The sequence below is a fragment of the Prunus avium genome, chromosome 2 (genome assembly GCF_965620075.1).
Source record: "Prunus avium chromosome 2, drPruAviu1.hap1.1, whole genome shotgun sequence".
NCBI lineage: Eukaryota > Viridiplantae > Streptophyta > Magnoliopsida > Rosales > Rosaceae > Prunus > Prunus avium.
In genome coordinates this window covers 7,621,686-7,692,797 of record NC_142285.1, presented here as the reverse complement: position 1 = coordinate 7,692,797, position 71,112 = coordinate 7,621,686, and the positions used below count along the sequence as shown (strand labels likewise).

At 38.2% G+C, this 71,112-nt stretch overlaps 5 protein-coding genes and 1 long non-coding RNA gene across 6 annotated transcripts; 5 read left to right on the top strand and 1 right to left on the bottom strand.

Annotated features, from left to right (window-relative positions):
- Nucleotides 1-3,491: 3,491 nt before the first annotated feature.
- LOC110746928 (alpha-humulene 10-hydroxylase-like) lies at nt 3,492-12,523 on the bottom strand. The gene is made up of 7 exons (XM_088248945.1): nt 12,132-12,523; nt 11,528-11,727; nt 9,508-10,155; nt 8,360-8,510; nt 6,178-6,354; nt 5,526-5,695; nt 3,492-4,084 (listed from the first exon to the last, which is right to left on the bottom strand). The coding sequence occupies exons 1-7, from the start codon at nt 12,400-12,402 to the stop codon at nt 3,983-3,985; spliced, it is 1,719 nt and encodes a 572-aa protein (XP_088105071.1). The 5' UTR covers nt 12,403-12,523; the 3' UTR covers nt 3,492-3,982.
- Nucleotides 12,524-21,688: 9,165 nt separating this feature from the next.
- Nucleotides 21,689-22,534, top strand: LOC148296386 (uncharacterized). The gene is made up of 2 exons (XM_088247884.1): nt 21,689-22,022; nt 22,106-22,534. The coding sequence occupies exons 1-2, from the start codon at nt 21,768-21,770 to the stop codon at nt 22,532-22,534; spliced, it is 684 nt and encodes a 227-aa protein (XP_088104010.1). The 5' UTR covers nt 21,689-21,767.
- Nucleotides 22,535-28,782: 6,248 nt separating this feature from the next.
- LOC148296385 (uncharacterized) lies at nt 28,783-30,290 on the top strand. The gene is made up of 4 exons (XM_088248508.1): nt 28,783-29,145; nt 29,288-29,454; nt 29,600-29,606; nt 29,712-30,290. The coding sequence occupies exons 1-4, from the start codon at nt 28,783-28,785 to the stop codon at nt 30,288-30,290; spliced, it is 1,116 nt and encodes a 371-aa protein (XP_088104634.1).
- A 5,483-nt stretch (nt 30,291-35,773) lies between these two features.
- CLPP3 (CLP protease proteolytic subunit 3) lies at nt 35,774-42,681 on the top strand. The gene is made up of 5 exons (XM_021968252.2): nt 35,774-36,224; nt 36,512-36,626; nt 39,592-39,767; nt 41,998-42,093; nt 42,183-42,681. The coding sequence occupies exons 1-5, from the start codon at nt 35,910-35,912 to the stop codon at nt 42,474-42,476; spliced, it is 996 nt and encodes a 331-aa protein (XP_021823944.2). The 5' UTR covers nt 35,774-35,909; the 3' UTR covers nt 42,477-42,681.
- A 1,132-nt stretch (nt 42,682-43,813) lies between these two features.
- LOC148296384 (uncharacterized) lies at nt 43,814-45,367 on the top strand. The gene is made up of 3 exons (XR_015834144.1): nt 43,814-44,401; nt 44,743-44,801; nt 45,252-45,367. It is a non-coding gene; the product is annotated as an uncharacterized LOC148296384 (long non-coding RNA).
- Nucleotides 45,368-52,592: 7,225 nt separating this feature from the next.
- Nucleotides 52,593-58,211, top strand: MAP65-5 (microtubule-associated protein 65-5). The gene is made up of 10 exons (XM_021968250.2): nt 52,593-53,015; nt 53,117-53,566; nt 53,687-53,902; nt 54,537-54,692; nt 54,814-54,973; nt 55,092-55,243; nt 55,593-55,680; nt 57,236-57,309; nt 57,414-57,488; nt 57,817-58,211. The coding sequence occupies exons 1-10, from the start codon at nt 52,947-52,949 to the stop codon at nt 58,072-58,074; spliced, it is 1,698 nt and encodes a 565-aa protein (XP_021823942.2). The 5' UTR covers nt 52,593-52,946; the 3' UTR covers nt 58,075-58,211.
- The last annotated feature ends 12,901 nt before the right edge of the window (nt 58,212-71,112 follow it).

Here is a 71,112-nt window from a genome sequence, read left to right as displayed (position 1 = left end):
TTTCGGTGGGATTTACACAGGTAAGTTAAGCAATGGGGTTCATGAGGGGAGTTTAGGAAGAAAAATGGAGTTTAGTGAGTAATTTTAAATTTTAGTAAAATTTAGTGTGGTGTAAAGAGAATGTGGGGTGCAAAGAGAAAATTTTGGGGTGCCAATAAAATCACCCTTTTTATTTTTATGGACTTTAGCAAAAGTGATCAAGTAGGTTGGTCACTGTGGTAATAGAGTGATCGAGTAGGTAGGTCATTGTGGTAATGGACTTTATAATGCCACGTGTCTTGATACCTGGCAAGTGCCACGTGGTATTCCAATACCTGATCGGTGCATAATTACATATCATTTTGTACCCTTCTAGTTTTTGATTTCGTTATGTTTTTTAGTTCAACTTGTGCTTTTAATCTCTTTTGTGTTTGTTTCAATGTATTAAGCTTTGGGGCTCATTTAATGCATTTTGGAGTCAAGTTAGCTCAAAACTGTGTCTGCATATCAGTCAACTTCACGGATTGGACTGTACGTGCTCAGATAGAACCAGATAATGAGCCATATCTAATTGGAATGTGGAAGTCTAGTTTCTCCAGCATTTTACAGTTCATGATTCCGAGTGTTCTAGAGGAAGTTATGCAAGTGCTGGCAGCTTAAGGTCAAATTTGGCAGCATCTGTGTTACTGAGACAAAAATGACATTTGAAGGCCTTTCCGATTTTTCCTTGAGCTGGGCTGCATATGGTTGGAAAGATAAGACAAACAGCTTCAAGATCCATATTTTTCCAGATTTTTCAGAATGGAGGAACAAGCCCAAAATGAGCCCACAAGAAGACTGCAATGCATTGTCATGCATGACATATGAATGAGCTAATTATTTTTGGTGGGGAAGTTAGGTAAAGTTGGTGAATTGAGAGTTGTAAGTTAGGTAAAGTTGGTGAAGTGAGTGTTGTAGGTAGAATCAATACTCAATTCAGATTTTTACTTCCCTTCGGCCTATAAATAGTGAGGTTCCCCAAGTCTTCAAACACACCCCAGGGAGGGAGCTCTCAAACACCTCTCTAGAGCTCCTCTCCCTTCTTCTCTTCTCCAAAGTTCTCAAACACCTTTCTTCTCTCCTCAAATTCTCCATGTTCTCAAACACCTCTCTCTTATCTTCTTCAAATTCTCTAAAGTTCTCAAACACCTCTCCATTCCCTTCATCAAATTCTCTAAAATTCTCAAACACTTTTCCCCTCTCTTTCTCAAATTCTCTAAGTTTTTCTTTAATGTTCTCAATTGTTGTACAAAACCCTTTTGCTTCTTAGTTGTAATTTATTTTTCATTTTAATGTAAATTCTTTTCTTAAGTTTTCAAGTTTGATTAGTTTCCAAGTTTCAATTACAGATTCTTGTTCTTATTCATTATGCTTATAAGTTAATATGTTTGTTTGAATGATTGATCACCATTAAAACTTGTATGTTAGCTATCTTGGTTTGAATTAAGAGTAGACACCATGCTTTAATTCGAATTGAACTATGAATAAGAAGAGTATGTATGGACATTCGACAACAGGGATTATATACATGCTTGGTTATTTAAAACATTTTTCTATGCTTAATGGATTCCTAATGCTTAATTTTAGATTAGACAACAGATGATCAAATTAGGGAATTAGGAATACAAGGTTAGGACCAGACACCATGGCTTAATCATACTTTAGCTAGAATCAATCCGTGAATCTAAATTGAACTTGGTAACTAATTTGCTTGAGTTAGTTTTTTTTCTTTCTTTCTTTCTTATTTTCTATACTTTTCTTTCTTGTTTTCTATTTTGTGTCGGGAAATTGAATTGGACCATTCAATCACCAATCCTTGTGGAATCAACCTCGCACTTACATATGCTAAACTACCAACGGTTCATGCATTTGCGAGTATCACAAGTTGAAGATGCAGCTGAATCCATTTTGGTGCAGCTGAATCGATGCAATAGTGCCACTGTATAATTTCTAGGGATGGGCATATAGACCGAAGAATAGGATAACCGAACCAAATCGGACTGAGAAAGATTGAAAAAAAAAATGATGTTGATCAAAAAGTCAAACCCAGTACAAAAAACAAAACCGGACTGATGGTGTCTAGTTCCAATTCTGGTTCTCCACCTCTAAAAACCAGACTGAATTGAACCGGTTTGTTTTTATGTTTATATTTTCTAGATCTTAGGAGGCGATGCACAAGAAACAATTCAGCTAATGTTACTTTCCAAGGAGATTACATGGTTGTTTGAGTTTGGTTTCAGTCTTCAGGTATGTTTTTTATCTGTCCATGGTAATATAAAACAAGAAAACAATTTTCTGTTCACTTAGGCCCCGTTTGGTTCATAGGAAAGGAGACTTGGAGATGGGAAATCAATTGATTTCCCATGTTTGGTAAGTCCAGGCATGGGAAAATCGTTCCCTGGCCCATGGGAAAATAGGGGGAAAAGTGAAGCCATCCTTCCAACTTGAGTTTTGTTTCCCCTCCTCATGGGAAAGTTTGGGAAAATGAGCCAATATTAAATAAATATTTTTCATGACTATTTTGTCCCCATTAACAGTTTAGAATTACAATATATCATTAAACGGATTCTTTTTTTATTTGATTTAATATGGGTATAATTGAAAATTTATACAAACTTTGTTTTCCATTCCTACTCAAAACAAACATGGAAAAGGAAATAAAATGATATATCCCGGTTACTTTCCCAGCATTACCAAACGGTGGAAGGAATCTTCCATTTCCCATCTCTTGGGAAATGATTTCCCCTCAAACTTGTTCCTTGAACCAAACAAGGCCTTAAGGTTTTGTTTGAATGAATGCGATCCAATTAGAGCAAAGCTTGGTAAACCTTGTGACACGAGATTAGCTGCTCAAATTTTTGGCAACTTGATAATGGATGACATAATGGAGCTATAATTTTAAACGTTGTTGTAATTTATTTTGCTTTTTATGTATTTGTTTTGTTAAAAGTTTCAGTATTTGGTTCATTTTCAGTATTAGAATCATTTGTGAACTGTATTCAATATCAAAATTGGGACAATTGTGATGTAAGTCCAACAGTTTAAAAATTCATGTTGTTCTGAAGCTTAAAAACCCCAAAAACTTAAATGGGCTCTACAGCAGGCCCACACCGTGGAGAACCATGACCCGAACCGAACTGTAACCAACCTAGTTTGGTTCAATTCTGATATCAGTTTTGTATGAAAATCAGACTAGATCGAACCAAATTAACAGTACCAGTTTCAGTTTGAATTTAAAACCGAGCCGAATTGGACCGTGCCCACCCCTAATAATTTCTCTAGTACGTTAATCTCCCATATCTGCTCCCCTCCATGGAGATCATTCATAGAATTGAGCTGAAAAATGCTAGAACATTGTAATTGTAACGGAAAAATAACCCACCTGTGAACAATCACCACAAGCAAGCTGGCTAAACTCTACCTGAAACTCATCGTTTCACTCAATTTTAACCAAATCTCAAAACAACCCAGAGTACCATAAACAACCAGTGGAAGGTAATTTTTTATTTATTACATAACTTCTATTAACAATGCACCCTACAAATATAAAATACATATGGGGTGCATCACTCTAAGCTAATTAAGATTACAAGATGAACTTCCTTTTGGGAGAGGAAAAATAAAAGATGAAGTTGCAAATTCTAGATGGGGAAAACCACAAGGCTCCGCTTCAACAATAGCCCCAGAGTGCTTCAAAAACTATCTTATGCCTGTCATGGCTATAAAACCAGCACCTAGGCTTAAAAACAGAGGAAAAAAACATGAGCCGTAAAACTCACTCGTGTAACATCCTCTGCTATTACTCTAATAGATAATCAACAGAAAAAATATTCCCTCGTCAAACCCGAGTTGGGGAAAAAGATGACTGGAGATGTCTTCCTGTAAGTGATCATGGGATGCAAAAACATATGACAGTAAAACAAAACATCGCATCCACATGAGACTTTTCTGCTTCCACATTCTTTCAGCTGTTCCTTTTTACAAAAACCATCTGTGAACTAGAAAGATGCTCAAACACACAGTTGTTCGGTTTTGGGTTATCCTCAGCTGCTCCCTGGAGCTTTATCTGCAATATAGTAACATTTAAACATTAGACTTGCAAGATATGTAAATATATATATACCGTTTCTTGGTCAATGAAATACACATCTGAGGACAAACAAATAAATAATGGCAAGAAATAAGTAACTGAACTTCAAAAGTTTTTGTTTTTAAGTTTCATAAGTTAACATCACAATTCCTTCTCTTGTTGGATAAATTTTTGTTTCATATCCACTTTAAGCATGCAGGAGCTTCTTGTTTTCAATTTAACCAAAGCCAACATGTAGTTAAGCAATTAGTTAATTCGTAGGGCGGCACAAATCCATCACGTGGTGTGCCTCCCAGATAGAAAATCCAGTTAGTTGGGTCAGTTGGTACCAAATTGTAATACAGGAGGGCTTACTAATGTTGTCAAAAACAAGACTTAAAAGTAATAGTGCAGCACTTTCAATGAAATCATAAAATGGAGTATGATTCACAACCTAACAAACAAGAAGAAATTAATTTCTGCAGAAACCCACTAACAAATGATCTGACAATTTGTAATGAATCAATTTAATACGAACATTCCTCAGCAAGGATTCACAGATTACAAAATCCCTCCCTCCCAGATATGAGCACGTTGGTCCCATCCAAAAATACACTGGAACTTATGCCAATGTTTAACATTAATGGCAAGTATCTGGGTCCACAGTCCACTAAAATCAAAATTTCCACTAAATTCAAGCCCTTAGATCGGCGGGTTTACCCTTTCTCTCCTAGGGTATAGATTGATCACAACGGTAGGATTGTATTTGCATTTAGTGGGAGTAGATGAAACTCATGCATACTTTTATTTAATCAATTGTTTTCTATTTAAACCAATTCAATGGGAAATTCTTAGGCGCAAGATAGGATTTTATCATTCAGGATGAGTACAGTACGTGTTGTTGACAGATACTGGTACTCCTTAATTATCTAGTAGTACTCAATGAAATTCAACTGTATTATATCTTTCTTTCTTTTTTTTTTTGGTTTATAAAAATGTAGCAATGATTAATAAAGATATAAGGATCCCTGAACTCAGATCTGTATTAGGCCTCACTCAATGGAGAGGAAAAATGCAAAGCCAACAACCTCAAGAACTCAGCTTTGGGATTAAGTGAAGATAGAGATTCTGTATTTTCAGATATTACACTGCCCTATGCATAGTGCAGATTTCCATAAAATAAATTATCATTGGACGTTGTGTATTCAAAATCAGTGCAAAGACACAGGAATTTAATATAACCAAATCTAAGCTCATCATGCCAAAGTTAACATTGAAAGTAGAAGTTTATGTTTCATAAAAAGTTTCAAAAACAATGATTGTTTACGATGAAAGTTAAAGAGAAAGACGGAGACAGAAAGCCAGAGAGATTTCAAACAATGTAATCGTGTAGCCAAGAAAAGAAAACAAAAACAAAAAAACTAAGTAGCACACAAACCTCATAGTGTTCAAGCAATGATGCGAATAATGTAGCCACTCCATTGAGTACAAATTTCTCGCCAATACAAGCACGTGAGCCATAGCCAAAGGGAAGAAAGGCCGTATTTGCATTTGGATCATTCAAACTGAAGGAGCTCTGTCCAGGATTCACAATGTTTTCAGCAGCCCCTGAGAACCGTTGTAAACCAAACTTTGTTACAGACGGAGCATGTGAACCTTGATGGTGTGATGCTATCTTAAACTAATTTCCTTCCAGGGTTATTAACTTACTATACAAATTCGAACTCCCTATCATGCATTTTGGACAGGGAAGTGTCAATTTAAAACCAAGTGAGAACTAAACTCAAATGGAAAAACCAGCTTCTTTACAAGAATATTTAGCAAACATTTTATTATTCTCTTACAAAATGTACATCCTGTGCAATTCCAGATGGCATAAGGGATTGGAAATGGCATTTGATACAATGCACTAAAAGTCGTATACTACTGCAGGATTTGCAAAGAAATGGAAAAAGGCACAGTGATTACCAACAGTTTATGATTAGTTAATACTGCTATAACTGCACTGCACATTTTCAGAGAAAATGCACTATAGGGAACTTGAAAACTATATAAACAAAGTTGAAATTGGAAACAGGTAGGAATTAAACCTGAAACTGATTTAGTGAGCATAATATCAGATCCCTTTCCAGGCTTGGATAAAAAGCGATATGGATTAAATTCATTAGCATCACTTCCCCAACTGCAATCATGCATCTGTACCAGCTGTATAGGCACAACCAGTCCTGCTCCAGCTGGTATGGTTACGCCACTTTTAAGATTCAAGTCTTCAAAGGGAAAGGAAGAAAAAATAATTAATGCCAAGTCAAGTATTAAATAAATGACAACCATTATAGAACAGGTGGAATTAAATAAGCAACACCATTCAATTTAGCATCACAATTAGGTAAGCTGGAGCTGAAGATCAGAAAATCTAAAGGAGCAGTCAGCTGAACAGCATTCACAAGATGCTATCATATCCACAAGTCTAACTATCTTGAGAACCTTAATTTCAACCAATCTGATTGATAAACCCAAATCAGTTTATCTCCCCCACCCAAACAACAAAAAACAAAAACAAAAACTCTAAGTGCAGTTTAGAAAAGGTTGACAAAATAAATGCATCTTCAACCAATGGTTCATCAAATGTATTTTTTCTTCCTTGAAAATACCCTGTTGTCAGTGCAACACTTTTATATTAGATATTGTGTAACATAAAAGTCGCCCAACATCTACTCACAGCATCATATTTTGACATAAACCTTAGAAATCTCTTATCATCTTTCATTTTGTTTTGCCTGATATCAAAAGTGCACCATATTTCATATTCCCAGACAAGTAAAAACACCAAAACTCTAAGACCTGGTTATAGATAGCTCCAACCACCTCAGAGTAGTCACTTCAATATCCTAAAAGCTCTTACTTATAACCTCTGTTGTTAAATTTGAAAATCAATCCATACAAAAAGTAGAAATTCCCCGGTGCAATTGTACATATGCATGTCATGGCTTATAAATGTTGCAACCACATGAATCAATCTATTTCATATGATAAAGCATCTATTTACTTATCACAACTTTCAGATGTATACTTCTTGAACTCAAATTTCAACTTATTTTTATAGGGTTTTACTACTTTTTGGAAAAATTGATACTAATAAAGAAAGACATCAGTACGTGTAAAACCACCATCATCAAGATTTCCTACATGAACTGTACAAAATACAACTACTAAACCTCCAAAACTAAAATAGCTTATATTTAGCTGAGTCCCACCCCTCCACTCATCCTTTCTTTCTTTTCCAAGAGTACACCCATATTTATGACTTTACTTCTGACAAATCCTGACATTTGGACCTTCATGCTTCTGCGTTCTATATTATATATATCACATGCTTTTCTGATGCAGGAGTATCTAATGCCTTCCAGGTCTAAGTGGGCCCGCTACCCAAATAGGCTAGGGTTCTAATTACTTTAAATTATTAGTTATTTTGATATTATAGTTTTCCTATTCCAATTAGGATTTGGTTTAATTTCCCTTGTTATGTTAGGGTTTGATGGCTATGTAAGCCTCATTAAGAGTTGTAATAAGGGCCTTTTATAAACTTTATTAAGAAATTACAGAATATAGTGTTTATCTTGGGTCTCTGTCATACAACCCTATTATCATCGTTCCAACTTTTATTCTATTGCTTTATCCCTCTATTCTCTGTGTTGTTGATCGCATGGATTCCATTTTTACCGTGGTTTGGCACAGTTTGCTGGACGGCAGCTTATTTCTACTGCCCTGCATCATTTTCATTAGCTTCACCCTCAAAGTTCCTTGTATGAATTCTTTCTTTCTGAACTATTTGAAAATACATTTCAACCTCGTGTCCGTACTAGTATTTGAACCTCATGATGAACAGATTTGAGAAGATGAGTTCATTGCCTCAATTAACAGCCGAGTTTGGTTATTTGAACACAGGTTAGTTGTTGAATGATATTAATTAGAAAACCTAAAGTTGTTCTGAAAATGTCTTCATATGGATCTGTCTTCCTGGTTTTGGTTTTCCTGGGTCATTAATTCTTGTTATTGAACAGTTATTCGACTTCATGTTTTATTTTATCAGAAAAGGGTTTGAATTTCATCCCGTAAATTAATCTCAAGGCTCTAGATCTGAACATATTTGGATTTTTTGGCATCACAGAGAAACTGCCATTAGACCCCCTTACACAAAACACTAAAACACAGAGGTAGAGAGACTGATATTTTCATACAGAAATTTAAGAACAAAATGGTGACAAGTGTTACCGTGTTTGAGAGAACATCTCTGTAGCAAAGATCCAGCTGACACAAGACGAGCAGATTCGTAAACAGTTGCCAATAATAAGAGCATCTTATCAACATTCAGTTGGTCTTTGTTAATTGAACCATTTCGTGCCATGGTTACCTCTGAGTAGATCTTTAGATACATACAAAAGAAAAGATTTAGGATTATAACAGCTTAATGTAGAAAGATATAATCATCAATTTTATAACAAGCAACCAAAAGCAGCAGTATTAGACTCAATCAGGTTACTGCAAATCCATATCCCTTTTAATTGAAACACTGATTAAAAATATATTTAGAAACTCATACACAAATATGGGAACAAAAAACATTTTGTCAAAGAAACAAGAAAAGACATTTATAAACGTGATGTCGCATGGGTGATCAGAACCTTACATGATATAGGTTAGTATTGTTGGATAGGGTTAAGTCAAAGAAAGCAATTTGTTCCCAGTTCTACAACCCGATTACTATATAACTTTGATAGTGGGCCCAGTGCACCCATATATTAGACTCAGTTTGGATAAGCCAGTCACTTAACCTAATGATAGCCATATAAATTTTCAAAATGCTAGTCTATGTATCTTCCTAATTTTCATTTCCACTAGGATAACAGTGTTTCTTTGTATAGTTGCTCAAACTAATACTGCATCAGGGAAAAATATATAGGTTAAGAAGGTTATGGTATGCAATAACACATGAAACAAAGCTATTTCCTATATGAAATAATTATAATAATAATTAATTATCATTACTAGTAGTCAAATTTATATCATTATTTATCATTATTATTACTATTAATATTATTATTATCACTTTTTTCATTATTTTTCATTTGAAAAAGCAACGTCCCTAATAGGGCAAACGGAGGGTTTCTTCAAACAAGGAGCTGGGTGTTTCCTGTAATTTCTTTTGGGGAAGTGGGAGTTCAAAAAGGAGAAAGAAAAATAATAAAAACAAAGATGTTAAGCAAAATGTGTGAAAAAAAAGTACACAAAGACATGCCTTGTTTACACTCAACTAGATCAAATGTCAGCTTTCAGATAATAAATTTCAAGAAGAAACATTAAACATTAGAAAGGACTGGAGAGAAATAGAGAGGGAGAAAGAAGACAAGGGCGCCAGCTACCTTATCCTGTATCTGTGGATGCATACCAAGGCTCGCCAAAATATTATTAATCAAACGAGCTGTGGTAAGGCATCCATGGAACATAATCCTCATAAGATTCCCGCATGGTTCCTCTTCCGTTGCATTAAGATGGCCATTAAGCTCCTGAAAGAATAAGGCATCTACTATCACAACTTCAGAGCAAGATGGTCCATCAGATGCAATCTCCTTTCCCAAAATTTCTGTTTCACCATGGAGATTATGAGCCATATGACCAAATAGCATGTAGTTCTTTTTGCACTGTCGAATAATATCTTGCGTTAAGCATTTCAACTTTGTGCATAGAGACTGGTACTTCCAAAATCCACGCTTCCAAAACGGCGTAACATTATAAGAACTCCAGAGACAAGCATCTTTAGCAATCATCATAAAGAGCTCCTCATATACAGTTGCCTTGGACCAAGCCAAAAATTCATCTCCAAAGAGCGTGGCTCCTAACATGGTAAAAGCCATATGTTGAGAAACCATTTTACTGTCAGCGCTGCCTTTAGCCATAAAATTCTGTATCCTCTGCAAGATACAGTCCACAGCTTTTGTACAAACCACATTTTCTCTCTCAGGAAACTTTCCAGTTAATTCTGTGAATAATGCTTCCCTTCCCTTTTGCATCTGCGAATGAGAAATACCCTTTAGGGAAAGACTATGAATGCTACCAGATGAACTTGAGAACAATTACACAAGACTCAGATCCATCATCATATGATAAAACAAATAAATGATGCACTAAATTACGTTTGGGAGATGACAGACTTTTACTTTGATACAAACAGGTTGAAGATATTATCAGTTAGTGACAATGTGACATGGGGCTTACCACCATAGCTCCAGCCTTACTCAAATTTCAAGTCCAATCCTTCATAACTTTTTTTCTAAAGGACTTCGATAAGTATTATATTGGCAGCTATCTAACTAAAACTTCCTCATTCCAGAGCATTACAAAAGTTATTTCGCAACTTTATTCTATTTTCTCATTGTTAATAGATGACAGAAGAAAATTTGTTTTCAATCAAGGTATATGTACTCTAGAAATTAGGCTTATTTTATCTTTCTATTCATTGTAATTAGAATTTACGAATTTAGTTATCATTTGTTTTTATTATTAGAACATACGAATTAATTATTGCTTCTTCTTTTTTCAGGTAGTTAGTTATTTTGGAATTACTTATGTACAAAGCCTTTTTTTAATAAGGCTGCAGAGTTTTGCCAATTTATTGCACTAGTTTTCTAGTTATTCCCGTTCTACTGCCTATGTCTTCTTTCCCTCCCCTTCCTTCTACTTCCTCTCTCTGTGTTCAATACACTTGTTACTCCTGTTTGCCCAATCAACTGAATCAACTCATTCCTTTCATTAAACAGTCTTGTGTTTGTTGGACATGATGACATTACTATGAACTGTCAGTGCTGGGTGGTGACCACAAAGGTGATTGATTATATATGTTAGATATATAGACCAACTGATGTTTGGGACCAAATGGCGAAGAACTCTTTCGCCATTGCAACATGGTAGTAACATATTAAATTTAAAAGCCTTTTAAGTATGTAAGATAAAGAGAACTAATATTCTGTCTTGGGATACAGATTATCATTAAGGAGAACCAGCAGTCAGACCAACAAATCAATGTTTCAGTTAGATCAACAAATTCAGTTTACTGATTTCTTTCTTTTCCTTCCCTTTTCCCTTTGCAATTTTTTCAAGGAAGACCAGCCGATAAGCTGATGATAAGGAAGGTTTTTAAGTTTACTGCCTTCAGACAGTCCCTATTGTTCTCGAATCTTGATGCTACATTTAACATTCTGATTGATAGCGCCTACGTAGAGAAACAGAAACACAAGCACCTTCTTTATTTTTCATTACTTTTTTTTTCTTTTTCCAATCTCAATGCAGACACAAAATATTGGTATAACACAGTAATTTTCTAAACATTACAAGTACACAAGTATAAGAAGCAGTAAAAGAGGGGCAATAAAACAGAGCTCATACCTTCTCAAAAGGGGAAGCAAAGAGACTTGACCTTCCAAAGGGCAAATGGAAAGCCCTCCCAGTCAAAGGCAATTTATCAGCAGCCTTTAGTAGCATCTCTTTGATGAGAGTTGGATCCTTTATTGACACTAAAAGCTTTGTAGGACCCAACCACAACTTGACAACAGGCCCATATTTCTTGTGCAAATCCGACAACACTTCTGATCAATGCCAAAAGAAAAGAGAAATGGCTTAGATTGTTCTCACCCTATCCATAACACAAATTGACAATTAACCAAAACCAAAAATTAATTTTCTACTCCTCAACTTCTTCAATTTTTTTGGGAATTCATAAACCTAACAAAACCAATCAAATTTGAAGTCACATATATTCCAGGTGTTTACTTCAATTTGAAATTTTGATGAAAACCCAGATTCTGAAACCCCAAGAACAGGGGCAAGAAGCCAAAGTTTCACTTTCATTCATGATTCATACGCCAGCAACAAAACGCAAAAGTTGAAGTGAACCCAACAGAGCTAAGTACTTTAGTCAACTACAAAAACCCAAAAAACAAAAATAAAACCCGAAACAGAAAAGGCATCAGAGAGTGAAAACTGCACGGACCAGTAAAATTTTCGCGGGAAATGAGCTTGCAGTGGCCGTAGAAAGAGGGACATGGAGGCCCAGGAATTGACCTGGCCTTGGCCCATAAGCAGAGCAGCTTAACAACCCTGCTGAGCAGGAAAGCGGTGACCGCGATGAGGGAAAACCAAAGGAAAGCATTGAATTCTCTGTTGGCCAAGTCCCTGAGAAGAACTCGATTGCAAGCTTCGGATCTTGAGTGAGAGAGAATCGCTAAGAGCGCGTCTGATCCACATGAGGAAGAAAGTGCCATTTTTTCATATCAGAAATCAGAAGAAACTCGACTCAATCAACAAAGATTGTGTAATGGATGGGCACTAGAAAATCAGGAAAGTGACAGATAAATGAATACAGAGACTTGCAAGTTGCAATTGCAATTAATTAATTCAGAAGTTGGACTTTTTTGTGTCAATATGTCTGACTTTTCGCTTGTGTGTCCGTTTCTCTTTGTTGATTGGAAATGAGAATGGTCCAGCATGTGACACGTTTCGGTTCTTGTAGCTTCTTTTTTTTTTTTTTTTTTGTCATCATCTTCTTTCTTGTTTTTTCCTTTGTTGCCACGTTTGGTTTTTCTACCATCTGATTGTATGCAATTCAAAATTTTAGGTTGTGTTTGGACAAGGCACTTTGAAGTGGAAGGGAGTTCAAAGTGATGGGATTTTGAAATGAAGAGACTTCAAAGTGATGTGGTTTTGAAATGAAAGGAGCCCAAGTGACGGGATTATTAAAGTTACTCATTTGGCTAATTATTGCGTTACTGAGATTTGATTGGTAATTTCTTAAAGGCTTAATTATTGTAGTGCCCCGAAATTATAGTTAAATATTATTTTACTTTTTAAAAGTTTAAGTGACCAAAAGTGCCCCTCTAATCAAAGTTTGGTAATTTACTTTGCCCTCAATTGTTAACTATGCTAAAAATTATGTTAAAAATTATGATATAGCATGAATGGGATCCACTCTTTTGCTGAAATATATGCCACATAAGTGCCATATTTTTTATAAAAAAAATTAACAAATAGTAAAAAATATTTGTAAATAAATATTTTTTTTTTCACATTTCTCTTTCACCCTCTTTCTCTCTCTACTTGACCCTCCCTACCCAAAGAGCCACCCAACCACCCACAACACACACCCACTCTCTACCCACAAACCCACACAAAGGGGAAAAATATTCCCAGAACCCACACAAACAGACAAATATTCTTCTGAGATGGAGATTAGGCTTGTGGGTAAGTGGAAAATCCATCTCTTAGAAGCCAACCCTTTGCCTCCATATTCACTTCCTCCCAGAGACCCAAGTGGGAACTTCAAATTCTCCAACTTTAATGCTTGCTCTTGCAAAAACCCTAGATGGGTCTTTGCGATTTTCAGAAAAGGAAATCATAGATTGTTTATGCAAATTTCTCACGGGAGAATATTCCATCATCAAATTCGAATCCAAGCTCGCACAAAAAATATCGTCAATCAACATCAAATCATGCATCAATTCACACCATCCCCATATCCCAATTTATATCACAAATAAACACACACACACACATATAGATACATTCCAAAATTCCGAAAGCAATGCACATTTAAAACAATTGTCCAATCACTATCATAACTCAAAAATCGACCTCAACCACGAATTTAAATTCAAAACCTTAGTTCCCGGAAACTTAACGTGTGTACACAACTTTAGAAAAGTCCTAAGGCCATTCTAGTATTTTTCCCAAAGGACGAGACGATCTCCAAAAGACAGGTGCCCAATAGATTGGTCAAACTTCCTCTTTTTGGTTGGTCAACGGGACCCGCGGGGCCCACGACCTCTGATTTTCGATCCGAGGGTTCTATAGGTCCAACAACGTCTACTAACCAAGTCCCAAGGGTTTAGTCTCGATCGAGCAGTTGGATCGCTCTCGATCGCACGATCGGACAGTAGCTGGTTTACCTAACCCCAAATTCATAGACTCGGAGTATCCGGGACTCCGATTCTTGATCCACAAGTTTCCACACGATTTTAGAGATACAAGGAACAACATATCAAACCCAGATATCGTCGTCAGAAATTTGCTGCCGAACGCATAGAGAAAGTCGCGCAGAGAGAGAGAGAGAGAGAGAGAGAGATAGGGTAACTGGTCTGTTTTAAAAATCCAACATTGAAAAATTTGCGGTTGTGCCACTGCACTCCCGTTGTCCACAACTTCTTCGTTAAAACTCTGATTTGAGCCCACTACGCGTCTACAAACTCGTGAGAGCGAGCTCTACGCAATAGTGCCACTCATTTCCACAAAATCCTTTGGGATCAACAAGTAACTAAAGTGACCCTACCCTAAGGGGCAAAATTTGTAAATTCACCATTAAATAAATTGATTGCAATTATTAAATTGGGTCAAGATGTTACACTGTGTGCTTTAAATTATGTGTGCTGGTGCTTGGGTACTTTAACTGTGCTTTTATTGTAGGTCTAAATTTTGGGAATGTCCATTTTTCAGAGGAAACTCTACCAAAATTTCGGTAGAAGTCTTGACCCTTTCATCCTATTAGTGTCGGAAGGGAAAGAGGATTTGACATAAATTCCAAGGGGAATTCAGGTCGGGTCTTGACAACTTGGTATCAGAGCATTATGTTCATTTTCCTTCGGACCAAACGCTTTTGTGCATTCAAGGAATTGATGATTTCCTGTTTTCTTCTTAATAGATCATGCCTTCTAGGTATGGGATATCGAGGACCCGCCCTTAGGAGGGTGGTGAACCACATCCACCATTGCCTTCACCTCATCCAAAGGGTGTGGGTGAGGTTGATCCCAACCTACAGCAAGTGCTGGATTAGTTCACCCGTACTGTGGCGATTGTTCTACAAGGGAGACACCGTAATGAAACTCTGGATATCAAGAAAGCCAAGGAATTGGGAGCTCGTGATTTCCAAGGTAGCGCCGATCCAGTAGAAGATGATAGCTGGCTCACTGATCTAGTAAGAGTTTTTGAAGTTATGAGGTGTCCAATGGAAAACCCTGTTCATTTGGCTACTTTTCTCTTGAAGGGGAATGCTTATTATTGGTGGGAATTAGTTCGGAAGGGGGGGGGGGGGGGTATACGGATCCTAGTTCTATCACTTGGGCAGATTTTCAGAACATGTTTTATGAACGGTTTCGTCCTCGCTCCTACCGTGATGCCAAGTGAGCCGAGTTCTTAAGATTGAGACAGGGGACTATGTTGGTATTGGAGTATGAACACAAGTTTAATCAATTGTCCAGATTTTGTCCAGAGATTGTTCCTAATGAAGAAGAGAAGTGTAAGAGGTTTAAAGAAGGTTTGTGGGCTGAGATCCAAATGGTGATAACTGCAAATACCTATCATTCCTTGAGAATGATGGCTCAAGCTACTAATCGTGTGTCACGGACACTTAGAGCACTTGGGAAGGCGAGACTTCCCCAGGATATTACTAGCTTTGGTGGACCAAGTCAGGGCCCATCAAAGAAAGGGGGTCCAATTCCAGTTCTTTTGGAGGTGGTTGGTCAAGGGGAGCGGATCAGGATCTGGAAGTGGAAGATCCGGACCCATACCAGCCTGGAGTCAGAATGTGGGTTAATCAACAATGGCTAGTACAGTTAGAGACTTTTCACAGAGAAATGCACCCCAAGATGTGTAGACTGGAGGGACGAGTTAGGAAACTGGCTTAAGTTGTTACTTTTGTGGAGAAGTTAGGCATTTTAAGCGGGAATGTCCTCATCGTTGTCTTAAGAGGCCAGCAGAGCAGGGATCTTGTGCCTAACAGGGGTAGGAAAGTGGTGGTCAAAGTAAGGAACAGAAAGGTGCTCAACTTCAGCTACAAGGTATTCTTCTAGCAGCTGAGTTCAGTCTACCTTTAGGGGTAGGGGTGTAGGCGCCAGAAAGGTCAAACAAGGCGTCCGGTGACTTAGGCTCTGTGTTTTCCATGACCTAGTAGGAGGCACATGCCACACCTAATGTTATGATTGGTATGTTACCTGTTTTTGGATACCTTGCACGTGTTTTAATTGATCCCACGGCGACACACTCGTTTATTGCAAATAGTTTTGTTCCTTATGCAAGTGTCAGACCCACACCAATCTGCGGGGAATTTAGCATTGCTTTACCTACTAGGGATGTCCTTCTAGCTAATAGAGTGTTTAGAGGTAGCTATGTTCAAGTAGGTGATGCGATGTTGGAAGCTGATTTGATTCCTTTGGAGATTGTTGATCTTGACATCATTTTCGGTATAGATTGGTTGGAAAACATCATGCTTCTATTGATTGCTTCTGGAAGGAGGTTATACTTCGAAGCTCGGGGCAACCAGAAGTAACTTTCTGTGGAGAGCGTAAAGTTCTCTCATCTTGTCTGATTTCAGCCTTAACAGCTAAATGATTACTCAAGAAAGGATGTGCAGGATATCTTGCCCATGTAATTGATACTCGAGACATTACCATGAATTTGAAGGATATTCCGGTTCTACAGGAGTTTCAGGATGTATTTCCTGATGATCTTCCTAGATTACCTCCTCACAAGGAGATCGAGTTCATTATTGAACTTCTTCCTAGCATTAATCCTATCTTTCAAGCTCCTTGTAGAATGGCACCAGCTAAGTTGAAGGAGTTGAAAACTTAATTGCAGGAATTGGTGGATCATGGGTTTATTCTGTTAGAAATGTGTCATAAGAGCTAATACATTTGATGTAATCTCCTTAGAATACATTTCGTATATGATAAATAAAGTGCAATCTTATTTTGTTATCTTTTATATCGTGTAAAGAAACAAATGTCCAGGATTTACTAAATAAGAGATAAAGTAATCTAAAGAAGTTTAGATTCGGGAGACCTTTAATCTCTAACAGTAGTATCCCAAAATGTTCCTAATCATAGGGTTATCAAATGGGCATTGATAAACCGTAAAGATTGGCACATATTATGTATGCTCAATAATGAGGATGGTTGGTCTCAAACCATTTGTGTAGTTGACACTAATACAAGTATGTGGGTGCTCATTAGTGAATGAGTACACTGAACGCGATCAACTGTAGTTCTCGTATGGAGTATTTATCTATATGTCAAATGAGAACTCATAGTTGCAATAATGCAAATTAGTCCTTAGACCTGAGGCATCATGGTTGTCTTGTGATGCATTATTGATCTTTGATAGCTCGCAAAGGCAAGTCGTAAAAGATTTTCCTTATGTTTTATTGGGATCCCTTAATTCATCATGAAAGCATGTGAATGCACAATAAAGGAATCTCTACCTTTGATAAGAAAAGGAGAATGTTTCAAGATATGATTCAGTGAATCTTCGGTCGAAGTACTTGAATATGTTTTAGAAAGTGGTTTTTAATTATGTTCTATTGAATCACATGAGGTTAATCATATTAGGGGTTTAACGTTATCAATCCGTACCCTAACAATATGATTGGAAATATTGTATAAGAGAAGGACCGTATTGCATTGCAATTCCAACTTAATAGGTTCTTCATCTATTCTAATTAGCTTGGGTAGCCATGATATATTGCTAGATGTCACTCTTGACTTGTGGAAGTCCTAGGATTGATTGTGATCGATCCAAATAAAGGAAGAATTAAAAAGGGGTTTTAATTCCAGTTGGTTAGAAAGAGTTCTAATGTTGTCCCACTGTCTTGCTAAATTAGAACCTAATGTATCGCACACCTTAAATGGTTAACTTTGAGTAATACAAATGAGAATGAGGAAATCAATTTGATTGATTTGATATGGATGATTTACTACGTGTAAAAATGTATTTGATCCTCGGTAATAGTTAATGAGAAGCCCAAATGGTTGGGTATCAAGCCCAAGGACTTAAGACACCTAAATATTATGGTTTAAGTGTCATAAGGCCCAAGTTTGGAAGCCCAATGGGGTTTGGCCGAAAATGCTTAAGTAAATGCGTATGGAAATTGTTTCAAGTAGTTGATTGACACACAAACACAATCCAACATCAACCAAATAGGTTTGGTAGATCAAAGAGAGAAAAAGGATAGTTTTCAAGAGTGAAACACTTTCATCTTTCAAAGGGGTTTAGATTGAAACCAATCTTGAGAATCTTGCACTAGCATCCTTGTATTCTCAAGATACTTCTTTTCATCTCAAGGTTCCATTGGTGTGGAGACTTAGAGGCCATATCCTTTTGTGGCTCACAAGGAGGAGAAAGATCAAAGAGGAGATCAACAAAGGGAAATCATCAAGAGAAGACCAAAACACAACTTGGTTCATATTATAGCTTCAAGGGTAATGAGAACTTATCCCTTTCTCTTGTACTTTCACTTTATGAAATCATATCAATGTTCATGGCTTAAGATACTTGAAAGAAGTTTTGTTTTGAATTTAAACAACCACCATATTCTTCCGCTGCGATTAATTTGATTAATTGTATGTTTAATATTCAAATGAACTTCTTAAAAATGTTTTAAAACCAACATATTCGACCCAGTGTTTCACCTTGGGGTGCACTGGTGTTCTTTGTGAAAAAAAAAAAAAAAAAGAATGTGTTGGCGCTCAAAACTGAATAGATGGAGATGAGTGCAACTTACAATCGAGATGGACGATCTAGGAGATCGATTGAGTGATAAATGGAGATTCTTCCTGTCTTCAGATGCTGATCCTGAATAAAAGATAAGCGAAGCTCGTGAGGTCTATGGAACCGGTGTGGAACCAGCCTAAGACCCTCCGATGCTCAAGTAAGATTGTTTTTAAGAGCTCTTGCTGTTGACCATATAGAAGTATAAAAGTCAAGCTGAAAAGTCTTACCCCTGTATTGTAGTGGAGGGGCCTATTTATAGAGGGCATTTAGTATGCTCTTAGTACTCATTTCCGATGTGGGACTCGTGGGAGGGCCCTATGAGGTTGACACGAGTATTTAGATATTTCTGGCGGGTGCTTCGAGGCTGATTCTGTAGAATCGGTATGGGATACCGGTTGTAGGCTGTGTTGGGCCTGTACCGGCTGTTCGTGGCTTTGAGGCAATGCCATCGGTGGCCGATGCCGATTGTCCGAGGCCTTGGGTACTTGGGCGAGTTTATGAGATGCACGTGTCGTTGTACGAGTGGAGGGTCAGATATGGTACAAACAGTAGTCCCCCAAGTTGCCGATTGAGAAGCTTCTCGGTTGGGGACTTGAATGTGTATTCGGCGTTCTGACCCGGACACAATGGTCCCATAGTTGCCGATGGTGGTATGTAGTCCCCCAAGTGCCCAAGGGAGTGAGCTTGGAGAAGAGACGGCATGATGTGCCGATTGTTGCAAGAGGTGAGTGAAAACGCATGAATATGCGACTGCCGTTCGGTACGAGAGGTGAGTGAAAACTCAACGATGTACGCCGGCCGTTCGGCACGAGAGGTGAGTGAAAACTCAACGATTTTCGCCGGCCGTTCGGCACGAGAGGTGAGTGAAAACTCAACGATGTGCGCCTGCCGTTCGGTACGAGAGGTGAGCGAAAACTTAACGATGTACGCCTGCCGTTCGGTACGAGAGGTGAGTGAAAACTCAACGATGTACGCCGGCCGTTCGGCACGAGAGGTGAGTGAAAACTCAACGATTTTCGCCGGCCGTTCGGCACGAGAGGTGAGTGAAAACTCAACGATGTACGCCTGCCGTTCGGTACGAGAGGTGAGTGAAAACTCAACGATGTACGCCGGCCGTTCGCTAGTGGAGTTGTGCTCGAAGGTGGCTAGATCCGCCACGTTCGGGAAGTTGAAGCGTCTCTGAGGATTGGAAGCGTTGCAACTGACGTTTGGTCTCCCCCATGCATGCGTGACACGTGGCGGCATGGCTTGTGAAGAGCCGCGGCGTTTCGTATCCCGATGCGTCGCTTCGCGTCCCGATGCTAAATCGGCTCTATAAATGTGAGGGGGGGACGAGAGGACAAATACTTGGAATTTTTGAGAGCGAAGAGAGCTTGTGAGAGGCGATTTCCGGCAATCGTGCGAAGGCTGAGCAGGCGATTTCCGGTGAGTGTGAACAAGGCGGAGGCGATTTCCGGCGAACTTGAACCACCGTGCAAACAAGGTATGTTGCCGTGTTTTGGCATTTGTATGAATCAAAGTGTTGAATTCGTTGATTTTTTGTTTGAACAAAGTATGAACAAGCATGAACAAGTATGAACAAGCATGAACATGAGTGTGTAAGGGTAGAACAAGATTTTGATTTTAGCATAGCACTTAGTTTCCCTTCGTTTGTGTTTGTAGATGTCAGATACCGAATCCGAGGGTAGGCGTAGTCCGAGGGCTTATGAGGACGAATCGTCCTCGGGGAGTTCGTCCGAGGGGAGTGAGAGTGCCGATTCTGGGAGCTCTTCAAGCTGTGAAATAGTAGAGAGGGCGAGAGTGCGTGCCGAGGCTGGGGGCACTTCGACGAGAGTGCCTGAAGATGGGGAGCCTTCGACTTCGGGTCGGGAGGCCGATGGAGGTGGCGTGTCCGTTGCCGTTCCAGGGGAAGGGGTATTGAGGGTTGTCAGGGGGAGGCAACGGATTCCGATGGCGAAGCCCACGGAACCGTTGTTTGGAGTAGATGATTTAGAGCCGAACACGCTGACCGAGGCTGAATTGGCGAAGATTCGGGCGGAGTTCAATATTCCGGAATCGGTAGGGATGCGGATCCCGGGGCCCTTAGAGTCGCTCAGTGATAATGACAAGGGCGTGGTCTTCTTCACTGATGTCTTCAAGCATGGGCTTCGGCTGCCGTTGAAACATTCGGTGCAGAAGATATTGGCTGCGATCGGATATGCACAAGGGCAGTATAATCCAAACTTTTGGATTACGTTGCTTGGGACGATCGCAGCGTTCAGCTTGGCTGGCGAGGGGGAGCCGAGCTACGAACAATTTGCCCAACTGTACAGTGTGACGAGGGCGAAGAGTGCCGATAATGGAGGGTGGGTGCAGTCCAACTGTCTATCGGCAGGTCAGCGTGGACACTTTGTGGTTGGGGTGCCGAGCTCCCAGAAGACCTGGCGTAAGCGTCGGGTCATCGTCTCTGGTGACTGGGAATCGGCACCAGGAGTGATCGTGGAGAGGAGGATTCCTACGTCTTTCCAGACAGTCGGTAGGGTAGAGCCTGCCGTTCGGCAGTTGCTTTTTTTTTTTTTTTTTTTTTTTTTTTTTTTTTGGTGACCGTCTGATATTTGTGTTTCAGTGTCCTTGAAACGGCCGTCTGCACCGATCAGAGAAGTGGAAGCGATCGAGAGGGTGAGGACGAAGATTGCCGAAGAAGATCGCTTCTTCAAGGAGTTGCTATACTTCCGGAACCTTTACAAGGCGGGCTTGATCGGCAAATCAGAGCACGACCGAAGGGTAAAGGAGGAAGAGGAAGAGGAGAAAAGGCAAAGTGAGTGATGCCGTTCGGCAGGTGTCGTGAGCGTCTTCCTCTTCATATCTACCGTTGCTGATATGACTTGTGTTTTTTGCAGTGGCAGGTGGGCGTCCAATGAGCGAGGCGACCAGGAGGCGGCTGGAGGGGCATGGGGCGCCGAAGCCGAAGAAAGGGCAGTCCCCCCGACCGAAGAAGAAGGCGGCGGCAGGGGCCTCAGGTGATGAGCAGACGGTGGCGGATCGCCGCCGGGAGAAGCAGGCGGCCGAGGCTGAGGCCGTTCGGGAGGTGCACCTCCAAGTAACCGGAAAAAGGATGATTGAGGGTGCCCTCGACGCAACGCCGTTGCCGAAGCGGCCAAGGGGGCCGAATGAAGGGACATCGGTGGTGATTCCCAATGATGAGGGAGAGGGAGAGGAGGGGCCGGTGAACATTGCTTGCCCTCGGAAGGCCGTGCCGTTTATCAACAGCATGATCGATGGCGCTCAAATGGAGCTGTCAGAGATTGAGCAACTGTCGGTGAAGACGTTGCGCGAGCAGACCGGGCGAGCCTTCCGGCTTCAGGCTGCAGTAAGTGTTTAACTTGTTGTTGTTTTTTTTTTTTTGTTTAAGTGGTTATGCGTTCGGCATACTAACTTTGTATGTGTGATCAGGCTGATATGGAGATGTGGCTCTGCGTGAAGCGAGCCATCAATGCTGCCGAACGGTACCAAAAGAAGTTTGAAGAGGGCCGTTCGAAGATTGCTGAAGCCGGAAAGCTCATTCAGGAGGCCGACCGGCGTGCTGAGGAAAATGCTGCGAAGATAGCGGAGCTGACATCGAAATTGGCAGCAACGGAGTTGGATTTGGTGGCGGCGCAGGAGGCCAAGGCAGCGGTGGAGGTTGCTATGGATGCGGCCGAACGGTCGCATGGCAAGGAGGTAGAGGAGGCGAAGGCGAAAGCCGTAGATGACTACCGAGCGTCGGAGGAGTTCACGCTTCTGGTAGACAAAGAAGTCATGGAGCAATGTGACGACTTTGTCTACCGATTCAAGCGTGATAGAGCATCGGCATGGCTGTTCTCGGATCTGGGGATCTGTTGAACTTGGTACGCAGTGAAGTGGTGTAGCAATCGGCGAGCGTGTGTCAAGTAGGCAACCATCGAAGTGTCCTTGGCTTCAAATTCAGTCAGTATCTGGTTGACGACAAGTTGTGAGTCGCTACAGATCCTGAGTTGCTGAGCGCCCATTTCTTTAGCGAGCCGAAGGCCTGCCAACAGAGCTTCATATTCGGCTTCGTTGTTGGAAGTACGGAATTGGAATCGGTTGGCATATTCGATGGTTGTCTGGTCAGGGGCCTTGAGTACCAAGCCGGCTCCGCTGCCCTGTCGGTTGGACGAACCGTCCACGTAGAGAGTCCAAAGTGGAATTGACGGATTAAAGGTTCCTTCGGTCGGGTGGGCGACTGGTACCGTTGAAGATGAATCGGAGGCGGCGTCCTTCGGAACTGGCCCCTCGGACGTGGTTAACTCAGAGATGAAATCGGCTACAGCCTGTCCCTTCTCGGCAGGACGAGGGTGGTAGCGGATGTCGAATTCGCCGAGCTCGATGGCCCATTTGACTAGCCGACCGGATGTTTCCGGCCTCTGGAGTATCTGGCGCAGAGGCTGATTGGTGAGGGCGGTAACACTGTGAGCCTGAAAGTAAGGCCGAAGCTTGCGTGCTGAAAGGATGAGAGCGTAGGCGAGTTTTTCGAGCTCGGGGTACCGAATCTCAGCATCTTGCAAGGCATGGCTAGTGTGGAAAATGGGGAGTTCGATGCCGTTCGGCTTGCGAATGAGCACAGAGCTAAGTGCTGTTGCCGAAACTGAAAGGTAGAGGATGAGTTCTTCGCCGGGAAGAGGAGTGGATAATAGGGGTGACCTGCTCATGTAGGCCTTGAGATCTTGGAAGGCGCGATCGCATTCGGCAGTCCAGGCAATCTGTCATTTGCTTCCTTTGAGGGCCTTGAAGAATGGAGCGCACCGATCGGTAGCCTTGGAGATGAACCGGGCCAGAGCGGCGACGCGCCCAGTCAGACGCTGAATCTCCTTCTGTGTCTTCGGAACCTGCATGTCGAGTAATGCCTTGATTTTTTCAGGGTTGGCCTCGATTCCTCGTTGGCTGATCATGAAGCCGAGAAATTTGCCCGAGGATACGCCGAAGGCACACTTGCTCGGGTTGAGGCGCATGTTGTACTTTTTTAAGACGCCGAACATGAGCGAAAGGTTGTGGAGATGAGAATCGGCCGTTCGGCTCTTGACCAGCATATCGTCCACATAGACTTCCATCGAGGTGCCAATGAGGTCGGAAAAAATTTTGTTGACCAATCGCTGGTATGTTGCCCCAGCGTTCTTTAGGCCGAACGGCATGACTTTGTAGCAGTAAAGTCCCTTGTCGGTGATGAATGCCGTGTGTTCGCGATCGGTAGGGCTCATGAATATCTGGTTGTAGCCTGAGTATGCATCCATGAAGCTGAGAAGTTCATGGCCTGCCGTGGCATCCACCATCTGATCGATCTGTGGTAGGGGAAAGCTGTCCTTTGGGCAAGCCTTGTTTAAATCGGTATAGTCCTGACACATTCTCCAGGCGCCGTTTGATTTTTTGACTAAAACCGAATTTGCCAGCCAAATTGGGTAAGTGACTTCCTGGATGAAGCCAATGGTCCTTAGTTTGTCCACTTCGAGCCTCATTGCTTCATACCGTTCGGCATCGTAGGCCCGCCGTTTCTGCCGGATGGGTTTGAAAGTGGGGCAGATGCTGAGCTTGTGACTGATGACGCTCGGGGCGATACCGGGCATATCGTCGTATGACCATGCAAAGACTTCTGCATTGGTGCGCAGGAAGGTGATAAAATCGGCCCTCAGTGCCGGACTCAAGGTTGTACTGATTCGAACTTGTCTGTTCGGTTGTGCTTCGGAGAGGGTGACCGATTCTAAATCTTCAGCGGGCTGCGCTTGTGGGGTTACAGCCTCATCTCGGGGGTCATCCGGTTTGTCCGTTCCCCTGCCGTTCGGTACGCCCAAGCCGGTGGCGACCGAGTATGTTTCGCGAAGCGCAGCCCTTGCCGATTCCTTGGTTGCCGAAACGTAACATGTCCGTGCACTCAATTGGTCCCCTCGCACTTGGCCGACGCCAGCGTGCGTGGGGAACTTGAGGAGGAGCATGTGTGGTGACAGCATGGCCTTCATTTTTGTGAGCGCCGTCCTGCCGATGATAGCGTTGTATGCCGTTGGGCAGTCGACCACCAGAAACTGAGTGTAGAGGACCGTTCGTCTGGGGATGGTTCCGACGGCGAATGGGAGCTGGACACTGCCGATCGGTTCAACCACGTCGCCAGAGAAGCTCAGGAGAGGGGTGATATCCTTGTTCAGATGCCGAGGGTCCATGCCGAGGGCGCTGAAAGCGTCGGCGAATAGCACATTGACTAAACTGCCGGTGTCGATGAGGATTCGGCCTACGTTGAAATCCGAGATATCGGCCCGTATGATCATGGGATCGGAGTGGGGGAAGATGATGCCTCGCTCTTCTTCTTCAGAAAAGGTGATGGGTTCCCAACCGTTTCGTTGCATTTTGTCATTGCGTCCTCCCGCCACGCTGAGGATCTGTGGATGCCGCACGGCACGAACGTAGTTTTTTACGGATCGGTTGCTGGCTTCGGCAATGGGCGCTCCTCCACTGATCATATTGATTTGCCGATTCAATGATTTATCCGTTGCTGGTTTGGTGTTTAAATACTGATCCAGCTTTCCGTCATTGATGAGGCGTTCAACAATTTTGCGCAGCGCGATGCATGATTCCGTATCGTGGCCGTTGTATTGGTGGTACCGACAGAAGACACCGGTGTCTTTTTCGCTCTGGCGAGGGAGTTTCCGATTGTTCGGCTTCGGTATCATATCCCCTTCGGTCAGGAGAACGTGCTCATAGGTGGTGTTGAGCAAAGTGAAGATTTCGTCTGGCCGATTCCCCTTGTGGTTGCTCTTCTTGTTGTTGTCCTGTTGATCCCGGAAGTTGTCCTTCCGCTTGTTTCGCTGAGTGGAAAAAGCAGGGACAGGGGGTGCCGTTCGGTAGGGGGCCTGGTTTGCCGATCGGTCGACCGGGAATCGGTCGTAGTTTTGCGTTGGAGGCTGATCGGTCGACGCCGTTTTGTTTATTAGGGTCGAAGCCGATCCCTTGGAGTTGAAGTGCTCAGCCTTGGCGTGGATAGCCGCCTATTTCATTAATTCGGAGTAGGTGGTCCAGTTGCTGCTGTGGACCAAATAACGAAACTGAGACGACCGAAGGCCGCTTTTGAAGGCACTGAAGGCCGCCCTGTCGTCAGTTTCCGGACATCTGGAGTACTCATGGCTGAACCTAGCCGCATATTCCCTCAACGGCTCATCGTCTTGCTGCCGAACGGTATATAGATCATCGGCGGAATATAGGCGATCGGTTTGAATCATAAAATGGTTGAGGAAGGTTTGCTTCAACTGATTAAAATTGTCAACCGTATCAGGCTCCATCCGATAGAACCAATTCAGAGCGGCTCCGGTCAGGGTGGAGGGGAATAGCAAACATTGGCCTTCATCCGTCAGTCCTTTGCAACCCAGAGCTGATTGGAAGGCATGAATATGGGTAACGGGATCTTCCACCCCCGAATAGAACGATATGCGGAGTGCTTGGACCTCCTTCTCGTGTCTGAATGTCCGGATTCGATTGGTGAACGGCCCTGGCTGTACCGTTCCCCATGTTGGTGTCCGAGCCTGGTCTTGCTCCTTCTCAATGCGATTCATCTTCTGTAGGAGGAGACGAATGGTCGGATCGGTAGATGGAAGATCGTCACCAAAGGGTTCGACCGCTCGGTTCCCTGTGCGTTGGTCAGCATTGTGACCTCGCCTTCCTTGGTCTGCCGTTCGGCTGGGACTTCTCTCGTAATTTCCTTTTCGCCGATCGTTGTCTTGGTTTGATCGGTGGCTGTGGCGTCGTGCAGAGGGTCCTGATGATGAGATTGTGGTTCCTGGGGATGTTGGAACATAATCTGATTCGTCCGTCTCTTCCAGGCCGATCGCACCGTACCTCTGGCGTAAGGGGGATTTTGGTCCAAGTACCTCCAGGCGTGGATCGTCTAGCTTCGCCCGGACCTGGATGGGCGATGACTGTCGTTCCCTGCGCCGATCGTTGATCCTCTCGCAGCAATCCGAATAAACGCGATATTCGGGATGGCGCTCCTTTGGAGTTGGCACGAACAGTCTTCGGGAGACAGTCGGCCGTTCGCGGCCTGCTGCTTCCCTCTATCCTGGAAAGTGGGCTTTCGTACGCTTTTAAACGATTTCTCCTGCCGAAGCTGTGTGGTTGGTTCCCGATCGTTCTGCAACTGGGCGGAGAGAGTTTGTTGTTGATGCAGCTGCCTCTGGGTGTCATCCAGTTTGGAGGCGAGAACATTGTTGTGCTCCTGCATTCTTGCCATATCCTGCTTGTAGGGTCTCCATGCGAGCCTCCAGGGTGGTCGGTCGAGCAGGTGTCTGAAGCAAGGGAGTTGGACTTGGCTCGCCACCGAGGCCGAGGATGGGGCCATCGGTAGGGAGGGCCGAAGATGGATTCATTTTTTGGTCTCAGAGTTTTTTGTTTGAGATACGGGTTGATCGATAAGCGATTCCCACAGACGGCGCCAATCTGTTGGCTCTCAAAACTGAATAGATGGAGATGAGTGCAACTTACAATCGAGATGGACGATCTAGGAGATCGATTGAGTGATAAATGGAGATTCTTCCTGTCTTCAGATGCTGATCCTGAATAGAAGATAAGCGAAGCTCGTGAGGTCTATGGAACCGGTGTGGAACCAGCCTAAGACCCTCCGATGCTCAAGTAAGATTGTTTTTAAGAGCTCTTGCTGTTGACCATATAGAAGTATAAAAGTCAAGCTGAAAAGTCTTACCCATGTATTGTAGTGGAGGGGCCTATTTATAGAGGGCATTTAGTATGCTCTTAGTACTCATTTCCGATGTGGGACTCGTGGGAGGGCCCTATGAGGTTGACACGAGTATTTAGATATTTCTGGCGGGTGCTTCGAGGCTGATTCTGTAGAATCGGTATGGGATACCGGTTGTAGGCTGTGTTGGGCCTGTAGCGGCTGTTCGTGGCTTGGAGGCAATGCCATCGGTGGCCGATGCCGATTGTCCGAGGCCTTGGGTACTTGGGCGAGTTTATGAGATCCACGTGTCGTTGTACGAGTGGAGGGTCAGATATGGTACAAACAGAATGGTACTATGAGGTTGTGTAATGATTACATGCAGCTTAACAAGGTGAATGTGCGCAACCGGTACCCTTTGCCCTACATTGATGACTTGTTCGACCAGTTAAAGGGTGCCAAGTTCTTTTCCAAGATTGATTTGAGATTAGGGTACCATCAATTAAGGGTTAGAGAAGAAGATTGTCCCAAGGTAGTATTTAGGATCCGTTATGGACATTATGAGTTCTTAGTGATGCCTTTTGGGTTGACCAATGCCCCAGCAGTGTTTATGGATCTCATGAATAGAGTATTCCAGCCTTACTTGGATCGCTTTGTGATTGTGTTCATAGATGACATCTTGGTGTATTCACGAAGTTTGAAGGCCCATAAGAAATATTTGAGAATTGTGCTGAATACTTTGAGAAGAAATCAGTTGTATGCCAAATTTAGTAAATGTCAATTCTGGTTGGATAAGGTGGACTTCCTCCTACATGTGATTTTAGCTGATGGGATTTATGTGGATCCTAGGTAAGTAGAAGCGGTGGCAAATTGGGCACAACCTACCAGTGTGATTGAAGTTAGAAGTTGCCTTGAGCTGGCAGGTTATTATGGTCGTTTTATGGAGGGATTCTCTACCATTGCTGCACCCCTTACCCAATTGATGAGGAAATGAGCTAAGTTTGTGTGGACTGATGAATATGAGCAGAGTTTTCAAGAGCTCAAAAGGCGGTTGACTGCTGCACCTGTTTTAGCACTTCCTGATGACAAGGGAAATTTTGTGATATATAGTGATGCAACATGATCGGGTGATTGCTTATGTCTCTACGCAACTTAAGAAGCATGAGCAGAATTGCGCTACCCATGACTTAAAACTTGCTGCAGTTGTGTTTGCTTGTAAAATTTGGCGACATTACCTGTATGGGGAGACTTGTCAAATATTCACTTATCACAAAAATCTTAAGTATTTTTTCACCCAGGAAGAGTTAAATATGAGGCAAAGGCATTGGCTAGAGTTAATCAAAGATTATGATTGTACCATTGGTCGAGCTAATGTTGTGGCATATACTCTTAGTAGGAAGCTACAGGAAGCCTAGCTCATCTTCAAATGGAGTATCTTCCACTGTTAGTGGAGATGAGGAAAGATATGATTGAGTTGGAAATAGGTCCACAAGGAGGGTTATTTGCCAGTTTTCAAGTGAGGCCTATTCTTGTTGAGCAGGTGATTGCAAGTCAATTGGAGGTTCCTGTATTGTGCGTGATAAGGTTAGAAATGGAGAATGGTACACAGACTGATTATGCAGTGAGGAAAGATGGAGCTTTGGTTGCGGGAACTCGTCTTTGTGTGCCAAAGGGAAATATTGGAGGAGGCCCATTGTTCGCCTTACACTATGCATCCAGAAAGCACCAAAATGTACCGCACACTTATAGAGTATTACTCATGACTCTATATGAAGCGAGACATAGCAGAGTATGTGAGCAGGTGTTTAGTATGCCAACAGGTTAAAGCAGAATGACAGAAACCATCTGGGTTGATGCAACCCCTTCTAATTCCTGAATGGAAGTGGGAACATATTACTATGGATTTTGTTTTCAAACTTCCCCACACACAGAATGGAAATGATGGAATTTGGGTGATAGTTGACCAACTTACCAAATTCGCTCACTTCCTGCCTGTCAAAGAAACCTATTCCTTGAATAAACTTGCCAAGCTTTTTGTTGATGAGATTGTGAGGTTACATGGAGCACCTGTGTGCATTGTATCTGATAGAGACGCTAGGTTCACATCTCGTTTTTGGAAAAGTTTACAAGAAGCGATGGATACTAAATTATAGTTTAGTATTGCTTTTCATCCACAAACTGATGGACACTTAGAAAGAACAATTTAGACTTTAGAAGATATGTTGAGATCTTGTGTGATGCAGTTTAAGGGTACTGGGATGCTCAACTTCCTTTGATGGAATTTGCTTACAACAATAGATATCAATTAAGCATTGATCTGGCTCCTTATAAGGCCTTGTATGGAAGGCAATGTAGGACAACTATATGCTAGGGGAGGTTAGGGATAACAAATTGGAGAAGTTGGATTTCATGCAAAGGACAGTAGAGGATGTGTGGCTGATTAGAGAAAAGCTCAAAACGGCACAAGACCGACAAAAGAGTTATGCAGACAATTTGGTCAAGGATCTTGAGTTTACAATTGGGGATTGGGTATTCTTGAAGTTGTCGCCATGGAAAGGTATGGTGAGGTTCGGGAAACGTGGGAAGTTAAGCCCTTGCTACATTGGACCTTATGAGATCATAAAACGAATCGGATTCGTGGCTTACAGGCTTGCTTTGCCACCTGAATTATCTTGGATTCACGATGTGTTCCATGTGTCTATGTTTCGGAAGTATGTACCTGACCTTTCCCATATTCTGGAACAACCCGTGGAGCTGAGAGAAGATCTCACTTATGTGGAGCAACTTGTGCAGATCCTAGATCGGAAAGAGCAAGTGTTGCACTTTAGGTCCATTCATGTTGTGAAGGTTTTATGGAGGAGTCAAACCGTAGAGGAAGTTACATGGGAGCCCGAGGAGCATATGCGGGCCCAGTATCCTCACCTTTTCTTGTAACAGGTATGTAATTTCGAGGACGAAATTTTTATAAGGGGGTAGGTTGTAACATCCCGACTTGGGTTCATGTGAGCTTGATAGGTGATTGACATATGAAAAATGTATTATTGGCTTTGCATGACATGAACATTATTATTTATTTCATGAATTAATTCCCAAAATACAGCTTAGATTAACGCATGACCAACATTATATGTTATATTGGGCTTTAAATGTCTTTGGGCTTCTCGTGACTTTTTTGGGCCTCAACAGACATTAATACATTGATATTTTTGTTAGTAATGTATTTAGTTTAGGGGTGGCATTTTATACCGAAAAACCGCAAAAACCAACCGATAATTTACCGCAATGGAACCGCAATCGCGGTAAACCGAACCGCAAACGCGGTATTGAGAACCGAACCGCATTTGCGGTTGCGGTTGCGGTATTTGAAAATAGAAACTTGCAGTTACCGCAAACCGCAAACATATTTTAAATAAAAAAGATATCTTTGAGCAAACAATTTAATCTCTTGAATTGGTGGAAAGGGAACCAAACAAGATATTCTATTCTTTCACAAATTGCCAAAGATATCTTTGCAATTCCAAGTTCTACGGTTGCTAGTGAAAATGCTTTTAGCCTAGGCAAGAGGATTGTGGATCCTTTTAGAAGTTCTTTGCATCCTAAAATGGTAGAGGCATTAGTGTGTACTAGTGATTGGCTTAGAGCGGACGAATTTTCCTTTTACAAGGAACCAACGGATGATGAGGTTGAATTCTACAAGGAAATGGAATATATGACAACTTCTAAGTAATTAGTTTATTTATGCTCATGTTATTTATGCTTCTTCTTAAAATAAAATGTACTAAACTTATGTTGTTTTATTTGTAGATAGCATTTGTGCTCAAACAACACAACGGGGTTCTTCAAATCCACTCACCACCACCAACACTTGAGTTTGTAACTTTAGTTTGTAACATTGGTGCATTGCATTTTCCTTTTAGTTTGTAACTTTAATTAACTTTGAATTAGATTTTCTTTTGGGTTGTAACTTTAATTCATTTTCCTTTTGGTTTGTAACTTTAAAGAATTTGGAATTTGAATGCTTGAGAAGTTTAACTTTAATTGGAATACTTGGAATTGAACTTTAATTTTCTTTAGGTTGTGAATGCTTGAGAAGTTGAGGAGATTATGAATTTATGACACAAAAAGAACTTGCGGTTTTAAACCGCTAATTTACGGTAACCGACCGCTTTTTGCGGTTTACCGCATTGCGGTAAACCGCAAAAAGCGGTCGGTTTACGGTTTCAAAAATCACCATACCGCAAATAGTCGGTCGGTTCGCGGTTTGGGCAAAAAGTCTCGGTTACCGAACCGCAACCACCCCTAATTTAGTTAACAATTATGATCATTGAAATTTGTACTCTTTATAATTCAGAATTCTCACATTGAACAAGCAATTCAAGTTTATATGGGTGACAACCAATATCCTACATTTAGTGGTTGTAATGTAAGTTTCTTGTTTTTTGCTGCTAGTAATGCAAGTTATTTGTTTTGTTCTATTAGTATTGTTTTATTGAAATTATTATTTATTTGTGTAATATAATTTATTTATGATAGGAAAATATGGCCTTGTTATTGGGGTTCACTCAAAAAGGTTATCCAGACTACATGTTCAAGGGGTATGAGATAGGAAATAGAGTTTATCCTACTAGCCATGAAGATCATTTTTAGGTAATACGTATATTTCTTGAAACACTTGTTTGCTTTTATTCACCTATATTTTACGATTTTCATGTTCTTATATTTAGGGTGCCTAATATCAATATTTGCATAGAGGTTATGGGACAACATGCCAAGATTAAGTTTGAGGGAAAAGGATGATCAAGAGCTCAACTGCAAAATGGAAGCAAAACTGAGAATAATATTTTTTGTTTGATCTCAGTTGCTGAAATTTACAAATTCAGTTCTAATACTGATGGTGTAATACACATATGGAAATCAACTTTGAAGAGAGTTATCATATATTGATTTTGAAAATTTTGATATCATCTTTTAGGTATTAAGCTAATGAGTTTGGACGGCTGCTGTCAGTGGCGGAGCCAGGAATCGAAACACAAGGGGTCTTAGTGTAAAAGTCCAAAAAAAAAAATTAGGATAGCATCAACATATATATTCTACATATGCAAAAGAATGAAAATAAAAACTCACATTGTTACTGGAAATTAGTGCGATAAACATCTCTAAGAATCTCATACTTCACTTACGCACTAAACACATAAACTTGAGACATCATTTTATTCGAGATCACATAGAAAAGGGAAACATATAACTAGAATTTATTAGTACAGACTTTCAGTGGGTAGACATTTTCACTAAACCTCTTCCAGCGCTCATGAAACACGAAAACATGTTAGATATCTTTTCCACTGAATTAATTATAAAATAAGGAAAAGAGGGAGGAGGGAGGAGAGAGGAGAGAGGAGATTATGTAGTTACCCTAAATTCCTTAATTAAACTGCTGCCTGAGTTTTAAATTTAAAAAAAAAAAATTAGAATGGCATGCACAGGCTGAGGCGCAAGAGTGGCAGAAGTTGCAGCTTCAGATGGATATTAAAAATATAAACTTTGTTATTACTGGGGGCAAGAATGCTTTGTGATGGTCCATAGGCCAATAGATAACAATTTGCCATTTTGCTTTGACTTCAATTATAGTGTCTCACAGGCTTTAGGAGCAAAGTCTTCTGTGTGGCCAAGAATATGTAAAATACATTTGAACTTTGGCTTGAGGACAAATTCCGTCAAGTTGTGTTGTGGAGAAGCAGTGGCTGGAGAGGATACGCTGGTCTTTTCCAATTTTTTAAAACCTGGCCCAAAACGACGTCGTTTTGGCCAGGTCGTTTTAAGAAAAAAAACTGGCGCACGCCAGCCCCTTCTTCTTCAGCCTGCAACCCATTGTTCTTTCAGACATTTTGTCGACCATATGGTGTGCAGCTCCAAGAGGTCGCACCAGCAGCTCCAATGGACCTCTAAGCCTATTTCCATGGCTTCCAAGAGGTCGTGCGACCCCAATGACCCCACTGTGGCTCCGCCTCTGGCTGCTGTGTACATATTCCCACTCATGAATTTAATTTAATTTAATTTAATTTAAGGAACTCATGTGGCTTTTTTATAAGTAAGTACCTGTAAGGTGCATGAAAAAGCTATTATCATCTGACCATCGAATCCTTAATTAAAAACCACCTAAAAAAAACTCATCAAATGTAGATGCAAACACATTAAAGAAAGCCATCAGAAAATTAAACAAAATCATACCCATCTAGAAAATTAAAAAAGTAAAACTCATTCGTCCACACCTTCTAAATTCCAATCTTGATTTTCTTTAGATAGATTGCTTTGTGTGATTTGGCTTGTAAGAATAAGGAGTTTGATCAAGAAGGGAGAGGAGTGAAGAATATGATTTACAAATATAGGTGTACTAAACCAAACACCAAGAGGAAGGAGTAGAGCGGCAGTGGAGCGGCGGGGGAAGGGTTGCAAAGGTCCGACAAAGCGCCGACGATTAGAAACAAATCTTGATTTGAAGAAGAACCTGTTTAACCAGTAAAAAAAACTTAATTTGAATACTGATTGGAAACAAATAAGAAAATGATTCAACAATCGCGTATGAGAAGAAAGCATTCATCCGAGAAAAAAAAAAGGTAAGCTAAACACACAAAAAATGTTAACCATGGAGGAAGGAGTAGAGAGGCGGAATGGCGTTAGAAGTCTGGAGGAGCGGTGGCAGAAGTCCGGCGAAGCGCCGGCGATGGGGGAGGAGAGGAAGGAGGGAGAGAGGGAATTGGGGGAGGCAGAGAGGCGTATGTGAAAAGTGGTATCTAATTTAATAGGGTTTAATTTTTTTTTTTAAAAAAAAATTTAACGAATGAAAAATATAGAAAATATTATCTCCTTAAAAAATAACTAATATAATTTTAATGAGGTGGTTGTCCACATTAGTTGCCATGTAAGATGGTATTAAAATGTGGTAGATTTATGTGATAAGCATATATATATATATATATATATATATATATATATATATATTATATAAGATTTGTCATTTCTTAATTAGACCATCTCTCACCCAAATGGCGCTAAACCCAAATTTCGACCATTTTCTATACGTAACAGATTTTTCCTCCAACCTTGCAGATGTAATAGAAATGTGTAGAAAGGCAGCCTGACAGTTATATAGAATGTGCATAGTAGGATCATCCATTCAAATAAGAACTGTTCTTGATTTGGGGTGCTTAAGATCACGAAGTTAATGAATCCTTGAAAACTTCATGAGTGCAATGGGGATGAAGGTTGATATAGGGTAGTTGAATTTGAGACTGAGAGTGTTTAGAGAATGTGAGGGTGGAGGTGAGGGGTTATGGCTAACGAGGAAGAAGAGGGTCATTATATAGAATGACCATTTTTTTAGAAAGGAGAAAGTGCAAAACGATTCTCATTTGTAACATTGAGGAGGATGTGACAAATACATGGTTGGGGTAGGAGTTCATATAGATGTGGAGAGGGTGTCGTGTTTGTGAACTGCTGAGGTCATTGAGTGTGTGTTGTGACTTGTGTGTGAATTTTCAGTCAAAGGGGTGTACTTAGGGGTCTCCCTCGCTTGGCCATGTCGCAGGCATTCAATGTTCATGAGTTGGGGCAGTATGTGGGTTCAGTGCTAGGGTAATGTCCATGTGGTGAAACATTTATGGTTTATTCGGCTCCGTCAGTCTCGTATGTCAACAACACACATATTACCATGAACCCTAAACTCACCACACTCGTTATGTTATCGTGGAATGGCTTCATTATTTACCTCTCCCAAAGGTGTCCAAAACAATACTAAGGTTGTACTTATGCCAGACTTTCCGGAAGTACTATATGGAGCTTCACAAGAGTCCTTGTAAAACATGTTAGGAGGACAAAGAGGGAAGACGAAGTCCCCCAATAATCATTATTGGTGGTCATCTTGGGATTATGTTCATGATTTCTATTAAAATCAAGATGATTAAATCCTTCTTGATGTTTGATGTTTAGTTTAATCAGTTATTCTTGTATACAGATGTCATTGAAAACACAGAGGAAAGCAAGGATGGGTAGTAAAAAATACATGGTATCCTGCGAAAATCTGTTAGTTTAATATTGTTTTTATTTTAAGTCTTGTTGCACTTAGTTTTAATTTCAATTTATACCATATTGCTAACCACATGTTTAAATAAACATGGTACAAATAATACTATTAGTTTAACTTATGTACTCATTTCAATAAACTAATTTTATTTAAAATTTTAAATCATAAAAAATAACCTTATGGGTCTCAAATTTTGAGAAAGCATAATTGGAGTAAAAAATAATTTAGAAATGAATACTTGTATTTGAAAGGCCAAAATTTAGGTCTGCAAGATTTTGGGTTGGAGATAGTATTTGGGTCTTTTATTTGTCGAAAGACAACAACTTTAATATAATTGCAGAACGGCATCGTTCTCGCACTTGCCCTTTCGTCAAAAAGCTCAGCCTATTTTTCCTTCCTTCCCAATTCGACAGAATTTTCTCAGATAAAGGAAAAAGGGTGAGCTCAAACAGAGACAACGAGAGAGAACGAGGATGATGACTTACGCAGCCTCAGCTTCAAGGCCACTGTGTTCTATTAATGGCGCTTCACAAACCCAAGTACCGATGTCACCCATTGTGAAGAGCAGTGGTCTTAATAGCAGTAGCAATAGTATTAGTTGTCGTAGAAGAAGCAAAGGCGTGTGTGTAATTAAGGCCTTAAAAAGCTCTTCGCCCCCAAGACAGACCTTGTCGAGCAATTGGGATTTTCAGACAGCAACTATGTCATCTCCACGGCTGCCCAGATTCGAAGAGCTGGATACTACCAATATGCTTCTCCGTCAGAGAATCATCTTTCTGGGTTCTCAGGTTTTCTTTCTGTCTTTCTCTATTTATTTTTAGTTATTTTGTCTTGGATTGGTTTTTCTATATAGCCATGTTTGCTGGTTTTCTTGCTTCAGCGTTGAATACTTTGACATGGGTTTTGCTCCTTCCTGTTAAATTTGTACTATTTCCTGTTTGTTGAAAGTTAAAAGTGAATATTTTGAATGGATTACTATGTGTTTGTTTGTGTTTCTTAATTACTAGAAGACTAAATTGATAAATAGGAAATGGTTGCTTTATTTAACTTCTCTTCATTTTCAACTGATGGGCAGGTAGATGACATGACAGCAGATTTGATTATAAGCCAACTTCTATTTCTAGATGCTGAGGACCCAAAAAAGGACATTAAATTGTTTATCAATTCACCTGGTGGTTCTGTTACCGCTGGTATGTTTAATCCTGGTACCTCTTCTGAATTATTGCTTTTTGGTTTTTATCTATCCTTGATATTGAATATAACAAAATTTGTAGATGAAACTACGTAATTTTATTAAGTTGGGAAACCAATTTATTTATAATATAATGTAAAGCATGGGCGTGCAAGCTAGTAAGTGAGGAAAACAGCATCATGAAGCCATACTTTGGTATCAAGCACAAAGGATTACATGCATGATAATATATTATTTTTGCAAAATATTGAATGAGGAAACCTTAAAGAATGAGAACCAAAACAAAAAATCGCAATCCATGTAAAGCAGGTAATATATTGAATTGACTAAGCTTTGATGTATAGTCTACTTACATGTAGCTACTGATCACTACAAATATAATTATTGTATTGAGCTTTACTAGGTTTTGGCTGTTGGCAGCAACTTGAAAAAAGCCTTCACGTCAAAATTGTGATACCTTTGTCACAATCTCAGAATGTGTCAAACTTGGATGCCATGTTTTCGTTGCCTTAGGGCATTAATGTCACCAGCTTGGTGGATTTGCAAGCCCCTCCCATATTGTGGAATATCCCCAACAAAAATCGTTTCTCGAAGTTGACTCAATAAACTTATTGTGTTAACTTTTCAGATGATTAAGAAAATCAATTTTTTCAGTTTCTAAGAATAGGGTCGCACTGATTACAGAGAAGTTAGTTGTTTAAGATTGGTCATTTGGGAAGACCCCAGAATGCACCAGCAGTAAGATTGAGTTGATTCAAGTTGATGCAGTAATATGAGGTGAAGTGAAGGTAGACTAGAAGAACGTGCGTCAAATAGTGGGGAAGGATATGATTATTAGAAATGTATTAGATAAGATGCCTTTACCTCAGTATCATGGTTGTGCTAATGTTGGACAGTCGAAATAGTTATTCAAACAACTCTTATGTACTGAATGCCTTCTAGACAGACAGTATAGATCCTGACCTGTCATCAACTCCGTATTCTTGTCTTTAATTTCATATTCCCTTGCGGAGATATTGACATCTTTGAAAATTGGACTTTTTAAAATCGAACAATGTCAATGCCTTTTATATATGGAAAACTTTCACATAAAATCCTAGTGATGACACTCTACATCTCTACTTAAATATCCTTGTCCGTAGTTCATTTATTTGAGCTAGGATTTTGGATCTGGATGAGGCAGACTTATTGATGATTCAGTTATGGTTGAAGTGAAAGAAAATGGATGAATTAAGAGTAAATGTGATGATTCATTTTGGCATGCAGTCTTATAATGGTTCAATTTGGTATGCTTTCATTAAGAGTAAATACACGCTGCATGAGATGGTTGGATTCTAACATCATGATTAGAGGTTCAAGCTGATGCCCTTGGAAAGACACCTCTGAAGGCCTCAACTCTTTTGATTTTTTTTCTGTAAGATTGCATTGGGGTATGGGGAATGGGTGAGATTTTGGGAAAACTGCTGGGTTGTGGAAACAGAGTCTTCTCGTTTTCCTCGAGTAGTTTAGATTTTCATGATTTCATACTGTTTCCATTGATTGTTTGTGTTCAAGTCGTCCTCTTTTCATTTTGGTTGGGAATTTGGGTTCTGTAGAAACTTGAATAAACAGGGTGTTGTGGGTGGATTAGTTCATCTGTTGGATGTCTTAGAAAATATCTGCAGGATAAGTTAATGTTTGGTGAAAAGTTAATGATTTTCGGAAGGAGGGGGTTTGGTGCTGAGGAGTGTCCTGTGTTGGCAATTTTTTAGGTGGCTTGGTTGGAGACAAATAGAAGGTAGTTTGAAAGTGTAATGGGGGAGGAGGTTGATCGTTCAATTCTTTGAGTTTAACTTTGAGGACCCGTCTTTTCATTCTAATATTCTTTGATTGGAGTGTTAACTTGCAGTACAGTTTTGTAGTTATGTTATTTTGTTAGTTTTCCGTCATTAGATGTTTGGTCTTTGGGGGATAACTTGTCCCCTTTGTTGTATCTTCTCTCTTTTATCTTTACATGATAAAATCTGTTTTTCTAATAAAAAATTGAAGTGAAGAAAAATGAAGAGAGTTCAACGGGAAGAGAAGTAGCAATGGCTATCTGTGTGACTTTTGATTTGATATGTTGATTTTGGTCAAGGCCTACTGAATCACTAAATCTTAAGAATGAAGAAATAAAGTGATCGCATTATGTGCCTTGAATGTAAAACTTTTGCAATATGTGCCTTCAATTGTAAAACTTTATCATTATGTGCCTTTGATTGTAAAACTTTCTACTAGAAAAAGTGTCAATATTTTTCTCTTACATTTTCTGCCGTGTAATACTGCCATTAAAGTATAGTGCGATGTATATGACTTATACAAAAAGGGCATTTTTAAAAAATTGCAACTGTGTAAATATAGTTTTGTGTGCCTTTTGAAGACAACTTTTGATTGTGTGATTGTAAGAGAAAATGAATAAACAAGCAAAAACGAATTAATAAAGAAACAATAAGGAAGAAACAAGCAAGTGATGCAATTATAAGGAAGGAGAAACGTAGTTGATTTGTGTGAGGAGCAAAGAATTTTTATATGGTTTGATGTTGGGGACCCTTAGGTGATATCCGATCAAATTGGAATGATATATTGGTGTGATGTTGGATTTATCATTTTGAGTTGACATGGTTCTTTTATCTGAAAGTCCAAATCTTTATCAATCGTTTTGCATTTTGAATGACATAGAGGGTGGGAAAATTTCTGTGGGAAGGGAAAGAGTAGGGCAGAGGGCTGAGTGTTATAATACCAGCAAAATGATTGAAAGAGGTTAGCTGAAAAGAAAAACAGTTGAAAACGTGTCCATCTATTTCTGTTTGGGAAAAAATTGGCAGGGCTTGGGCCTAGCTGGCCCCCTCTCTTGTTATTGAGAATATGACTTTTGTTGGATTGAGGATAATTTTTTTTCTTAAAGTTCTCTTTTGTTTTTCTGACCAATTTATCGCTGCATACAGGAATGGGAATATATGATGCAATGAAATTGTGCAAGGCAGATGTTTCAACAGTTTGTCTGGGGCTTGCTGCTTCTATGGGGGCATTTCTCCTTGCTGCTGGTACAAAAGGAAAAAGATTCTGCATGCCCAATGCAAGAGTGATGATCCATCAACCTCTTGGAACTGCAGGGGGCAAAGTAAGTGCTTGTTTTCTGCTTATTGTTGTGGATGTCCATATTTATTGGTTGGAGTTCTAAATCCTTTTTGCATGTCTAATATATGCATTATTGTTTGGTATAAAATTCCTGAAGTTTCATGCTTCTAAGTACTGTTTGTTTTCTGTAATTTTTCAATATTTCCATATATATTTCTATAAATCTGCTTTTTCACTGAGATCAATCTGTTTATGCTTGGTTTCGTTGCATGTATTATTATTGATCCTGTTTTGTGTTTCTGATTCTAAGTTGTAGAGGATCATTAATTGTTTAAGATGTGTTTACAAACTTAGCACACCTGAGGCTGAGTCTCTGGTTTGAGGCATGGTCTTTGAGGGTAGTTCAAACATCTTCTTTCATTACTTCATTGCAAGATTTAACTTTTGTATAAATCCAAGTTCTCTTTTGATCGGAGACTGTAACTTATACATTTTGTTTTATAGTGTTATAGGATTACCCATTCTAAGGGGAAAGTCCATTCTTGACTTTCGATTTCTCTGGAGTGTAAAGTATAAATGAATAATTAAAAAAAGAAGAAGTAAAAATCACTCAAGGAGGCATTTATAATGCCGTTGGTGCCTGTGTATAATGCTTAATAATGTATCATTTGACTAGGAAAGTTCTCATGCTCAAGAGTAATGTATCATTTGACTAGGAAAGTTCTCGTGCTCAAGAGTAATGTATCATTTGTTCCTAAACAAACTCTCCCATACTCAATAGTTTGTTCACAAGGTAAGGTAACATCCTTAATAGATCACCTTTTGTTAGATTTTTGTGAGCTTTTGTACTTGTGAGTGGCGAGACCTTATTTTTTATCCTCTAGGAGTTGGTTGGTATCAGCCCTGCTTGCCTTTAGGTTGCTTTTCTGGTGTTGGATTTCTGCTAGGAATAAGAAAATCGTGCGACAATAAATCTTAAAGCGGAATGACCATTTTCTGCATTGTTGCGAGGCTTTGGCTTGTGACAGTTGAGCAGTGAGCTACTCCCCTCGCTCCAGTTAATCAAGTGATGCCTGGTTTACCTTGAGGTTCATCTGGAGCAAGAGCAAATGAATCCTGTGTGCTTTTTTAGGACAATATTTTAAAATTTGGCATGTTGGGCACCCAAGGATGTCACACTTGTGTCTGCCTCCACTTCTTTGGATGCTTTCCTTTGCTTTAGAGCGAAAAGCTATCAAGGTGCTGAACACTTTTATGTATAGAAAAGTATGGTTATCTTATCATAATTTAAGATCTCTCTCTCTATATATATAATATATATTTATATGAAAGATCTTTTCATAATTATGATAGAAAAGGTATAGTCAAAGGTCTGTGGATGTCTACATAAATAGAAAAATACGAAGATATATTGACATGTCCTCATGCTTGCAATTTTGGAGGTTGTATGTGTCGGTCACTATGTGTACACATTACATAGGATTAGACGATACTCATGCCCATACCCTCAAATCGTAGTGTACAGATCATGATTTTTAAGGTGATGTTGGGGTCAGCTAAAGCCCCTGTCTAGTGCTTTTTATCTTGTTAGCTTTGGAATTTTCATTAGAATTTTGCTTTTTTCTTGCTGTAGACTTGAATACTGGAGTTAATGCTTACCCAAGACTCCTGTTTTCTATTGACCAAAAAACAAAAAGACTCCTGTTTTCTTTCCCATCCATTTTAAATTTTTAATTCTTTGAAATGCAGGGAAAACAGCTAAAGTCCACTTAAATAACTTTCAAGTTTCAAGTACGTACTTTGTGCAATTGAAGTGCCCTTTGTTAGATCTTCAACTTGGGCAGGCCTGTGGTATTGTGATATATATTTTACATTGCCAATTCATTTCCTAATAAGGGATGAGGACTACCGTAGTTGTCTTCGTATATAAGTGAAATAGATTGGTCCTCTGCCAAAGGAAAGTGTACTTAAATCAACTTTAATATAGTAATTTACGCCAATCAACTTCATAGCAAAGGTGGAACAATGCAGATGTGGCAAGTTCTAGTGTTTTCCTATGATGGTTAAACTTTAACATATCAACGCATGCATTAATGATGTCATGGAGGATTTCAGTCATCTCCTTTCGTTTCTTCTTTATAAATTTCTTCCTGGCTAGAACGCATACATATTGATTAAATATAATGTTAGAATAGTACTGTTTTTTTATTTACAATGCTAATACATCTGTTGGTGCTTCATGATTTATCCTTCAATTTTACATGCGAATTCAGGCAACAGAAATGGGTATACGAATTAGAGAAATGGTGTACCACAAGATTAAATTGAACAAAATATTTTCAAGAATCACAGGGAAGCCTTTGGAGCAGGTCAGGCAGCAAATGAGATTTTATTCCATAGTAAATATTCTGTGAGGGAATTTTTCACTTTCCTTTCTAAATTTCTTTTGTTGCTGCAGATTGAAGAGGACACGGACCGTGATAATTTCATGAATCCTTGGGAAGCCAAGGACTATGGGTTGATTGATGTAGTTATTGATGATGGAAAGCCAGGCTTAGTTGCTCCAATTGGAGATTCCATAACTCCGCCCAGAACACGAGTTTGGGATCAGTGGAAAGTTGAAGGGACCAGGAAAGCCAGAAAGAATTTGCCCTCAGAGCAAAGGATTTCGGATAATGGATATAAAGAGACTGAAGGAAGTGACAATGAGAAAGGAGCTGAGAGGGAAAAGGAAGAACCTGCTGCTATATGATACATGATAGTGGACATGTCCTTTGCGTTTCACCTCTGGTTTATTTTGATTACGTTGTAATGTTCACCTCTCATAGTAATCTTGTTATGTAAATTGTTTGTCCAGATAGTGAAAGTAGATTATTAAACGTTTGTTAGGAGATTGACACATTTCTCATTGCACCTGTTGGAAAGGGCACATTTAGATGTTCCACAGACTTTGCTTCCTCGCGGGCTTATCTTATGATTGGCCTATACTCCTCAATTGTGGTGGAGAGCTGGTCGGAATAAAGGGGATATCAGGTTAAAATATTTGGCTAGAAGTGGGCAAGGTAAGGTTCAGTTCGGTTCACCCTCAAAACTGAAAACAAAAATGAAAAACAAAACTGGTTAGGTTCGGTTTTGATTTCTGTTAAAATATTGATCAATCGAACCAATTCATATAATTTCCAGATCAATTCAGTTCGCTCTGTCAATTCTACAGAATCTTCAGATTTGCATGAAGATCTTCAAGATTTGAGAGAGAGAGAGAGAGAGAGAGAGAGAGAGAGAGAAGGCAACTCGGGAAACAGAAAGTGTGCCATAGAGAAAGAGGAATGGTTTTGGGATTATAGTTGGGAATTTAGGGTTGCTAGACTTGGAGAATTATGAAAATCATTTAAGCCTAATGGTTAGTGATAGGAGAGTTGGACTCTTGAATTAGGCCGAAGGATTTGATATTTTAGAAAAAAGTAAACTTAACACAACCGGTCTGATTTTTGTTTAAATCATGAGTAGATAGTCTAAGCTGTTTAAGTTTGATTTTTAAGTAAGTTTGACTTACGGCACCCTTTTAAACAGCCTAAAAGAATTTTTTCGGTCAAAATGGCCAAAATGGGTTTTACGGCAGATCATGGGTTCACTAGGGAAAATGCTAGAGGCACCAACTTTGGGCACCAACTCTCTAATAGAGCGTGAGACCCGTTGTATTAGCGGGCTCCACCTCTATTAGAGAGTTGGTGCCCAAGGTGGTGCCCAAAGTTGGTGCCTCTAGCACCACCCGGTTCACCAGTTCATATAGTTAGAGGGTATGGTGAATTTGCTATATATAAGAAGAAAAATAAAACACTTCAAGCTAGAAGAAAGATTTAACGATAAGGATGTGTTTTACCTCTAAGTGGAGTTGAGGATTACAATAATCATTTTGTGAATTCAAGGACCAAAATGCGAATCGGTTCAAGTTCAATGACTATTGCTCCTAAAATTATATTTTTTCAATCTTATGTTTTTTTATTTGTGAAAAAAAGAAAGAAAGAAGATCAATCAAAGCTTGTTTTGTTTCGGCTGGGCTCTATTGATACCACTAAGTGAGAACTTTATGTGAGGAATTAATCTCAGCCACCGATCTGATCTGAACGGCTAGAGAGAAAGAAACAAGCTTACAATAGAATTGGGTACGCTGCAGTTCCCCTTAGCCCCACATGCCCTGGCGCGCCTTTTCCAGTCCCGCCTTTCTTCCTTCCAGTCGCGCCTTTTGTTTTTTTATTGATTTCATTTTTTTCAGACTCCCTCTTGTTCATCTCAAACATATTCTCCTCTTAGTACCATCTCCTAGTTTCTTTGGTCAGAATCGATACTTTTCTCTGGAACTCCCTCTCTCTTTCCCTGCCCCCTCTGTTTCCCTCCTCCTCTCTCTCTCTCTCTCCATCTCTGTCTTGCTCTCTCAGTTTCTCTGCCTCAATCTCCCTCACCGTCGTCCTCTCTCTCTCTCTCTCTCTCTCTCTCTCTCTCTCTCTCTCCATATCACAATTCAAAAATCGAGATCTATTTGAGAGTCTATATTTTCAAACTTTGATATTATGTTTTGCATTTTCTATTGCATTCCTTAATGTTTAATTTCTGTTTAGGATTTTAGGGCTTTGATTTTCTGGGTTTACACATATGGGCTCCTCCTCCCTCTCTGTGTAGGTAAGATTACTCTTTCTCCGTACTAGTTGTGTTTGCAAAAATACAAATTGGCTTCAATTGCTTAATTTTCTGGTTTAATTTGTTGGTGGGTAGGCATTATGATTCTGCTTGGGGTTGAATTTTTTAAAATTGATGTTTCTCTGAAACCCAAAAGTTCAAGAAACTGCTCTTTCTGGGTCTTACCTCTCCTGGTTACTAGCTCCAAAGGCAAGGCAACGTCATATTTGGTTTATTTGTAAAGAAAATAAAAAAATTATATTGGGTTTCCTAGAGAAATGATTTCTAGTATGAACTGAGGAAACTTGTGATTATTATTTGATTTATTTTCTTTAATGTTATAGTTTGTGGAATCATTGAAGAGTGACAGTATTGCCTGTTGTTTGGTCTTCGAGCCGATGAAGTGAGTGAAGAAAATTTCTATTTCCCCGTTGTTTTCATTAAATGTCCAGTTTCCTTTTTATTTGCTGTTAAGATTTCATGATTTCGACTTTGGGAATATTTTGTGTCGACTCTGTGGGCATATGTTTTTCCCTTTTGTTTCAAGCAGAGATGTGAAGGAATTGTATTCTCCAGATTAGGTTCTTTGTTAAGCGGGTACAGAATTCCTAAAATTGAAAAGGAAAAACAGAAATAATTCATGTGGGTGAAAACCCTAACTGAAAAAAGGACCTTTCCTCTCCCCATAAAAGAAAATTTGCTTGGCTCCTTGTGAGTAATGAGTAAATTAATCTTACATAATGAGGTGGATATCGTACTTAGTGTCATTTTAGTTTAGTTGTACTGGTGTGCTTTGACAGCTGTGGCTTACCTGACAATTGCATATTAACCTCAGAAAATTTGTCCTCTGCAGGAATCGAAAAAGTTCAATGATTTTCTGCGCACTCTATGTATATTCTGCCAGGAGAAAGCCCTAAGCAGTTTCTGTGAATTTCTTGCATCCAAAGAGCTCACCTTGATTTCAAAGACAGAAGCTATAGACAAGTTTCGTGCTCTTATGCTCTTTCCGGTTATTCAAGTGCTTGTTTTCAAGTCAATTACAATTTTTGTATCTTTCTCATTTCTTTCAGCAGTCATTTATTTGAATTTTTGTTCCTATATGTTCCCAATGCAGTGAAGTTAGGGATGATGAAGCTAGGAATTTTCTGGTCAAATCAGAGCCAAAGATGGAATGAGTGCTTGAGTGCTTTAATTGGTGTCTTGTGGCTATTTGTCGAGAGTTACATCACATTATGATACAATAAACACATATCTATATGAGTATCATAATGTGTTTATTGTAATGTGGTTTTGTATCATAATGTGTTTACATCAATGCTACAATATATAGATGTATGATTATGGCTGAATGTTTAACTGCCTCAATTTTGAACTTGAGAGGTATTACCAATTGTGTGAACACACATGCAACACTGTTTTGTTTTGATTACGATGATGTGAGTTGATCAGTTTACAAACAGAATATTGAAAGTGATTCCCCATGTATCCCAGTGGTGGGTTTGGGGTTGGTTTCGGTTTCTTTGTCCTTGGTTTCGGTTTCTTGATCAGTTTACAAACATAATATTGAAAGTGATTCCCCATGTATCCCAGTGGTGGGTTTGGGGTTGGTTTCGGTTTCTTTGTCCTTGGTTTCGGTTTCTTTATCCTTTAATCGTGAGACTCAAGACGACATGGTTGATTTCAACATATCTTCTTGTTGCTTTGGTTTATTTTCTTGTCCTTGCTGTTTGACTAGTTTTGTCCTCTTGTTGCTTTGGTTTAACCACATATAGTATTAGCATTAACTTGGTTTTTGAAGACGGCACATGCATAATATTATTTAGTACCCATCTCAAGTTATTATTTGTTGATAGCATAAAAACATACCCATCCCAAGTAATTATTTAGTACCTAAATTCCTCAACAGAGGAATGTTATTTACAATCCCATTACTTACTAGACATGTGGACACACAAACGCTTGCTGCCTGTATCTTCTCTCCACATTGCCTGTCTCTCCTTTGTGTAATTATGATTTCACTTTCTTCCTCTCCTCCAATACTTGGATAACTCTTTTTCTCCATGAACTTCGCTTTCTTTTTTTTTGCTTCTCTTCAAGGCGTTTCCTCCTCTCCTCAAATACTTGGATAACTCAACATTGATAATCAAGCTCTTGTTGTCACTCACATTTTCGTCAAAGTGTTTGCTCTTCTCCTTCAATACTTGATAGAATCCTGCCACAACACATGCATTACATTAACCAAACAATAATTTACAAATGGAAATAAAAGACATAGTTTGGCTGCCCAAAAATAAAAAAAGTCGTCCTTTTCAGTGCTAACCTCCAATGTCCCAGCATCAACAAGAAAATGATTTTAATTTCTGAATGAGATCATATCTATTGCAACATATTTCTGCATAGGGACATACTACTGAGCATCCATAATTATTGCATCATGACATATAGAAAACGAACCAACTGAGCATCCATAATTTTTATCGTCCAGTGAACCATAACAAATACCAACTAACCATGCATAATGAATATAGTCCAATGCATCATAACATATAACAAATGCATCATAATAGATACTAAATGCATCATAACATATAGCAAATGCATCATAAAAGATACCAAATGCATCATAATAGATACCAAATGGATCATAACAGATACCAAATGTATCATAACACATAGAAAATGCATCATAACAGATAGCAAATGCATCATAGTAGATATAAAATGCATCATAACAGATACCAAATGTATCTATTATCGTCATGTCCGAACCCAGAAACCCAAATGATACTACAACACAAGTTAATACACAACTACCTCAAAACTCAGAGACCCACGTAGTGGAAAACCAAAATATCCAATTTCAGAAAATCAAAGACATGTCAAGAATAGAAGCAACACCCATGTCTCAAAAACTTCATATACACTTAATTCACACTAAAGATATTAAATTCCCAAGCTGTCCATCCCAAAACGATCAAATTAAGCAATGATATGAACTCCAATAAAAGCTTAAAACCCACTAATAATCGTTCAAATTAAGCAAGATATAACAATATTTCACAGAAAACAAAACCCAAAACCCAAAAACGATAATGAAAAAGGAATGGAAGAAGAAGAAAATCGTACTAGGGTCAACTAGATTATACCTGCTAATATAAGATGCAATGAGTATCACAGTCAAAGAACGAGCTTTAGAGCTCACTTTCTTCCATGTCTTCTATTTTTCTCTCAGATTTTCAGTTTTCTCTAGAAAAAAAATATAACGTCAGCTCACAACTAGTACCGAGAAAGAGTAGTCTTACCTGCACAGAGAGGGAGCAGCCCATATGTGTAAACCCAGAAAATCAAAGCCTAAAATCCTAAACAAAAAGTAAACATTAAGGAATGCAATAGAAAATGCAAAACATAATATCAAACTTTGAAAATATATTACTCTCTCAAATAGATCTCAGACATTACCCTCTCAAATAGATCTCGATTTTTGAATTGTGATAGTGAAAGCGAACACAGAGAGAGAGAGAGAGAGAGAGAGAGAGAGAGAGAGAGCAGAGAGTGGTTGTGGGAATTTTAAGGTTTGGGTCTGGAAAAGAGATGAGGAGAGATGAGGAGGGAAGTGGTTTCGATTTGGGGATGAAAAGAGAGAAGAAGCGTTAATTTTTTTAGGATGAGGGAACGAGAGGGTTAGCGCGAAAGAATTTCCCCCAAACAAAAGAGCGCCAGCGAAAAAAAAATGGGGAGAAGAAATCAATATCTATGACGCACATGCCATGTCATAGAAATCAATGTACAAGACTCTGCCACGTGTCAATCTATTATATTTCATATTATTTCTCTATAATTTAATTTCTCAAATTCATAATAAATAAATTTAAAATCAGAAAAATATCCAGAAAATTCCTATGAACATCTTGTGATATTATCTTCTCTTTAAAGCTCCAAAATGCTAATTCTAAATTATAAAAATACAAATCAATAATAAAAACTCAACTTTGTTCATAGATAAATCAAAACATTCTATCACATACACTCTTGTTTCTTTGATCAAATGATTCTCATTAATTTAAATATATGAAATCATGTTTAAGAATTGTTTAAGATAAAACACAATAAATTACAAAAACATGACACGTGTTACCATCTTATAAGGCCACACACGAGAACCGCTGATAGGGGTGCTCTTTAGAAGCTACCACATGTCAATCTATTATATTTTATATTATTTCCCTACGATTTGACTTCTAAAATTCATAATTAAAAAATTAAAAATCAGAAAAATACACCGAAAATGCATACGAATACAAGCACAATGATAAAAACTCAACTTTGTTCATAGACAAATCAAAACATTCTATCACATACACTCTTGTTTCTTTGATTCCATGATTTCCATTAATTCAAATATGTAGAATCATGATTTTTGGTGTATTTTTCTTATTTGTATTTAATTTCTTATGAATTTGTTAAAGATCAAGACAATAAATAACAAAACAATGACATGTGTCGCTATCTGATAGGGCCACATTTCTGAAATGCTGACAAAGTGGCTTTAAGAAGCTGACATGTGTCAATCTTCGACTATTTCATTTTATTTTTATATGATTTAACTTCTAAAATTCACAATAAATAAATTACCAATTAGAAAAATACACAAGCCATAACATATGGCAAATTTGAGAAATTATACAACTAATAACAATAGCAGCATATCTTTAATGTCATTCACTATATGGATTATGTGAGCATATTTTGATCGTTCGAAATAGAGTTTTGATTGTGAAAAGTAGGTGGTCAAATGCCGTTCCTAACCTTGCATGAGCGGGAAAGAAAGTTAGTGTAGGAATTTTTTTTTTTCCAACCACCTTGTAAACCCTAAACCCTAACACTTTATAAATTATTATTGACCCTAAAGGGTAATAAATTTTAAAGTGTAAAAATTAGAATTAGGGGCTCATCCTAAATGTGAATGATGCAAATGAATATAGTAGTAGACTTTGTAAACCCTAGAATGTTGTTTGTTTGATCACATAAATTTCGCATCAAAAGTTAAATGGAAATGTGAAATTTGAAGTACGTGATCGTAGGAAATGTCGTACCGAGGCCGGCAAATTTTTTGGGATTTGTTTGAATTATTATTGATTTTTAAATAAATTTTTAAGTGTAAACAAATAAACAATTGAAGGAGATGCGAGGTGGCGGCGTCCCATGCTGAGCCGTGGAGGTGGATAAAAGGATACAGTTTTCATGCATTGACACGTGTCTCATTTGTTATAGTTTAATAATATTTTGTTGTAAAATTGTTAGAAAATGGAAATAAAAGGGAAAAATTCCTACCTATTTGTTACCCGAATACTTCTATGCCAAGTCCAAAAAGTTGCTTACAATTTTCCATGTGTACAATTAAGGGCTCATCCCTAACTTAAAATTTTGATGCGGCCATGCATTTATTCCGGTTAAAGCTTGCTATAGACTTGTTGCAGGGATGTTGCAGTATATAGCTGTGTGATTGTGGGTGAAGGAATTGTTTAACTGCCTTAGTTTTAAATTTTCTTGGTAAGAATTGTTCAGGTAGAAGGTTTTGAACTCGTGTGGTATTTCCAACCGTGTGAACACACATACAAAACTGTTTTGATCCCGGTGAACGTGAATATATTAGCCATTGTTTTGAAATTCACTGTGAACACAGAGGTGCGTGATGCTTCAAACTGTTTTTTTTATAAAAAACTTGAGAAACTGAAGAAAATATTTTGGGTTTATAAACAGTTAAAATTAGCATGACTGGCTTCCCAATGTATCTGAAAGGAGGGTGAAGTAGTGGTTTGGGTTTCTTTACCCCTTTCCCATTGAGCACTTTACAAACAAAATGCTTATAAGCATTGAAAAAAGACAGAAACACATTCTTCACGGACGGCCAAGGTTTACCAAACTTAGGGATTCGCCGTTCACCATTGTCACCAGACCCTTATTATGCTTCATGTCGTCCTTTCTCCTATCAACTTGCATATCAGTCAAATCTATTGCAGCATATTTCAAAATAGGGACATACCAGTTATGCATCATAATAGATAGTAAATGAACCAACTGAGCATCCATAATTATTATCGTCCATTGAATCATAACATATAGCCAATGCTTCATAATAGATAGGTAATAATGCATCATAACATATACCAAAAACAACGTAACATACATTAAATGCATCATATCATATACCAAATGCATCATAACAGATACAACATGCATCAAAACAGATACCAAATGCATCGTAACAGATACCAAATGCATTATAGCAGATATCAAATGCATCAAAACATATAGCAAACGCATCACAACAGACAAGCAAGCTATCACTCCATTGATGGAGAAAAGCTAACCGAAAATTCATATAAAAAAACTAATTGGGCCTCTCTGTTGTTTCGTTTTCTTAAGAAATCTATTTCAACCAAGACAAACCAAATAGCTGGGAATGCCTTAATTTCCCCCAAGCCCCATACTTCAAGATCTTAAATTTATATTTCCATCAATATTTAATCAACCAAATACAAAATGAGGCATCAAATATCAGTCCCACCAATCAGTTATCTTCACTTTTGTCAAATATCCATACTTCTTCAAAGTTAAAATAAGAAGAAGCCGTTTTTTTAAAAATTTTCCCTACAGACCAACCAATGGGTACTCATTAAGCTAAACTGAAATCTCAGAATAGTGAGCAAATCACAGATAGCCATCAAACTACATTGAAAAATAATGAAGAATTGATGAAACTGAAAGCAAAAGAACCAAGGCAGTGAAGGTGAAATTTGACATTACATTTTGTGAACTTTATCTCTGAGGCGTCTCTTCTTAGCTGCCCAACGAGCATCAGATTATAAGGTCGATAAGAGCGCTGCTCTTTGGGGACTTTCGTCGAGCAGTTTGCAGGAGTTAATTTTCTCCCCTCTAATGGAAAATTCCAGAGTTGCAGGGGTCATTTGACCACCCTTGCTCCTCTGTGGATCCGACCCTGCATGTCCACATTACTCAAACTATTTTCAACACATCAAGATACAGACAACATACCCATATCCATACTATTCAGACTATTATCATTAAGATACATAAATGATATCCATATCCACCATATCCATACCACTCAGACTATTATGAACACATCAAGATATAAACATCATACCCATATCCATCCAACTCAGACTATTACAAACGAAGACACAGACATCATACCCTACTCACACTATTATAAACACACCCAGAACCCCTAAAGAAATGAAATCCTCTGCTAATTTCAACCAATGGAATCGGTTTCTTAAGGATTCTCAATCACAATATATAAACTTACATGAATATAATCTTTTTTTTCTGGGGATGCTGATGATTCTTTGATATTAGAGGTCGATTACGGGGCTGATGTCGGGAGCATTAATTTTGGACAAATCGTTCATGATTCTTGGATATCATAGGCAAACTCCGTTGTCCCTTTATGTGTTGATATCAGAGGCAACGATCATTAGGGAGAACTTGAGAAATGTTGTTAAGAACCCAAATCCTTGCTCAGCGGTTTGGGTGTGGCCACGCCCGCCGGGAGTGTGACCCGGATAGTCGCCAGCACGGGTCATCGGGTAAGAATCTCCTTCAGGTTGACATGGCCTCGCTGCTCTCACATCGACAACAACACTTGCAGGGTCACTTCTTTCACTCTGATGATGGTTCATTAAGTAGAACGTGAGAAATGCTGTTTAAATATTTTGGGTGGTAGCTGGGTTGTAAGATTTTGGGGACAAACAACAGATGCCCAGTGGATGCTTTTTTTCGGTGGACGCTTTGAGAAGGGGAAGTCTCGGATGAGAAGAGTCGGTCTCTGATCAAAAGAAAAATTTATGTTATTGAAGAAAGAGAACAACTTTTTTGGAGGGAGATATTGTGTTCTTCAAGAGCACAATACAGCTGTTTTGGAGGGAGGAGGCCTCGTTCTAGTGCAACAGTTTCACACAGTTCACTTACAATTGGTTTTTGTGTAGCCGTTAGATTAGATCCAACGGTGTTCTCACATATAGGTCCTCACTTAGAGATACTTGCTAGAGAACGACCCGTTTTGTTTTGTTGGTCTTAAATAATCTTCATTGGGCCTTTTGTATCATGTCCAGGCCCGGCTGATCGAATTAAAAAAGAAAAAGTTAAAAACGAAAGAAAGAAGCAAAGCTGCAAATGAAAGGCATATATCTCTTGGCGCCAAAACACCGAGAAATCCGTACTTCCCATTTCGAAAGGCACATTCCCTCTCTCGTATTCAATAATCGCACCTTCATATCATTTCCAGGGATCTTCCAAATCCAAATCCCAAATCCCAAATCCACAGCCAGAAACACACACTCACACAAAACAGAGAGACCCAAAAACGAAACCCAGAAACGCTCGTTTTCGTAACGCCTGCACATTTTCTCTCTTCTTCTCTCTTCTCTCTCGCTCAAGACCCTAGGGTTTTCCTCTTTCCCTTTCTCCACCTCTCCCAAGTGCTGCTGCTACTCACTTCGACGACGTTTCATCCCCTCTCGCGATGACCACAAAGCCGTCGTCCCTCTCTCCCTCTCGCACAACCTGCGCTTCTCTCCTCCGCGAATTGCAGGTTCTCTCTCTGATTTCCTTGGCTTTTCATTTTCCATGTGAGTTTAATTTTGTTAGCGGAGGAGGAGGGTTTAATTGGAATTTTCGATTTTGAAATTGCAGATAATTTGGGATGAAATTGGGGAGGGTGACAGCGAAAGAGACAAGATGCTTCTACAGCTTGAGCAAGAATGTCTCGATATCTACAGAAAGAAGGTGGAAATGACGAGAAAGTACTTGGCCGATTTGCACCAATCCTTGACAGATGGCCAAGCCCAAATTACCGCTATTGCTTCGGCGCTTGGGGAAGCGGCTTCCTACTCACGTGAAAGAGGTTCTCTCAAGGACCAATTATCTGCCGTAAAACCCATTTTGGACGACTTGAGCTTGAAGAAGGAGAAAAGGGTTAAGGATTTTTCGGCAATTCAGTCGCAGATTGTAAGGATTTCGGCTGAAATAGCCGGGAATGGTGTTTCTAAGAATGTTGGTGATCTGGGAGTCAATGAGCGTGATTTGAGTGTGAAGAGGTTGGGGGAGCTTCAGTCACACCTTGAGGAGCTTCACAAAGAGAAGGTACTAAGTGGTGTCTCTGCTTAGAACTCACAGATAATCTTAAATTTAACTTGGGTTTTGAATTTCACTTGTGTTTGCAATTGAATTTTTTGTTTTTATTTCTGGATATGCCTTGTGCAGGTTTTACGTTTGCAGAAAGTCGACGCTCATGTCAACACCATCCATGAACTCTCAGTTGTAATGTCAATTGATTTCTCTAAGACAGTCAATGAAGTCCACCCAAGCTTGAGTGATCACTCCTCGGCTCATTCCAAGAGCATCAGCAATGACACACTTGCCAGATTGACGGCTTTGACTAACTCACTAAACCAAGAGAAACAGCAAAGACTGCAAAAGGTGACTCAACATTGAATCTCTCTCTCTCTCTCTCTCTCTCTCTCTCTCTCTCTCTCTCTCTCTCTCTCTCTCTGGTCAGTACATGAATTAGAACTATTTTATTACTTTGTTGAATTAGTCTGTAAAGTTCTGCCCCTTTAATTTCCCAGTACTGTCTTGGAAGCCAGCATTGAATATTCTCTGTTGCAGTTATGTCAATGTCAGGACTTGGTTGTCATTTAATCTCTTCCAACCAATAAAGCCTTTTAGTTTTTTTTTCACAGAATTGGTACAGAAATTTATTATATTTTGTTTAAGTTGTGAGACTAGCTAGAAGATACAACGAAATTCTATATTGAATTGAAAGATTAAGGGACGTGGGCTTGGCTAATTAAGTAATTTTTTGCAAAGCAGTTTCTGTTTCCCCTTTGCCTCGTGTACATTAAAAGAAACATAAATTTAGCTCTGCTTCATAATCATTTGAATTTTATATATAAGTTATTAGTTAAAGTAATGCAGCTTAAAATCTGAGCCTTACGCTGTAAAGTATAAGTAAGATTTTTCCGTGGAGTCCATTTATACGGATTTTCATTACTTTGTTACAGTTGTCATTTATCAGAATTTCTCTCACTCTATCAGTATATGTATGTTGTAGCTACAAGATCTTGGCAGCAAACTGATTGAACTCTGGAATCTCATGGAGACACCAATTGATGAACAGAAAATATTTGACCATGTTACTATGTTAATTTCTTCCTCAGTTAATGACGTGTCAAGGCAAGGATGCCTTTCTCTAGATGTAATTGAACAGGTGCTAATTATTATCTTCAGTTTCTCTTGGAATTGCTCATGTAGAGAATATTGTGCTGTTATTTTAATGACTATGTAGTACTAATGACTGCATGGTTATCATTACAATTTACTGTTTCTAGGCTGAGGTTGAAGTTGAGAGATTGAATATTTTGAAAGCCAGCAAGATGAAGGAGTTGGTGTTTAAGAGGCAAAATGAGCTGGAAGAAATTTACAGAGGGGTCCACATGGATGTAGATAGTGATGCAGCCAGACAGATTCTCAGCAGGCTCATAGATTCTGGTCTTAACGACCCTCAATTTTTTTGGCCTCTTATATATAGTTTTAAGAATATTTAAAAAAAAATTATAATGGTGAAACTGCCCTTGAAAATATGATTGTGGTGCATATGGCTTAACAGGTAATGTCAATTTGTCTGATCTGCTTTCAAGCATGGATGATCAGATTATAAAGGCCAAAGAGCAAGCTCTAAGCAGGAAGGATATTTTGGACAAGGTAGAGAAGTGCAAATTTGCATTTGAGGAGGAAAAGTGGCTTGATGAATATGAAAAGGTAAAAACATGAGAAAAATTGTAGAATTTAAGATTTTTTTTATTTTTCAATGTTTTCAGAGGTATTAGTTGTTCTTTTTCTGTTCGCAAATCCCCTTTTATTAGGGGTTATTGAGGATACTTTTAGCGCATGCTATTCAAGGAGAGGACATGTTTCATTGTATAGCCTTCCAGTGTTTCTCTTTCTTTTAGTGTTTGGTTGTTTTGTCAGATCCAAGTTTTTACATGTGACAAATTAATTATGTTCATAAATTTTATTTAATTTTATAAACCAGAATGTAAGTTTTACAAGTACCTTATTTCTGTTTCCTTTTATTTCATTCAAATTTCCTGTTGTTTTTTTCTTGCAGGATGAAAATCGCTACAGTGCAGGAAGAGGAGCACACAAAAATTTGAAGCGTGCTGAGAAAGCTCGGATTCTGTCTGGAAAAATACCATGTAAGCTTGTGATATTTTATTTGAACATTAGGACCTCATATAATAATACTTGTTAGACAATTCTTTTTCAGTTATGTCATGTATTTTGTTCGGTATGCCCTTAAGAAAGGTACTTGTCAGACTTTTTTTTGTTTTTTGCCTGATTTTATTGGCTATCTTAAGTTTATCTTCTTCTTTCACATGACAGAAGCTATGAACACTTTACTTATTAATGTATCTTGCTCTAGCGTTTTGGTATTAGTGTTTAATTGTAGTATAACTGTATTTAAACTCATTTGAAGTACGGTTTACATTTTGGCATTTTTGAATACCTTCAAGTATATTTATGTCCATAGTCATGGTGTATTGTATATTCCTAAGAGTTTATTTTGTTCAGTTGACTTCATAATTCCTGATAATTGCATGCATCAAATTATTGATCAGTATACTTATTTGTTTTCCATAAGTACTTGAAAAGGCTTATGCTCCCGACTCTCTGCAGAGAAGCAAAACTAAGGAAAAACTTTATGCTTTCTTGTTTTAACAAACTAATATTATCCAAGTATCTTGTTACCTTATCTAGAATAGTACTTTTCTTCTATTACATTTATTTGTAGGCTATATAAGACCTGGTTGAACCGAATGAGTTGAGAGTTATAGGAGCTCATAGACTTAAATAAATCTCAGACCTGGGGGAAATGTCATTAGAAGGGAAAACTGTTTGCATGTGGTTCAACTATGATAAAAGAAAACTGACGTCTATGAGCCAAGTAGAACAGAAGTACCAGAAATTTCATGCAGAAGCAAATCACAGCCTTATGGTTTGTGTGTAGAGGCCGCATTACGTTGATTACTTTTGTTCTCAAAAGTGCTTTGAAAAGTCATGACATGAAGCATTCATGGTATAAGATCTGAGTATACAGACCCCTAAGTTCTTGGGGTCTCAGTTTAGACCCCAATTATCAGACCATAGTTTAGATTCGATACAAGTATGGAAAAGCAACCAACTTGATTGTTTATTCTGTTCTCCTTTTCTGAGATTGGCTAGGCAATGACTAAGGTCATAATGAATTAATAGTTGCATGAATGGGCTGGGAATAGGTCTTGGATTATTTTCCTATTATTGAGAAGAAGATAGGCTAGGAATACTTTTCTGTAATAGGTTGTCCTAAACTTAGAAAATTGGTGGTGGTGTTGGAAATATAAACAGATAAACTTTTGTTACTTGCAACAGTGGGATATATTGCTTGGTTTGATGAATAAAGTTAATAATTGCTAATAAGTGGAGCCGAAAATCACTTTTGTTTTTGGAGCGTAAAAAAATTGAAAGAGGCACTTCTATATGCAACCAATATGAAAATGTCATCATACATTATACAGTATGTTTAACCAGGCAATATCTGTTGCTTGGTTATTCGAAACTGCACACTTCAATTTCATGAGACTGAAATTATATTGAAAAGAAGGCCGATTTGCTTGCACTGCCTAGTTCCTTACAGTGTTTTTATTCTATATAGTTATTTGATTACTCAAGATTGGACGTTTCTCTATTAACTAAACAAACTTTCTTGACTAGCTATCATCGAAACTTTGACTGCCAAAGTTCAAGCCTGGGAGATCGAGAAAGAAATCCCTTTTTTATATGACAAGGTGATCCTAGATGGTTTACTAGTTGCTGTTGTTTATATATATATAATATTAATTTATTTTTTCTTAGTCTTGAGTTCTTAGTCCAACATCTATATAAATGTCAGGTTCCTCTGTTACATACATTGGAGGAGTACACTGTACAACGACAGGAGAGAGAAGAGGAGAAGCGTAAATCTCGGGTATGCTTGGACTTACTATTTTTCACCTGTTTGCTAATAAGTAGATGAAACACCTTGCCATCAAGTCTTTCATGTTGCCTGCATTGATCTAGAATGCAAATAATTTCCACTGCCTATCTTCTGTTGCTCTAAGTGCTAAAGGTAACCTGATTGCTACTGCAAAAATGACAGAATCTCATTTTGTGTCAACATCTTGAATTTAGTAGACTTTCATGTCTCTGCATCTATCCTGGATGTGATCATCTTGTTTTTAAATTCATCTATTTCTAATTCCATACATACAAATTATGGATGTCATCACTATTTAGCCTCTGGTTAACTTTTACAGGAGCAAAAACGGCTTCAAGAGCAACATAATGCAGAACAAGAGGCACTCTTTGGTTCAAGGCCTTCTACAAAGAAGCCACTGGGACAGAGCACCAATGCTAACACCATGGTCGGCACACCAATTAGTCGCCGGACACCATTGGGACGTCACGGAGTCTCAGCTGGGAAGGAACGCAGAGAAAGTGGAAGGGTCCATAACCTAACCCCTGTTAACTACGTTGCTCTGCCAAAGGATGATTCAGTTTCTCGGAGAAATTGAGGGTCATCAGTTGCCTTGAAATAGGTTGTAAATGAATACATATTTTTAATTTTTAATTTTTCGTTCAATGCATGTCTACATTATCACATGTTCAGATATTCTACTTGAAACAATAGAGTAAGGATAGTTTGGAGCAACCTGATTTCAGCATGTAAATGATTTGGTGGTGAAAGTTCAAATCAACGTAGTCATCTTCAAGTTTGGTTCTAAGATGTAGGTTGTAGGATAATTTTGGACCATATCTATAGGATCTACTAGGAGACCCATAGAAATTTAACATTGATATTTTTTTTATACAAGCGATATTCTATTTTAAGCTAATCTAAACTATGGGAAGGGGCGTTTGAACTAGGTGAAGAGTGGGGAGCATATCTACTCTAGCCAACTTGGCTAATTCCATGTCTGTAATTTCACCTTTTTTTTTTTTTTTTGAATAACCCAACTTGCAATATAGTGTAAAATAGTGTGTGGGCACTGGTTCTCATTACACAAGCTTTGCTTGGACTAAATTTAGTCCCATGTTTGTTTCATTGAATTCTAGTCTTAGATGAGATTGCTAATACTTGATGGGCTCACCAAAAACACCTCCTTAGGAAGGGACTAATAAACCCATGTGGAAAAGGATGACTTCTCATTACTTTATTTAGTAGTTATGTTTTAATTACTATTTACTTAGTGAATAATTAGTATTTAAATATTTCATTAAATGAAAATAAAAAATTTAAAATAATAATTACCATTTATTAAGTTAATTAAATATTTAATTATTCACTAAAGAAATAATAATTAAAACATAATTACATATGAAAGTAATTAAATAAGTCTAAGATATTATTTAATTACTAAAAAGAAAATTTAAAATAAAAATTTATTGGACCTAAAAGATACTAAATTTATATTTTATTTTTAAATAAAATCTCTCTCTCAGAAGTTTCGTCGGCACAGGTCTATCCCGGCGAAATTTGCCATATTAGACTTGCCCCGACGAAATTAACCTCCAATTGTGTACTACAAAATTAATAAACACGGTGCTTCAAGGAAGTATTAAAATTTCAATAACTCCGTATGGAGTCACCACTTTGGCCAGCACTTTACCCCTTACGGGGCGACTCGGTATGAGCGGGGATTAGTCTGAGTTGTGGTTAAGGCTTAAAGGTGTCACCCATAGTTGGGGCCCATCCAGGACCACCTCGTGGTTCAGACAAAAAAAAAAAAAAAAAAAATCAATAACTCAATTGAGCAGGTAAATGATATTGGATTCAAGTGATTTTTTTGTAGAGATGATCTTTGAATGATTATTTTAAAATTACATGGTTTGGATTAGTAGAATACGATGTGGAGTGGGCCCTACAAGGATGTCCCTCAAATAAGCTTATTTGTATATATAAATCTATATGTTTATATTATTTATAATATACATATATAAATGTATATACACACACACACATATATATATTATAAATACATATATACATGCACATAATATATGTATTTATATCAAACGCAGAATAAGTGTTATCCAACTTAGATCAAGCCAAGCCAGTCCCTAAGCATAGTCTATGCTAAGACAGTCATGTGTAACAAATGAGGCCTAAGAACTCTTGATTGCAGTTAGTTACATCTCAATTAAATAGAAATCATACTTGCAAAATTGCAACCAAAGGACCATCATTACAATGAACGAAATCACTCCAAATTTTCCAACAGAAAGAAAAAAGAAAAAACTTGAATGTAATATGGTGTGTTACTTGAATGAACAAAATTACAATGAACAAAATCACTCCCATTTTTGCACAAAAACTGATCCAACAAAAATTGATCCAATCTGGACCGTGCTCATCCCTATTCACACTAATGTGAGTAACACTACAAGAACAAAAGTTGTTACTGACGAAATTCTTAGTGACTAAATTATCAAATGGTCACAAATAGTATCACACCAGTGACCAAATATGCGAATTGGGTCACTAATGTTTGTGGACACTACTGCAAAAAGTGAAAAAGACGACCAGAAAACAACGAAGGTGGAACCAAAAACCGTCGTTGTGTTTAGAAAGACGACAGTAACAGAAAACTGTCTTGGATAAGTAACTTAAACACCTAAAAAATGGAGAATCGCTTGGATATTTTTAAAAAACGACACATCAAATTAAAGGGCGTCGTCTTATTAAAAAGTTGTTCTTCAGAGTTATACTCTAAGCCCAAATACAACGATAGCAGTTATGAAGCCACTGACGTAGAAAGTAGAGACGACGGTTCACCAAAACAACCGTCGTGTTAACTCCTACATAAACATGACCAACTTTTCTTAGTCAGCGTCGTATAATTTAAAAAAAATTCATGTCGGTATATCACAGAACGACGCCATATTAAATCAATGTACCACGACAGTAAAGATAAATTTATCGACTTATTATTTGGGAGTGTACTACGACGGTATCTGTAACACTACTGTCTGCATAAGTTGGTACTAACCACGTCAGTTTGTTCAATTAGCGATGTATAATATTAATTTACCAAGTCGTGAAGTTAAAAGTACCGTCGTATTTATTCGCTTTATACGTCTGACCTTATCTGTAAACCGTTGTCTTAATTTTTATTGCTTTTTAAGATTTATTTCTTGGTCGGTTAGTTAGAATATAGCCGGGGGTGTTTATACTAATTACGTTGGTTTCTTTAGTTATAGCATCGTTAAAATTGAATTTCCATGGCGTTCTTTGAAAAAACAGTCATCTTATATTTGTGCTCCTTTTTTTAGATTTAATTTCTGGATTTTAGTAGCCTACGACGGTAGATCAAGAAAAAGAAAAGCCCCGTCATATTAATTTATTTTATACGTCTGACCTTATCAATGAACTGTCGTCTTAATTTTTATTTCTTTCAAGATTTATTTCTTGGATTTTGGTATTTGATCGGTTCATAATTGTATATCATTTTGTACCCTTCTAGCTTATGATTTGGTTATGTTTTTGAGTTAAACTTGTGCTTTTAATCCTTTTTGTGTTTATCTTTCAGCTTTAGGTAACAATGATGGCTTTGGATAGGAAATGATGCAATCCATGCATGTTAAAGCCTGATTTGGATAAAGGGAAGAAGTGCTTAAAGACAAACTCATTTTGGCTACAGCCCCCTGCCAGTCCAGTTTCGTAGGTCATATTGCAAGCTTTGTTTCAGCAACCTACATAGCTCGGATGAGGCAACATTCTTCATGAATGTTGTTTCAATGGGTGTATACTATAACATATCCAAAATTCAGCCCCATTGGATAAATATGGAGTCTGTTAGCTAGCAAACACAGAACCATGCTCAGGATGGATCTTATCAGCGCGGAAAATGAGTTAGCAATTTGTTTTGGCCTTAACTTCCTCCTCCGACCTTGGATTGGCCCAAATGATATATGGCTGGAAAGAAGACATTCTGAAATTCAAGTTTGAGTGCTTAAAGTCCTAATTTGATTAAGAGAAGCCCAAGTTGTAAGCCCTTGAAGTTGCTGGTCATGCTGACCTCAGCATGTGCTGGTTGGATGCTTGGTCATGGTGAGCTAGGTATGAGCTATCATTTCTGGTTGGAAGCTTGGTCATGGTGACATGAAGATGAGCTAGGGCTGCTGGTGGGATCTATTGGTGAAGTGCATCACCCAATTTAGATTTTCTAATACAAGTGCATCACCCAATTTAGATTTTCTAATACAAGTGCATCAACCATTTCAGATTTTATAAAACAGTAGCCTACGTCGGTAGATCAGCAAAATGACAAGAACTGCAAAAAACCATGACGGTTTATATAGAAAACGGTCATCACAAATATGAAACTTACCTGAGGGAACTCTGTTCCTCATCATAATCGAACCACCAATGTGAGAGAAAGACAATATTTTAAATATTGACGATGTATGTGTCTTTGTGTCTTTGAGATACACAAAGGCACATACACGTCAAAATCCAAAACATTTGCCTATAAACTAAACCTGAACTGAACTGACGACGGCAAACTTTGAGAAAGACAATGTTTTGAAAGTTAACAATGTGTGCGTTTTGGTGTCTTTGAGATACATCAAAACACATACATCATTCACATCCAAATTATTGCCCCCAGAGAGGTGAGAGACAGCGATGGCGGTGAGCTCTTAGAAAAGCAATTTTTTAGAAGAAATTGGAAGAAGTTGGAACCCTAAATGAAAACTGAAACTGAAAGAATGCGTCAAATTTATACAAAAAATCTTCAAAAACCACGACGGTCCTTATATAAATACCAAAAGTTTAGAATCCCAGTCTTCGGGCGTGATTGGATAGATAACACTTCGGGTCTTGTAGTCGACGAACTTGGATTTACCCTTCTAGATCTGAGTAAAATTGGACATAGAAATGACCAATTTGTTATGACTTCTCAAGTCAAACAAGTATTTTTTGTTGATGACCCAATGCATCGTGGTTGGTCGGTAGTGTTATCAATGCCTAATAGAGAATAAATGATGTTATTGGTGATGATGTGCTAGGTGATATTAGAATTGGGTGTGAGCCATTTACTAGAGGGATACCCGATGTTGACACATTTGATGACCTAGTGGGTGAGTTTGGGAGTGAAAATATTATAGATGGGTGTGAAGATATATGGAATGATTGATTGTAGTAATGTATGACATTAATTAATAGCTCTGTATGACATCAATTTTTTAATAAATTTCAATGTTTGACTTTATTCTGATCACATTTTCATTATGCAAGTTTTGGGCACGACAAATCCAAAATTAAAAAGAGTGGATTTAAAGCGTAAAATACGACGGTCTAGCTTAAAAAACGCAAAAACCGACGTCTAAAACATAACCAATGTCGTATTTTTAAAAACGGCGTGGAATGGAAATGCAAAAGTTGGTAAAGAAATAAAAATCGCCATTTGAAAAAGAAAATACGTTGGTTAATTAATATTATTACACACTGCTAATAGATGACAACAACGACGGTCAGAAAAATAATGCTCAACGTAAATTTTTGAATAACACAACAAAACAGTGCTTCAACTGACGAATCTTTGAAAAACACTACTTCCACATATATACAATTACCATCGTCTAAAGTGCGCAGTAAGTAAACTTAGTTCAATTAACTGTCGTGACAGCTCTTCTGAACATCGGTTAGACCAAAAAAATTGATGTCTCAAAGAGTATACACGTCAATGTGGTTTATAAGTGACTTTTAAAAGAGCAACCACGTCAAGTAATATACACATACTGACGTGGTAAGTGACATAACAATGGTGAAATATTGGATCCTCGTGCCGTAGTGTATTAATTAACCACGACGGCCATTTTACTTCACCTGCCATTGAAACTATTATCCACATTGTTTTATTTCCTATCCAAGCCATCAAAATAATTTTTAACAACTGCGGTAAAGACTGGAGTCGTGGTTATTACTGTTTACGTCGGATTTTAATCTTAGTGGTGCCATGTTAAAGTCTTAAAACGTCAGTTATTTTAAAAAAGTGTTGTCTAACTTTGTCCAAGTGTCTTTTTTTTATCATTTAAACGTCGGTTATCGTAAGTGTGAGACGTGGAATACTTTTAACAAGGTGGTGTTTCCATGTTTAGGGACATGAAATACATTATATGCGTCGGTCTTTTTACGTCTATGTCGTGGTTAATTCTTGTTATGGCGGTTACGATTTGATTCTTGACATGTAACATCCTTCAAACGTATGTTCTTTTCTGTAAGCATCGTCTAAAGTTGTCTGTGTTTTCTTTTTTTTGTTTTTTATATATTTTAGATGTCAATTTTTTTATTTAGTGAATGTAGTATAGGTTAACCACGACGGTTTCTACTTTATAAATGGCGGTAGTTTTTCAAATAGAGACGTGGATAATATTTTTTACGTCGGCATGTATGTAGTTTTTGACATGTAACATTCTTTAGACGTCCCTATTTTCCCAAACCTGTCGTCTAAAGTTGTCGAAATTTTCCTTTTTCGCTCTTTATATAGTAAGTAAACGTCGGTTTGTGTGTTTCATTTGACGTTGTACGTCTTAAAGACGACGGTTGTTTACCCTTGTTGTTTTGTATAACAAAAGATGGCGGTCAATTTCATGATAGTTTGAAAACTTTCTAGACGACAGTGAATTCCCGTCGTCTATTTCAATTTTTGTAGTAGTGGGACCTTGGTGAAATTTGTTTACACGTTTTCTCTCCACATTTCAGTCACCAATTTTTTTAAGATCACTCATTTTCAGTTTGGTCACTAGAGTTCGAGTACATAGTTGTTCCCCTAAATATAAAAATGGAAGAAAACAACGAAGTTGGGGATGAGTTTGTTTTGTGGCGATTGCAAAACCAATTAGAGCATAGAGTAAAAGTCAATTTCATCAATAATAATTTACTTTTTATTTTACTTTTGAAGGTTAATTTACTTTTTATTATACATTCTTGTCGTCTAGTCTTTATGTGTCGAAATATAAAACAGAATAGAAATCAAAGGAGAAGAAGAAGACCAATATGTAATAGAATTGCTCGAGTTAGTGTGGTTATAGTCAGATTCATGATCTCAAAAAATTATAGCCTGCTTTCTTTTCGTTCTGTTGTTATTGCTAATCCAACACAGTTTACAATTAATAAACAAAGCAAATCAACACACCCTACCTTTTTTTTTCTTTTTCTCAGAGAAAACCAGATGGATTGCATTAATTATTGTCATATAGAAATTGCATGGAACTTCCCTTCAATGGGAGAATAAAAGTTATGGAAAATATAAAATAAAATATGTTTCTGATTCTCCAATTGAAGTAGAGAATCCTTTCAAATTACCAACGTATACGATGGTACAAGTCATCTCTTAATTAGGTCATTTCATGCGTGGATAACAATTGGGTGGAAAGTAGAGAAGGTATGAAACAACTTATTTGGCCCCAATCGCCCTAGTTCTCGAAATAAGGTCAATAGATTGTATTGAGTGCGAGCGTGCCGATATTTACATTAGAGAATTGAGAAATAATGAAAAACTTGCGCCGCAAGTAACCTGACATCCAATAAAATTGCTTCGAGCGGGAAACTGACTCGAATATTTCCTTTTAATGCCTTGTTTGATAGGGCTTTGATCTTTATCTAATGCTAACAAGTAACACGGGAACAACAATAAAATTTCGGTGACGCCCCACATATAAAGTCTCACCAAAGAATTAATAAGGGCGGAGCAACCCTTATAAGTCTCACCATAGAATCAAGGGCCGGGCAAAGCCACCCTTAGGCTAGGGGGCCCAGTGCGAATGTTTCAAAAGTTAGGAGTTATTTAATGTGCGAATGTTTCAAAAGTTAGGAGTTATTTAATGCTAATTTTTGGGAAGTTCACTCTATTTAGTGCAAATTAACCCACCACATATTTAAAAAAATCAATCTACTTCACCCCAACATCTGCTTAAATATATATATATATATATATATATATACACACATTTTTGTGAAAATTTGTGGCTCCTCCTTTGCATAGAATCACAGCGAGGATTGACAGTGAAAGGAAAACTAATTTTGTTACTCTCGTTTGGTTCACGGAAATGAATTTACTGGAAATTAATCCCCATGTAGTATCTTATGGGAAGGGAAATTGAAGATTTCTTTTCCTATGTTTGGTTAGTGTAGGGATTGGAACATATTTTGTTTAGTTGTTCAATTATATCCCTAAATTAGAAATATGCATTAAAAAGTGTAATTAATGTTTGCCTTGCTATATATGTTTAATTGTTAACAGGGGTAAATGGGTCTTAAAAAGTTGTAATTAAAGTTTGCCTTGGTTCCTATGAGGAGGGAAAAATGAAACCCAAGGTAGATGGAGGGTTTCATTTTCCCCCATATTTTCCCATGAGCCGCAGGAATACACACATTTCCCAACTCTGAACTTACAAAACTTGGGAAGTAAATAATTTCTCATTCCCATCCCTTTTTCCATGAACCAAACGCAGCCTAACATATCGCATAAGATTCTAATTATTTATGTTATTTATGTATTAGTGGAATAACAATTTTTCTCTGAGTGCATCTCCACCAAATCTGAAACTCAACCAAAGTAAAGTTATATGCATCCAATGAATCATTATTTTTAATAAAAACCCTAGGATTGACACAAGAGTAACCTACAAACACGAATCTGACACGCATACAAATTCGAAGTTGAAGAAACAAAGAATCGAATAGCATAATAAGTGAAGTAAGGGCAGCTAGTGCGAATAGTTTAAACAGATTTGGGATTATGGGTAAGTGTCTCCATGATACGTAACAATAGTGACTTATGAAAAGAAGCACACGGCAGATACAATTATATGGGTGTGGTGTGGAGAATCAACAATTGCTGTTGTTGTTGTTGCATATGATTAATTAAAGCTTAGTGGTTGCCATGCATGCAGATTAGGCCTGTAAAACACATTATTGATCTTTATCTCATGATTCTTATTGTATTATATATATATACACACACCTTTTAGGTTCCCGTAGAAATATTTTTTCAATGATCCAAACCATCTATTTTGTAAGCCTACATTTCATAGATCATCCTTGCAATTAGACAAATCGGAAACCGTTTTGATATCTAATTGTGTCCTACAAAATCAATGAACAAGGAGCTTCAAGAAAGTACTAAAATTTCAATAATTCAATTGAGTGATCAAATGATATCGGATTCAAGTGATTTTTTGTAGAGATGATCTTTGAATGAGTATCTACAAAATAGATGGTTTGTATTAGTGAAAAACAATAAAGAGTGGGCCCTACAAAGGTGTCTCTCAAATAAGCTTATTTGAAGAATACCTCAACTGAAGCTTTCTCTCTCTATATATATTTGATGAGTAGGATGAGCACTACAAAATGATATGTCCCCAATTTAGCACTCATATGGATTAGGATCCAACTAAAACAAGAAGGAATTTAGAAATTGATTCTGAACTTATTTTATTTATTTATTTATTTATTGAAGGTAGGGGAGTAATTAAATGTTTACTTTGAATCAATGCCAAGAATACTTTTTAGAGCAATGAGATTCTGAGTGGAATTGTAACCTGTTCGGGACATTTCTAGAACTGATACTAATTATAAGCAGCTAGCCAAGAGAATTCTAGATTCGGCACACTTGTATCCACTATTGATCATTACAACATGTGCAAAAGCTAAGCACACATGCAATGTATTAGATACATATCTGCATACTTTTGTGCATATTAGCATGATATTCAAGTATAGTACTTGGCTAAAGTAATGCGTATGCATTTCTCTTTGGATAATTCTTAAGTTGTGAAAGTCTCAAATGAAATGCTCAATCTTTCAGTAGATTAGCTACCCAAATTCCAATAGTGCTTGCCTATATATAAATGGAATCTAATTACAGGTTGGAGAAAAAGGTGATTGACATTAATAAGGATCTTTTGTCTTTTCAGTGAGTTGCTACAATTCGCACTCTAAAATGATCATCATGCACTTCAATTTTTTTATTTTTTTTTACAATTTTTTTTTTACTATTTCATGGATGCGATATTTCATGGATAGTTTTTTTACTATCTCACAATTCGAGTTTCAAAATAAAGACATATAATGAAAAGAATAAAAAAATAGAGATTAATAATAAAGAGAGGAGTAGAGAGCTAACAGGGTGTAGCCCAGTGAAAAAAGGTCTTGACTTACAGACGAGTGGTCTTAGGTTTGAACCTCCGTGACACCTTGGTATTGTGTGTGTGAGAAACTCCTCTTCCCTTATAGTTTAGACTATCGCTTGCATTCAAAAAGAGAAGAATTGAGAATAATTATTTTGGAGTGCCAATATATCAACTACATTTTTTCATATGCTAAATGAAGGAAGAAAGAAATTCGCGTTAAGAAAGAGCAATACAATCATACAGATTTGTTCGACATAAAAAAAGTTAAGCTGCGAATGCAGATTCTTTTTCATAGCCATAATTTGACATGATTTTCTGAGAATCCGACAATGGTTGGATTAAGTACTAAGTAGTGTCTAATAATGCAACATAAACCCTAGGAGCCTCTCCACCTAAATATCTTATACTTTCAATTGGTGATTAATTAATTGCTTAATACACATTAATCCTTGATAGCTATGTATCTGGCCACTACATCCATTAGTTTCTTAATCAGAGAATGTTCTGTCAATGTTGAGGCACACAGTGCCAAAGTTGGCAAGGTGGATTTCAGTATGCTTTATCAATTATAGAAAAAACATGTAGTGGGTTTAAGCAAATTCCCTTTCCTTGTGTCGAAATGGATAAGGTTCATAGTTTTGCTGCCATCATCTGATATATATCTCCATATATAGTCTACTATTATCATTTTTTTCCCCTTAACTGTGATATCTGGGGGGGTGGGGGAGAGAGAGAGATATATATATATATATATATATATATATATATCAAATCCAATTTGTGCATGTAATATCAAGAGACTTGTCAACCATTTGAGGGAGGGAATAAATAGATGCAAATCTTGTTGCGTAATTGATGATGTGAAAGGCAGATGATCCATACATAGCTGTGGGAGATATTCTTTGTAATGAGGAATTAATGCAACTTGTCCACTTAAATATGCTGTGTGGGAGTCCAATGGATAAACGAATTAAGTACAGATCCTATGGTACTACTGTTTCATGGAATTTGAAGGTATTTTCTCCATGAAATTGGTCAGAAAGATACAAATTCAGAGGGCTTGGAGGCTCGAAGGGGCATTTAGATTTTCTATCATTTGACATATTGATCTTTACTAGGCCATATGTTAAATTAATTAGATTTTGATTTTGGCCATTCCAATTAGGTATATTATTGTGACAATACATGTACGTACGTAGTACAGTACGATAGTGTAATATACTTAGAATATAATGTACTTACATGTATATTCATAATAATTTTTTTTTATAATAAAGTATCAAAATCAAACCCTAATCAAACACCAGAGTTTAATGAAAGATCATCTTGTCTAACACCATGGTTTAATGAAAATAATAATAATCTTGTTTAGTCAAAATCAAAACCTATTCCTTGTGCCAACAGGACCAGTGGAAAAGGGCCTTAATTAACTTGCAGACCAGTGGTCTCTCATGACACCTTGGTTGTATATATGTGTGAGAGAAACTCCTTATAGTTTATATTATCGCTTGTATAAAAGAGACCTATTCTTTGTATTATAAAAATGTAAAAAAACCATGTATATATATGGTGTACTATATGTGGGTGTGTTTGATTATTAATATATAGCACTTATAGACAGAATATTGTTATTTTTACTAACAGGAGGACAATTATTGCTCGTAGAACAAACAATAAAACCAAGCATTATTGTTTGCTTGAATATTTAAATCGCATTTCTCAACCACAAAAATACATATTTAAATCGCAAATGCACAAACGTTTTCTTTTTCTTTTGGACAGATGAAAATTGAGAAACTTTTGAAATAGGTACTTTGCAAGGTGCACTAAATGATCACAAGATTATAAAAGTATACACATAATAATGCATTAAAATTGTTAGGTGCCAAGAGATACCGAAAGAAGAATAGCCATTGCAGCATGAAATTGACAGCCATCATTTGCCATGCATCATCTTCCAATACGGCTTTTAACTTTCTTACACTGCACCAAGACGAAGATGGCATCTTTAAAAATTATAAAATATCAAGCAAGAAGTTAAGAACAGGGCTTTAAGTGTGTCTTCATAATGGGCACACGAGATTAAAAGAAAAACTCATCTTTCAACAATACAATATTATAGATGCATGATAACCATGCACACATTTTTTTTCCTATTGTACAGCAGTTTTTACTGGATTGACACTGTTATAAACTGAGCCTTTCCTAATCTTGTTTGGATTGGTTGAACAGGTGAACCCTAATAAAATCGTACAAAATAACATGAATTACGCTATGGGGTCGATTGAAGCCTCTTTGATGCTTAAGTCAGTAGAAAAAGTTGCATATCGAGAAGAGTAATCCTGTTGGTGTGAGGTTCTCTTCCCTAATGAGGATTGAATTCCCATAAAGAGTTAGAGATTGCCGACCTAACAGAAACATTCAAGCAAAATATTAATTAACTACCTATTTCGAATGAGAAGAGCGATAAGCTCTACAAGATACCATTCTCATGTACGCTTTATACTACAGAATAGAACCATTGAGTGTGATTTTACGTATCCAGCGGCCTCTGTCCCTAAACGAGAGAACATTCGCCCAACCCTCTACATATGTAAAATTAAAAAAAAAAAATTAAAATAACAAGAACAAGTCTGAAAATATATACATGCTTTATTCTTTGACAAGTTTTGCTTTATTCTCTAACTGGTTCAGGTTGCCGAAAGGCTCAAGATTCAAATGATCTAAACAACTTGAAATACTATTAATGATTTCATGCAAGGGTGGAGCTAGAAGTTTTCACACGATTGGCCTGTATTTTTTATTTTTTTTTCCTTTTGTCAATATTATTTTATTATAAAAGTATTGAATTTTCATAAAAAAAGTGTTTCCTAGAAAAGCATTTGGGAGACCTTCTTAAAGAAATACATAGCATGTACTTTTTCAGGAAGCGCTTCTTAACTTTTCTGCCAAACGCTATTATAAGCGCTTTTAGTCTTTCCAGAAGAACACCCAAACAGACCCTCATGTGCACTAAATTGTTGTATTTTCAAAAATGCGATGTATCCCACCCGAGCCTAAGGGTGGCTCCAGCCTTGGCTGAATTTAATTTAAATTATAAAATAAAAATAAATAGAAGATCTGAAATCGTCCAAAATAGTATCTTAATGTACAGATTTTGCTATGATTGATGAAGGAATCATTTGGCTGCTGGATCGATATAACTAGCTAGTCGTGGAATTTGTTGCATCAAGGGGATTTAAATGGAGGCAGCATCAGATGCAAATATTGGGTGTCCAAATAAGATTCGGGGAACATAAACAAGCCAATGTGGATTCAACTAGATGCCCCCCAACATATCAAAGTGTCTACCACGCATGCATGTAGTACTCCTCAGTGGAATCTGAATCAGACGTCGGCAACTGTCCCACGTGTAA

What these genes read in the sequence shown, in the direction of transcription:
- LOC110746928 (XM_088248945.1), bottom strand. Translation starts at nt 12,402, where the DNA reads ATGGCACTTTCTTCCTCATGTGGATCAGACGCGCTCTTAGCGATTCTC. An exon ending in TTCCCGCGAAAATTTTACTG is followed by an intron (nt 11,728 to 12,131) that starts GTCCGTGCAGTT and finishes GGCATTGATCAG; the next exon opens with AAGTGTTGTCGGATTTGCAC. An exon ending in GAGATGTTCTCTCAAACACG is followed by an intron (nt 6,355 to 8,359) that starts GTAACACTTGTC and finishes TTCCCTTTGAAG; the next exon opens with ACTTGAATCTTAAAAGTGGC.
- LOC148296386 (XM_088247884.1), top strand. Translation starts at nt 21,768, where the DNA reads ATGATTGAGGGTGCCCTCGACGCAACGCCGTTGCCGAAGCGGCCAAGG. An exon ending in CCTTCCGGCTTCAGGCTGCA is followed by an intron (nt 22,023 to 22,105) that starts GTAAGTGTTTAA and finishes ATGTGTGATCAG; the next exon opens with GCTGATATGGAGATGTGGCT.
- LOC148296385 (XM_088248508.1), top strand. Translation starts at nt 28,783, where the DNA reads ATGGAGTATCTTCCACTGTTAGTGGAGATGAGGAAAGATATGATTGAG. An exon ending in ATGAAGCGAGACATAGCAGA is followed by an intron (nt 29,146 to 29,287) that starts GTATGTGAGCAG and finishes CCCCACACACAG; the next exon opens with AATGGAAATGATGGAATTTG.
- CLPP3 (XM_021968252.2), top strand. Translation starts at nt 35,910, where the DNA reads ATGATGACTTACGCAGCCTCAGCTTCAAGGCCACTGTGTTCTATTAAT. An exon ending in TCATCTTTCTGGGTTCTCAG is followed by an intron (nt 36,225 to 36,511) that starts GTTTTCTTTCTG and finishes ACTGATGGGCAG; the next exon opens with GTAGATGACATGACAGCAGA. An exon ending in TGGTGGTTCTGTTACCGCTG is followed by an intron (nt 36,627 to 39,591) that starts GTATGTTTAATC and finishes CGCTGCATACAG; the next exon opens with GAATGGGAATATATGATGCA.
- MAP65-5 (XM_021968250.2), top strand. Translation starts at nt 52,947, where the DNA reads ATGACCACAAAGCCGTCGTCCCTCTCTCCCTCTCGCACAACCTGCGCT. An exon ending in CTCTCCTCCGCGAATTGCAG is followed by an intron (nt 53,016 to 53,116) that starts GTTCTCTCTCTG and finishes TTGAAATTGCAG; the next exon opens with ATAATTTGGGATGAAATTGG. An exon ending in AACAGCAAAGACTGCAAAAG is followed by an intron (nt 53,903 to 54,536) that starts GTGACTCAACAT and finishes TGTATGTTGTAG; the next exon opens with CTACAAGATCTTGGCAGCAA.